Source organism: Hyla sarda, chromosome 11, assembly GCF_029499605.1.
Source record: "Hyla sarda isolate aHylSar1 chromosome 11, aHylSar1.hap1, whole genome shotgun sequence".
Classification (NCBI taxonomy): Eukaryota; Metazoa; Chordata; class Amphibia; order Anura; family Hylidae; genus Hyla; species Hyla sarda.
In genome coordinates, this window is record NC_079199.1 from 53,764,098 (window position 1) to 53,836,186 (window position 72,089).

Below are 72,089 nucleotides of genomic sequence, written 5' to 3' on the forward strand. Positions count from 1 at the left end.
TTAACCCATGCATGTTTAAACTCCTTCACTGTATTTGCAGCGACCACTTCTGCAGGAAGGCTATTCCATGCATCCACTACTCTCTCAGTAAAGTAATACTTTCTGATATTACTTTTAAAACTTTGCCCCTCTAATTTAAGACTATGTCCTCTTGTGGTAGTTTTCCTTCTTTTAAATATGCTCTCCTCCTTTACCGTGTTAATTCCCTTTATGTATTTAAAAGTCTCTATCATATCCCCTCTGTCTCTTCTTTCTTCCAAGCTATACATGTTAAGGTACTTTAAACTTTCCTGGTAAGTTTTATCCTCCAACCCATGTACTAGTTTAGTATCTTCTCTGAACTCTCTCTAGAGTATTTATATCCTTCTGGAGATACGGTCTCCAGTACTGCGCACAATAGGCCTCACCAGTGTTCTGTAAAGCGGCATGAGCACTTCTCCCTTTCTACTGCTTATACCTCTTCCTATACATCCAAGCATTCTGCTAGCATTTCCTGCTGCTCTATTACATTGTCTTCCTACCTTTAAGTTTTCTGAAATAATTACTCCTAAATCCCTTTCCTCAGATACTGAGGCCAGGACTGTGTCAAATATTCTATATTCTGCCCAAGGGTTTTTATGCCCCAGATACATTATCTTGCACTTATCTACATTAACTTTCAGTTGCCAGAGTTCTGACCATTCTTCTAGTTTGCCTAAATCCTTTTCCATTTGGCGTATCCCTCCAGGAACATCAACCCTGTTACATAACCTTTGTGTCATCAGCAAAAAGACATACCTTACCATCAAGACTTTTTGCGATATCACTAATGAAGATATTAAACAAAATTGGTCCCAGTACAGATCCCTGAGGTCCCCACTGGTAACAAGACCTTGCTCTGAATATACTCCATTGACTCCATTGTGTGTCATTTAGCCACTGTCTAATCCACTCAACAATATGGGAGTCCAAGCTCAATGACTGTAGTTTATTGATAAGTCTTCTATTTGGGACAGTGTCAAAAGCCTTACTAAAATCTAGATATGCGATGTCTACTGCCCCTCCGCCATCTATTATTTTAGTCACCCAATCAAAATAATCAATAAGATTTGTTTGACATGATCTCCCTGAAGTAAACCCATGTAGTTTCTCATCTTGCAATCCATGGGATTTTAGATGTTCCACAATCCTATCCTTTAGTAGGGTTTCCATTAATTTCCCCACTATTGATGTCAGACTTACTGGCCTATAGTTGCTGGATTTCTCCCTACTACCTTTCTTGTGAATGGGAATGACATTTGCTAATTTCCAATCTTCCGGGACGACGCCTGTTATCAGTGATTGGTTAAATAAATAATGACTCAGATGCCATTATTGACCCAGGTTCGTTGATTTTATTACCTATTTATTGTAGTTGGCCACCAAGTTTGCACACATCTCAAAAGGTATGTTGTCCCATTTCTCTTTCCAGATCCACGCAATGTTATTACGGTTTTGAGGCTGACGTTTAGCAACTCGAACCTTAAGCTTGCTCTACTTTTTTTTTGTTTTATGACATTAAGGTCCAGAGACTGGCTAGGTCACTCCAGGACCTTAATGTGCATCTTCTTGAGCCACTCATTTGTTGCCTTGGCCGCAAATTTTGGGTCATTGTCATGCTGAAATACCTATCTACAACCCACTTTCAATGCCCTGGCTGAGGCAAGAATGTTCTCACCCAAGATTTGACAGTACATGGACCCATCCATTCCCTTTCATGTGGTAAAGTTGTTTTGTCTCCTCAGAGGAAAAACACCCCCAAGGCATAATGTTTCCACCTCCATGTTTGATAGTGGGAATGGTGTTACGGAGTCATAGGCAGCATTCCTCCTCCTCCTCCAAACACGGCAAGTTGAGTTGATGCCAAAGAGCTCAATTTTGATCTTATTTGACCACTACACTTTGGCCCAGTTCCCTGAATCTTTCAGATGTTCATTGGCAAACTTCAGATGGACCTGTACATAAGCAAGGGGACCTAGTGGGCTCTGCAGAATTTCACAGTCCTATATGGCGTAGTGTGTTACCAATTGTTTCTTGGTAACTATGGTCCCAGCTGCCTTTAGATCATTGACAACATTTTCATGTGTAGTTATGTGCTGATTCTTTTTTACTATTCTCATGATCATTGAAACTCTACGTGGTTAGAACTTGCATGGAGCCTCCGACTGAGGGAGATTGACAGTTATTTTGTGTTTCTTCCATTTGCAAATAATCGCATCACCTGTTGTAAATTTCAGCCTTGTATAGATCTACAATCTTGTTCCTGACATCCAAGGTCAACTCTTTGGTCTTGGCCATGGTGGAGAGTTTGCAATCTGACTGATTTCTTCTCTAGACAGTTGTCTTTTTTACAGGTAACAGACTGAGATTAGGATCACTCTCTTTAAGATGTGTATAAAACACATCTGGGAGCCAGAAATCTTGCTGATTGATAAGGGATTTTTTGTTGTAATTCTGTCTCTCACATTTAAAATAAACCTATTATTAAAATTATAGACTGATCATTTTTGTCAGTGGGCAAACCAACAAAATCAACAGGGGTTCAAAATTTATTTTTTTTGCTTCTAAATGAAATAAATGGCTTCTAAAAGAATTACTTCCATATGTTTTCAGTGTGCTGATAATAGATAAAATAAGCTGTGGGGATATCAGATTTTCTAACAGTACCATAGATAGCAAACCTTATTGTGCTAATGTTGTGTAAGTGCCTTTTGATGTCCTTGGTGATGGACACTACTTGGGGATGTTGTGGGCTGTCTTGGCAATTTTGCAGTTGTGCCAAATTCTCACCATTTTCTGATGATAGATTTTTACCTGACCTGTTTGGTGAGCTCCTTGGTCTTCATGCTGCGGTCACAGAACAGGTGTATTTGTACTGAGATTAAAATTTCAGACTCATGGACCCTGTTTAACTCAATGTGACATGAGACAATTGGTCGCATCAGATCTTTGTTAGGGGTTTCACACTAAAGTGTTGAATACATACGCATTTAACACTTTTCAGATTTTTGTTTGTAAATTATTTTTTAAATCTATGTAATATCCCCCCCCCCCCACTTCCAAATGATGGACTGTTTTGTGTTGGTCCATTACATAAAATCACAAATAAAGAAATTTGAATCTGTGGTTATACCATTTAAAAATGTAGAGAAGGGTGGATACTTATGGAAGGCACTGTATGTTATCTAAAATAAGTTATGAAGACATTTAAAGATGTTTTCTGCTCATTAACAATTATGTGCAAATGGCTTACATGCATTGCAATTAATTACCAATGTAGTGTCTGTAGCTGAGACGCTTCTGTAAGCCAGTCTCACATGCATTCACATGACCAAGATCCTGGTGTTTATATCCTGCTTGAGTGACCTCCTGTACAAAGAACATATGTTTATCTCCCTCTCCCCGTCCCTTGTAGGCACATCACATGTGTGTCTGCATTAAAGGGGTATTTCAGGAAAAAACTTTTTTTTTTTTAAGATCAACTGGCTCCAGAAAGTTGAACACCCCTGTTACTAGTAGGCATTGTGTTTCACATGCTCCGCAGAAGATTGTACAGTGCCTAGTGAAAAATAGATCAGTAGAGCTGTGTATGGTAGTAGGGCTGTGTTGTGTGTGAAGACTATGTGTAATAACATTTAAAGTACACAGTGAATGGCACAGTTCTAAACAGTATCGCTGTACAGTAAAAACGTACAGTAGATCGGTTTACAGTACAAAAAATAATGGTACATAAAATATAAAGTACACACGAGTCTGTTTGCACTAGACTTGGAGAGGCCAGGCCCGGATAATGATTCCAAAGAGCCCATACTCAAACTTATTGATTTATGTCTCCTTTTAAGATATATGGCTTGTTCCATTTCCAACACCCAATTAATCTTGGTAACAAATTGTCAACAAGTAGGGGTTATCTAGTTAAGCCAGTTTTGCACAATGACATTCCTGGCTTGATAGAAGAGAAGGAGGGGAGGAGAGCAGAGAACCCCAAAACATAAGTAAGAGGATCCGATGGTAACATAGACTTAAGCAGATCAAGAATAATCCCCCCAAAAGCATCATCACCAAGGACAGTTCTAAAGCATTTGCATATCTGCCTTGGGTGCTTTGCATCTATTACATTTGGAGTCAGTCCAAAGACCAATATCATACAGAAAAAAAATGTATTTTTACCGACCCTGTGGACTAAATAGATTTGAGAGAATCTTTGAAGGTCAAGTTTTTCACCCACATTTCACCCACATTTCCTAGTCTTAGATATCTTCCCCCCTGGTACATATAAAAAAAAAATCAGGAGAAGGTACACTGACCACTGAAGAGATAAGAAAATCAGTTAAGGAAAATCATGACTCTATGGGTTCTGCAGGCATGTCTGAAAACTTAGATTCTCAACCTGTTATATCTTCATCCCTGGTGATTGTTAACCAAAGTAGTTCATTTCAACACGTTTCAGCACCAGAATGTTGCCTTTGTAAGTCATATATAGCAGCCGACAGTGCTCTAGAATTTAGCTTTTTTTTGTTCATGTACTCTGTGCTGATGTGTAAAAGTGAAAACTTATATAAAAATATGCACTGAATCTATACGCTGTGTAATGTCCTATGTATGAAGAGGAGTTGTAAAAGTTATAATTTATCTGCTACACAAGTGTTGCCTCAAAAGATTGTTACTACTTTTCAAGCCAGCTCAGCTCATACACCCATACAGTTCAACCTACTATCCTGCAGTTTTGATCCAGAGAAGGGAAAAAAAAAAAAAAAAAAAACAAATGTGAGGTAGAAGCCAGCCAAATCTAGTGATCATAATAAATCACTGAATCAATGATCCTAGAGAAATGCATTCAGGTCCCTTTGATTTCTTTTAGTCAGTTCAACATGACTTCTTGGTCTGGCAGAGAGTTCCATAGTCTCACTGCGCTTACTAAAGAATCCTCCTCTATGTTGGTGTAAAAATCTTCTTTTTTCTAGAGTTGGAGATGTCCTCTTGTTATACAGTATTAGGTATAACCAGATCATGGAAGTGATCTCTAAATTGACCCTTGATATAGTTATACATATATTTACGTGATTGTCTTGCTACTGAAACCTGTTCTTCATTCTTCCAGTTCAGATTGTAAACATAGGAAAATCTGAGTAACAATATGGGTAACATATGTGGTCAAATCTCAGCCATTCGGGAGATCAAACAGAGAGTCAAAGACCTTGAAAAGAATGTGTCTGGCGTCGATGGTCTACAGAATGACGCAGAATACGAAAAGTTAAAGAATGCTCTGAGCAATCTACTACATGAGATTGCAATTGAAGACACAGCAGGAAAGGGGTGCGTTCAGAAGAGCCGGCGTTTTGCAGCCAAGAAAGTGGAGAGGCTTCTAAATGAATTGGAGAAGACTACAAAACATACATGACAACATTTTCAATGAGAAATATACATTAAATGTACATTTCATGCCTTTTACAAAGGACGTGGGTTGTACATAAAATAAAAGTATCAATGATGTGTATGTGTAATCTTCCTTTATACCTTTCACTTTATATATCTTTAGTTCAAACAGACTAACATAAAGAAGAAAGTTTATCCCTTTTCTTCCAGTGACTACCTGATATTGTCCAGCAACTATATTTTTAATCTACCCAATGCAGTTTTCAGGTTCTATGTATTGTACCAAGTTGTGAAATCTTCTGTTGCTCCTTGTATTTCTCCATGTCAGTTTTATCTAGCATCATTATATATTTCAGGTGGTTATCATTTCATTCACTGTATGGCTGGGTTCACACTACTGAATTTCCAAAGGAAAATTCCGCTCAAAAATTTCGGTTCAGCAGAGTCCCATTAAAGAGAATTCAAGTAGAGTAAGACATAGTCGCACATCCACAATATGTTTTTTGATCTACTTGCTTCTCAGCATAAATTCAAATACTAACAGGTTGTTAGTATACATTTTGATCAAAAAGTACAAGCCCACTCGCCACGTCAAGGCCACCTATTTAGAGTGGGTCCCTAACGTCCCTAGCATAAAATGGCGTAGCACTGGGCAGTGACCACCACCACCGCAACACCAGTGCCCACAGGGGGAACGACCCACTGGCTGTGTGGCCCTAATGGCACTCAAACCAGTCCCTGGGCCACGCCTCCCACAGACACAGCACAATGGCAGCAACGGACGCCGCACAGCACCACACCAGTGTGAACAGGGTGTAAAAGCTCACTTACCATGTGCTCCCAGTCAAACTGGGAGGCTGCTAGAAAAGAAAAGGCCCTTGTGTAGCTACCTGCTACTTTATATAGGGTTGGGCTGAGGGGGTGGGGCGGAGTGCTGACCAATAAAAAAGAAAGGATAGAAAACACAATGTGATTTCAAGTAGAGAAAGACATGGTCGCACATCAACAATATGTATTTTGATCTACTTGCTTCTCAGCATAAATTCAAAAACTAACAGGTTGTTAGTATACATTTTGATCAAAAAGTACAAGCCCACTCGCAACATCGAGGCCACCTATTTAGAGTGGGTCCCTAGCATAAAATGGCACAGCACTGGGTGGCAACCACCACCGCCGCAACACCAGTGCCCACAGGGGGAATGACCCACTGGCAGAGCGGCCCCAATACCACTCAAACCAGTCCCTGGGCCGCGCCCCCCCACAGACACGGCGCCACGGCAGCAACAGATGCCGCACAGCACCACACCAGTGTGAACAGTGTGTAAAAGCTCACTTACCATGTGCTCCCAGTCAAACTGGGAGGCTGCTAGAAAAGGTGCTGACCAATAAAAAAAGAATGGATAGAAAACACAATGTGAATTCAATACAAAATTGTGGATGTGCGGCCATATCTGTTTTCTCTACCTGGATTCACATTGTGAATTGTATCCCCTCCTTTTTTGTTTTTTTCACGTGGCCTGCACTCCGCCCCACCCCCTCAGCCCAACCCTATATAAGTAGCAGGTAGCTACACAGGGCCCTTTCATTTTCTGTCAGCCTCCCAGTCTGACTGGGAGTACATGGTAAGTGAGCTTTTACACCTTGTTCACACTGGTGTGGTGCTGTGCAGCGTTCGTTGCTGCCGCGGCGCCGTGTCTGTGGGGAGTGGCGGCCCAGAGACTGGTTTGAGTGGCATTGGGGCCGCTCTAACAGTTTGTTGTTCCCCCTGTGAGTACTGGTGTGCTACACCATTTTATGCTAGGGACATTAGGGACCCACTCTTAATAAGTGGCCTTGACGTGGCAAGTGGGCTTTTACCTTTTGATCAAAATGTATACTAACCACCTGTTAGTTTTTGAATCTATGCTGAGAAGCAATTAGATCAAAATACAAAATTGTGGCTGTGCGGCCATGTCTGTTTTCTCTACCTGTAGTCCCATTTAAGTGGTTATCCACTATAAGGTGATTTTAGTACGTACCTGGGAGGCAGTAATGGACATGCTTAGGAAGGATCTGCGCTTGTCTTGGGGCTAAATGGCTATGTTGTGAGATTACCATAACACTATGGCTAGCTTTTTGTGAACTGGTATTTCCTGTTTGACTTTTCTTTTTTTTTTTACTACAAATCCCACAATTCTATTTCCCTCCCTCCCACACATCAACCACCCCACCCTGGTTTTCAATCAGGGTGCCTACAGCTGTCGCATTAGTTGCAGATTGATCCCTCTCCTACCAAGCGATCACTCCACCCATTGAAGCAGACAGGCTCCCGGTCATCAGCTGACCAGTGAGTCAGGACTCGGCCGCATTGCAAGCTGTGAAAAATCTGAGAGAACATTCATTTTGTATGCTGATAAAAATAAAATATTGGGGTGAAAATCACATAAGAATTGTGAGAAAACCGTCGCATACAGGTACAGACACTATATTATGAACTACACTATCTTTACAGCCCCTGTAGCATAGTCAAATAAAAAAAAATCCTGGAATACCCCTTTAATGTCAAAGGAAATCCTCTGAACAGTGCAAACAACGGAATTTGATAAAATTCATCCTCTGTAAGAATGAGCTCATTACAGCACAGTGATGGTATGGGCCAGGGACTTGTACAGACATGGGGATGGGGGGTTGCTAAAGTGAAAAAAAGGACACTTTTCATAGTAATTTATTTGAATGCCCATATAATGATGCCACACTGCCCAGCAGCCCCCAGTAAGCTACTGCCCCAGTAAGTGAGATGTGATGCATACAGTGTTTGCATCACTGCTCACCAGGGGGGCATGCTGGACTTTCTTTTAGGGGTTTAGAAACATAAAATAATACGTTCACTCCAGGACAACATATTACTACTGTAGTGACTGAATAATACCATCATACTGGCAGGAAATAAAAACCACTGTACACAGCTTAATATCACCAATAACACACACTATACAAGAAATGAATAACTGTGCCAAACCATGGTCAATAACATTACCATCACATAGGGACTGGATAATACTACCATACAAATACAAAATGAAAACCACTATATACAGAGACCAATATAAACACTATACAAGAGACGAATAATTCTGCCACAATATGATCACTTCCATTACTCCCACATAGTGACGGGATAATACCACCATACTGATCCTGAAAAAAACCTACTGTACACAGACTAAAAACCCCATATAGTGATGATTCCAACTCTACACAATCTCAGCAGACCATATAAGAGGTTAAATAAAGGGTGATAAATAACACCTTTAAAAAAATCTATGACGAAATGGAAAAAAAAATCATTGTGTGACAAAATTTAAGAAAAAACACCATTTTGTAACTTTTGGGGGCTTCCGTTATTACGCAGTGCTTTTTTCGGTAAAAATTACACCTTATCTTTATTCTGTAGGTCCTTCCGGTTAAAATGCTACCATACTTATATAGGTTTGATTTTGTCGGACTTCTGGAAAAAATCATAACTACATGCAGGAAAATGTATACGTTTAAAAATGTCCTTTTCTGACCCCTATAACTTTTTAATTTTGTGGCATATGGGGATGTATGAGGGCTCATTTTTTTGCACTGTGTTCTGAAGTTTTTATCAATATCATTTTTGTTTTGATTGGAATTTTTGATCGCTTTTTATTCATTTTTAATTGTATAAAAAGTGACCAAAAATACGCTATTTTGGACTTTGGAATTTTTTTACGTGTACGCCATTGGCCATGCGGTTTGAGGACACTGTAGAGGGGCCAGGAGCTGCAGGATTCACCTAGTGCTCCCCCATCCAGCCAGGCTGTCACAGTTCCTGGATCAGTGCTTCCCCCTCATTCACAGTAATGAGTAATGAGCAGTGAAGTGCTTCCCCCTCATTCACAGTAATGAGCACTTCCACCAGTCTGAGGAGGCTCTCACTCTAATTCAGATGGCAGTCCCCAGTGTCAGGTAGAAGGAGACGTACAATGCTTTCTTTTCCTCCCTGCTGACATTAAATGCAGAGCACAGGCCCTGGATCCTTCTGTCCATGCTTAGTGGTGATGTGTATTTTGTATGCATCCCACTTATTTTACTTTCTGCCCTGAAAAAAGGGCAACTTAAGGAGGGAGATCAAAAGAGCAGGGGCTCAAGCCCCCTTTCTAGTCAACTTTTGCAAGTCCTTGGTGTGGGCACAGAAGCTGTGCCCATGCCATCACTTATAGATACTAGCTGGATTGTATAGCCTGACAGTTCTACCCGAGTTATGAAAATGTCCCCATGAGCATTATTTAAATTTACTGATACATTTTATGGTGGCATGATCATTTAAGATCAGAAATAAATGTTTTTTTAATTATTCATTTCTGCAGATTTCTTATTTAAATAAATAAAAAAATATTACGTCTGTAAAATAATAAATTAAAGCATGCACACCTTAGCACGGAAATTCTAATTCCGGTGGCAGCAGAAAGAAAAGACATGCATTCCCGTCTATTCTGCCCATACTCCGCTGTCAGGGGAATGCCTGCACAGAAATTTTTCGTGCAGGCATTCTCCCATGTGAACATAGCATTAGTCTGCTCTGCCAAGCCTATGCAACATAGACACATTTCACGCTTGTTACTACCCAACACCTACAAATGTACTCCTGGTCTGCACACCTCCACCACATATCAAAACCTGTTCAGAGGAAAAGTTGCCCAGTTGCCCATAGCAACCAATCAGATCGCTTCTTTCATTTTTAACAAGGTCTCTGCAAAATGAATGAAACAATCTGATTGGTTGCTATGGGCAACTCAGTAACTTTTCTTTTGAACAGGTTTTGATAAATCTCCCCCGCTGTGCTTAGATATACAATACTCCAGTGATGCACAGACATTGAATGACTGAAGGAAAATGCACTGATGGGTAAAGGTTTCACCAAACATCCTGATATTGACCAATTTTGCAACAAAAAACATCCTAAAAACTTATAGAAACACTTAAAGGGGTACTCCAGTGGAAAACAAGTTTTTTCGTTTTTTTTTTTTTTTTTTTTTAATCAAATGGTGTCAGAAAGTTAAACAGATTTGTAAATTACTTCTATTTAAAAATCTTAATCCTTCCAGTACTTATCAGCTGCTGTGTGCTCCACAGGATGTTCTTTTCTTTTTGAATGTCTTTCCTGTCTGACCACAGTGCTCTCTGCTGACACCTCTGTCCATATCAGGAACTTTCCAGAGCAGGAGCAAATCCCCATAGCAAACCTATCCTGAAATGTTAAAGTACTTTGGTTAATATATTTTTCTTCCATTGTTCCCAGGCTACAAAAAGTTAAATAAGAAACTTTAACTCACCTTCCGCCGTTCCCTCGATACCACTATTCTGTCTTCTGGGCCCGGTCTTCTTCTTGATCTTGGAGGCAGACGCATTACACTACAATCAGCTTATCGGCGGCCACAGCCTCGGCTAGTAATATGCTGAGCGCAGTATCATCTAACTGGCCCGGGCAGCAGGGAGAAGGCCCTAAACTATGTCATAAATAAATAAGACCAGGAGCTTTAGGACATGTTCACATCAGCTAAAATCCATGATGATTTGGATGCTGAATCCATGCCTATTTCAGCATCCATTTCAGTGCATTTTTGCATGAAACACCATTTTTCATTGACTTCAGTGTCACACAAGCCTCTAGATCCGTGTAGTTTATAAAAACCAAGGGGTAGATTTATCAAGGGTTTTAGAGCTATTTTCAACATTTCTTTGTAGCAAGTTTTGGTGCAAGACTCATGTTTGCCACTTTTTATGCGACTTTTCTATTGTTTACGTTTCAACGCAGATTTAGCTAGTTTGCAGACGTGGACGATTTTTCCCCCTCGTTGTAGTGCACCCTGATTTATCATGTGCGACTGTCGCTAATCGAGGCTCATATTAATAGAAGCCACCATAAATCTACACCATCTTGTCACTTGCCTCTAACAACGGCCGGGACCCTTTAGTCTAAAGTTTAAGTAAATCATTGCCGGTTAGCTCAGGGGGCGGTTCGGGATGTCTGTGGCGAAATCACGGCATTCCGAACAGCTGTGGGACAGCAGGAGGGTCCCTTACCTTACCTTCTGGTGTCCGATCGCTGAATGACTGCTCAGTGCCTGAGATCCAGGCATGAGCAGTCAAGCGGCAGAATCATTGATCAATAGTTTCCTATGAGAAACCATTGATCAATGTAAAAGATCAGTGTGTGGAGTATTATAGCCCTCTATGGGAGCTATAACATTGCAAAAAAAAAAAAGGAGAAAAAAGTGAATAAAGATCTTTTAACCCCATCCATAATAAAAGTTTTAATCACCCCCCTTTTCCCATTAAAAAAATAAAAAAAAAAAAGAAAGAAACTGTGTAAATAAAAATAAACATATGTGGTATTGCTGCGTGTGGAAATGTCCGACTTATAAAAATATATAGTTAATTAAACCGCACAGTCAATGGCATACGCGCAAAAACATTCCAAAGTCCAAAATAGTGCATTTTTGGTCACTTTTTATATCATGAAAAAATGAATAAAAAGTGATCAATAAGTCCTATCAATACAAAAAGGGTACTTCTAAAAACTTCAGATCACGGTGCATAAAATGAGCCCTCATACCGACCCATACACAGAAAAATGAAAAAGTTATAGGGGTCAGAAGATGACAATTTTAAACGTATAAATTTTCCTGCATGTAGTTATAATTTTTTCCAGAAGTACGAAAAAATCAAAACTATAAAGTAGGGTATCATTTTAATCGTATGGACCTACAGAATAAAGAGAAGGTGTCATTTTTACCGTAAAATGTACTGTGTCGAAACGGAAGGCCCCAACATTTACAAAATGGCGGGCTTTTTTTTCCAATTTTGTCTCACAATGATTTTTTCCCCTTTCACCGTAGATTTTTGGGTAAAATGACAAATTTCACTGCAAAGTAGAATTGGTGGCACAAAAAATAAGCCATCATATGTATTTTTAGGTGCAAAATTTAAAGAGTTATGATTTTTTAAAACCCCCGATTCCTTAAGGGGTTAAGGCAAGGACCTCCAAGGTAATATTTTCTGAAATACTACCTGTACCATGAGCCGCACCATAGAGGCAGCGGGAGATCAGGGAGGTAAGCAAGTGGCTCAGAAGCTGGTGTAGGAAGGAGGGTTTGGGTTCATGGAGAACTGGGCAGCCGGATACCGGCTCTACCATAGGGACGGGCTGCACCTCAATGGGAAGGGTGCAGCTCTACTTGGGGAGAAGATGGCTAGAAGGGTGGAGGAGTGTTTAAACTAGGGACTGGGGGGGGGGGGAGGGAACCTACAACATAGAGGGGGAATATAGTGTAGATAGAGAGGGGGGGACTTATTAATGTACCTGGGGGTGGAGCGGAGGGAGGGGTTAGAATAGTTAATAGGGATAGGCTTCATAGGGAGAAAAAAACATACACCTTTAAACTGCATGTTGACTAATGCCAGAAGTCTGACCAATTAAGCAGATGAACTGGAGTGGTTGATGTCTGAGGAGAATTATGACATAGTGGGTATAACAGAGACTTGGTTGGACGATAGCTGTGACTGGGCGGTCAACATACAGGGTTATGGTCTATTCAGGAAGGATCGGACGAAACGGAAAGGGGAAGGAGTTTGTCTTTATGTAAAGTCCAGTCTGAAGGCCGCACTGCGGGAGGATATATGGGAGGGAAACGATAATGTGGAGTCACTATCGGTAGAAATATATGGAGATGAAAATAAAAAAATTCTGATAGGGGTTTGCTATAAGCCACCAAACATAATGGAAGAGGCAGAAGATCAATTACTGAGGCAAATAAACAAGGCAGCAAATCAAAATGAGGTGATAATAATGGGGGACTTTACCTATCCTGATATGAACTGGGAGACTAAGACCTGTGAATCTCATAAAGGAAACAGGTTTCTGACTATAACTAAAGACAATTATCTGTCCCAAATGGTGCAGGGCCTGACCAGAGGGGGCGTCCTACTAGACTTAATATTAACCAACAGACCTGACAGAGTAACTAATGTGCAAGTAGAAGGACACCTAGGAAATAGTGATCATAATATAATACATTATAACTTGTTCTTCAATAAGGGAATCTCTCGAGGGGCCACAAAGACAATGAACTTTAGGAATGTAAAGTCCGATCAACTCAGAGAAGCCCTTCACAATATAAATTGGGATAATGTCCTCAAAAAGAACAATACTGACACTAAATGGGAGACTTTTAAAGATATCTTAAATTCTCACTGTAAACTGGGAATAAAAGGGTCATAAATAAAAGAAAACCAATATGGATGAATAAAAATGTTAAGGGGGCAATAAATTACAAATATAAAGCATTTAAATGGGTACTCCGGTGGAAAACTTTTTTTTATTTTTATTAACTGGTGCCAGAAAGTTAAACAGATTTGTAAATTACTTCTATTAAAAATCTTAATCCTTCTAGTACTTATCAGCTATTGAATACTACAAAGGAAATTATTTTCTTTTTGGAACACAGAGCACTCTGCTGAATCATGAGCATAGTGCTCTCTGCTGACATCTCTGTCCATTTTAGGAACTGTCCAGAGTATGGGGAAAATCCCCATAGCAAACATATGCTGCTCTGGACAGTTCTTAAAATGGACAGAGATGTCAGCAAAGAGCACTGTGCTCATGATTCAGCAGAGTGCTCTGTGTTCCAAAAAGAAAATAATTTCCTTTGTAGCATTCAACAGCTAATAAGTACCAGAAGGATTAAGATTTTTTAATAGAAGTAATTTACAAATCTGTTTAACTTTCTGGCACCAGTTGATAAAAAAAAAAGTTTTCCACCGGAGTACCCCTTTAACCCCTTAACCCCTTAAGGACCAGGCCATTTTACACCTTAGGACCAGAGCGTTTTTTGCAATTCTGACACGGTCACTTTAACCCCTTAAGGACCGGAGGTTTTTCCGTTTTTGCATTTTCGTTTTTTGCTCCTTGCCTTTAAAAAATCATAACTCTTTCAAATTTACACATAAAAATCCATATGATGGCTTATTTTTTGCGCCACCAATTCTACTTTGTAATGACGTCAGTCATTTTGCCCAAAAATCTATGGTAAAGCGGGAAAAAAAATCATTGTGCGACAAAATTGAAAAAAAAACGCTGTTTTGTAACTTTTGGGGGCTTCCGTTTCTACGTAGTACATTTTTCGGTAAAAATGACACCTCATATGTATTCTGTAGGTCCATACGATTAAAATGATACCCTACTTATATAGGTTTGATTTTGTCGGACTTCTGGAAAAAATCATAACTACATGCAGGAAAATTAATACGTTTAAAATTGTCATCTTCTGACCCCTATAACTTTTTTATTTTTCCGTGTATGGGGCGGTATGAGGGCTCATTTTTGCGCCGTGATCTGAAGTTTTTAACGGTACCATTTTTGCATTGATAGGACTTATTGATCACTTTTTATTCATTTTTAAATGATATAAAAAGTGACCAAAAATGCACTATTTTGGACTTTGGAATTTTTTTGCGCGCACGCCATTGACCGAGCGGTTTAATTAATGATATATTTTTATAATTCGGACATTTCCGCACGCGGTGATACCACATATGTTTATTTTTATTTTTATTTACACTGTGTTTTTTTTTTTATTGGAAAAGGGGGGTGATTCAAACTTTTAATAGGGGAGGAGTTAAATGATCTTTATTCACTTTTTTTTTTCACTTTTTTTTTGCAGTGTTATAGGTCCCATAGGGACCTATAACACTGCACACACTGATCTTCTATGTTGATCACTGGTTTCTCATAAGAAACCAGTGATCAACGATTCTGCCGGATGACTGCTCAGGCCTGGATCTCAGGCACTGAGCAGTCATTCGGCGATCGGACAGCGAGGAGGCAGGAAGGGGCCCTCCCGCTGTCCTGTCAGCTGTTCGGGATGCCGCGATTAGCCGCGGCTATCCCGAACAGTCCGACTGAGCTAGCCGGGAACTTTCACTTTCACTTTTAGCCGCGCGGCTCAGCTTTGAGCGCGCGGCTAAAGGGTTAATAGCGCGCGGCGCCGCGATCGGCGCTGCGCGCTATTAGAGGCGGGTCCCGGCTTCACTATGACGCCGGGCCCGCCATGATATGACGCGGGGTTACTGTGTAACCCCGCGTTATATCAGAAGAGCAGGACCAAGGACGTACCGGTACGTCCTTGGTCCTTAAGGGGTTAAACATTAATAACTCTGGAATGCTTTTAGTTATCATTCTGATTCCGAGATTGTTTTTTCGTGACATATTCTACTTTAACATAGTGGTAAAATTTTGTGGTAACTTGCATCCTTTCATGGTGAAAAATCCCAAAATTTGATGAAAAAAATGAAAATTTTGCATTTTTCTGACTTAAGGAACGTAAGGAAAATGGATATTCAAAATACATTTTTCTTTGGATCACATATACAATATGTCTACTTTATGTTTGCATCATAAAATTGATGAGTTTTTACTTTTGGAAGACACCAGAGGGCTTCAAAGTTCAGCAGCAATTTTCAAATTTTTCACAAAATTTTCAAATTCACTTTTTTTCAGTGACCAGTTCAGTTTTGAAGCTGATTTGAAGGGTCTTCATATTAGAAATACCCCATAAATGACCCCATTATAACCCCCCCCCAAAGTATTCAAAATGACATTCAGTAAGTGTTTTAACCCTTTAGGTGTTTCCCAGGAATAGTAGCAAAATGAAGGTGAAAATTCAAAATCTTCATTTTTTACACTCGCATTTTCTTGTAGACCCAATTTTTGAATTTTTTCAAGGGGTAAAAGGAGAAAATTTTTACTGGTATTTGTATTGAGTAAGCACATACGTCATATGTCTATGTAAAGTGTTCGGCGGGCGCAGTAGAGGGCTCATAAGGGAAGGAGCGACAAGGGGATTTTGGAGAGAACATTTTTCTGAAATGGTTTTTGGGGGGCATGTCACCTTTAGGAAGCCCCTAGGGTGCCAGAACAGCAAAGCCCCCCCACATGGCATACCATTTTGGAAACTAGACCCCTCAGGGAACATAACAAGGAATTAAGTGAGCCTTAATACCCCACAGGTGTTTCATGACTTTTGCAAATGTAAAAAAAAATACATAAAATGCTTGTTTTTCCAAAAATTTTACATTTTTACAAAGGGTTAAAGCAGAAAATATCCCCCAAAATGTGAAGCCCAATTTCTCCCAATTCAGAAAACACCCCATGTGGGGGTGAAAAGTGCTCTGCTGGCGCACTACAGGTCTCAGAAGTGGAGTAGTCACATTTGGCTTTTTGGAAGCAAATTTTGCTCTGGGGGCATGCCGCATTTAGGAAGCCCCTATGGTGCCAGGACAACAAAAAAAAAAAACCACATGGCATCATATTTTGGAAACTAGACCCCTTGGGGAATGTAAAAAGGGGTAAAGTGAACCTTTATACCCCACAGGGGTTTCACGACTTTTGCATATATAAAGAAAAAAAAAATACCGAAAATGCTTGGTTTTCCAAAAATGTTACATTTTTACAAAGGGTTAAAGCAGAAAATACCCCCCAAAATTTGAAGCCCAATTTCTCCCGATTCAGAAAACACCCCATATGGGGCTGAAAAGTGCTCTGCTGGCGCACTACAGGTCTCAGAAGAGGAGTAGTCACATTTGGCTTTTTGGAAGCAAATTTTGCTCTGGGGGCATGCCGCATTTAGGAAGCCCCTATGGTGCCAGGACAGCAAAAAAAAAACCCACATGGCATTATATTTTGGAAACTAGACCCCTTGGGGAACATAGCAAGGGGTAAAGTGAACCTTAATACCCCACAGGGATTTCACGACTTTTGCATATGTAAAAAAATATATATTTTTTTTCACTAAAATGTGGGTTTCCCCAAAAAGTTCACATATTTGCAAGGGTTAATAGTAGAAAAGACCCCCCCAAAATTTGTAATCCCATCTCTTCTGAGTATGGAGGTACCCCATAAGTGGACGTCAAGTGCACTACGGGCGAACTACAATGCTCAGAAGAGAAGGAGTCACATTTGTAAGCTTTGCTGAAATGGGGGGGGGACATGTCGCATTTAGGAAGCCCCTATGGTGCCAGGACAGCAAGATACCTCCCACATGGCATACCATTTTGGAAACTAGACCCCTTGAGGAATGTAACAAGGGGTAAAGTTAGCCTTAATACCCCACAGGGGTTACACAACTTTTGCATATGTAAAAAAAAAAAAAAATCCGCTAAAATGTGTGTTTCCCGCCAAATTTTACATTTTTACAAGGGTTAATAGCAGAAAAGACACCCCACAATTTGTAAATAAATTTCTTTGGAGTAAGGACATACCTTATTTTTTGATGATTTAGGCTTGGCGGGTGCACAGCAGGTCTTGCTTGAGTGGGAGCGCAGTCAGCTTGATGTGGAGCCAGGATGTGGGACCCCCCCCTCAAGGAGCGTTAATGGGGGGAGCACTGAGCCCTAAAATAGGGGAACACTATGGGGGAAAAAGGGCCATAACTGGGGTAGACAGGTGGGGTACAGAGGCCCGTGAATATGGGGTACAGTGGGCCAGAAAACTATAAATCATAAAATAATAAAACAGGATATGTTCCCAGAATGATGACCCAGAGCATAGCCAAAACAAAAAAAAATATGCCCGCCCCAAATCCTATGCTCTGAGTCATCATTCTAGGAATGTGATGTGTGTGGCCGTCCCTATCCTGTTGCCTCAAATGTGTACCCGCTCAGGTGGAGAGAGAGCCTGATGATAGTGACTCAGTGACCTATGACCCATTTCTGAAAAACACCCCCAGAGGTCTTATCAGGTTTTTTTTTAAGGATTGTTTGGGCAATTTAGTGGTTTATGGGGGGTTATATTTTGGAATGTACTCTGGACTTGGTACATTGGTCAAATTATAGAAAATTCAAATAAAAGGGGAAAATTTAGGGCTCCATGGAAGTGTGATACTCCCTGAAGCAGCCTATGCAGAGGCCCGGATTATCTGGGCAAGTGTCACATTGGTACCTGGTGTCCCTCCGAATCCCCCTCCTGTAACACACTCTGCATCTTTTCTGGGATCGTCCCTTCTTTCCAGTGGGGGGGGGGGGGATCTCACCTGGAAAGTGTTGGCCTGGTATGATCCTGGCGCCTGTAACTCCAGACCCTAGGGAAGTCCGGCCTGATCTTTCCCGGTCAGCAAAGATCAGGAACCTTAGGACTTCTTCTTGGTACCGGAGGAATGTCCCTGTGTTGCCAGCGTACTGGGATAGTACAAAAGCATTGTACATGGCAACTGTACCAAGCAACTTTTTTGTACCATGCCCGTGTTTTCCGCATGGCGTTATATGGCTTGAGGACTTGATCTGAGAGATCAACTCCCCCCATATACCGATTGTAGTCCAGAATACAATCGGGCTTGAGGACCGGTCCCACGGTACCTCGCACAGGGACAGGGGTGCTGCCATTCCCATGAATAGTGGTGAGCATAAAGACATCCCTCTTATCCTTATACTTCACCAACAACAGGTTATCATGGGTCAGGGCACGGGACTCACCCTTGGGGATAGGCGTCTGGACCAAATTTAGAGGGAGGCCTCTCTGGTTTTTCCGCATGGTCCCACAAGCGGACGTGGATCTGGCGGAAAGGGATTTGAACAGAGGGATGCTGGTATAAAAGTTATCCCCGTACACGTGGTAACCCTTATCCAGCAATGGGTGCATAAGGTCCCAAACGATTTTCCCGCTAACACCCAGAGTGGGGGAACCATCTGGGGGTTCAATACGGGAATCTCGTCCCTCATACACTCTAAACTTGCAAGTGTACCTGGAGGTACTCTCGCAAAGTTTATAGAGCTTCACGCCGCTTCGAGGGAATATACTGACGGAAGATGAGTCTCCCCTTAAAACTGATGTGAGACTCATCTAACGAGAGGTCCCTGAGCGGTACGTAGGCCTCCAAAAATTTGGCCCCAAAGTGATCGATGAACGGCCTCACTTTGTAAAGCCGGTCATGGGCGGGATCACCTCGGGGCGGACATGCCGCATTATCTGCATAATGCAGGCATTTCCGAATGGCCTCGAACCGCCTCCGTGTCATCGCCATACTGTAAAGCGGGGTCTGGTAGAGGACGTCCCCGGTCCAGTAATGACGAGCACTTGGTTTTTTGTCCAGGCCCATATGCAGCGTGAGGCCCCAAAATGTCCTCACTTCCGCTGCATCAATGGTGCGCCATTTATTGGGCCTGGCCAAAAGTGAATCTGGGTGGTGGGCAATGAACTGCTGGGCATACAAATTTGTTTGCTCCACCATGTGATTGACGAGGCCAGCACTGAAAAAAAACTTTAAAAAGTCCAGATCAGTGAATCCAGCCATGTCAATCCGGATTCCTGAGTCGCCAACAAACTCAGGAATCCATGGCTGATAACCCTCTGGGGGGCTCCAGACAGGGTCACCGGAAGGGGGCTCCGATGCACTTGTCTGGGGGGCCGGACTCCTATTACGAGCGGTATTGCCACTCGTACTAGTGTCGGCCACTGGGTCACTCTCATGGGGGGTGCGTGGCCTCGCCTGGCGGTGTCTCCGCCGCCTTACAGGGGGCTCATCATCACTACTAGATGATGAGGAGGGCGATGAAGAACAAAAAAAAAGTAGGATCTTCATCGTCCTCACTGACAGATTCGGAGTCGGAGGCTAAAAAAGCGTAAGCCTCCGCTGCCGAAAATGCCCGGCGGGCCATCGCCTTTTTTCTATGGTGGCGGGGGGAGGGGCGGTGGCGGGGGGGGGGGGAGGGAAGGGGGTGTGTGCGGGGGTGGGGGGATGCGGGGAAGTATGTACTGTGTGGTGCTTGGTGTAAAAAGTGTAGAACAGTAATAGAATAGAAAAAAAAAAAAGCTGTGGCCCCCCCAAAAAAAAGGGGTTGCAAACGCAGCTCCCTGAACCCCTAATAGGACCCGGGGTAAGGGATAAGACCCTAATAGGACCCTGGGGGACCTATTAGGGGGTCAGGGGGGATTTTTTTTATATATATATATATATATGTATAAAAAAAAAAAAAAAGCTGCGGCCCAAAAAAAAGGGGGATGGCGCACGCAGCTCCCTGAACCCCTAATAGGACCCGGGGTCAGGATCAGACCCTAATAGGACCCTGCGGGACCTATTAGGGGGTCAGGGGGGGTACTTTTTTAAAAACTTTTTTTAAACTTTTATTTCACTTTATAACTTATTCAACTCCTACCTGTCCCTGCAATGATCTTACCCTATTCTAAGGCTCCTGAGGGGGCTCTGGAGCTCCGAGGGGGGGATCCACGGCTTCTTCTCCCTGCTAAACCCGCTGACTGAACCAAAACAGCGGGTCCAGCAGCGGGAAGGAGCCGTTAACCCCTCCTCTGCCGCTCTGCTATTGGCCGGTGTATTGCCGGCCAATAGCAGCGTTGCTGGGGCGTTGACAGTATTGTCACCGCTCCCCAGCAACGGCAGGTGATTGGCGGTGAATTGTACACCGCCGATCACCGTTTATTCCCGGGTCATCGGGTCACAAGTGACCCGAATGACCCGAATCGCCGAAGATCGCTTGCGTGATTTCGCAAGCGATCTCTGGCGATCGCCGACATGCGGGGGTCCCGGGACCCCCCTTGGTATTTGCATGGCATGCCTGCTGAACGATTTCAGCAGGCATGCCGTTCTGATCTCTGCCCGGCGCGCGGCAGGGACCGGAAAACGCCATGACGTCCTGGGACGTCATTGGTCCTTAAGGCCCAGGGTGCCATGACGTCCCAGGACGTCATTGGTCCTTAAGTGGTTAAGGAGAAGGCCCATTTTGGCCTTAAGGACCAGACCAATTTTATTTTTGCATTTTCGTTTTTTCCTCCTCGCCTTCTAAAAATCATAACTATCTTATATTTCCATCCACAGACCCATATGGGGCTTGTTTTTTGCGTCACCAATTGTACTTTGTAATCACTTATTTTACCATAAAATGTACGACGCAACCAAACAAATATTATTTATGTGGGAAAATTGAAAAGAAAACAGCAATTTAGCAAATTTTGGAAGGTTTTGCTTTCACGCTTTACACTTTCCGATAAAAATGACATGTTTTCTTTATTCTGTGGGTCAATACGATTAAAATGATACCAATGATTATATGTTTTTCTATAAGTGTACTGCTTAAAAAAAATCTCAAACCATTTTAACAAAATTTGTATGTTTGAAATTGCCCTATTTTGACCACCTATAACGTTCTCATTTTTCCGTATATGGGGCGATATGAGGGCTCATTTTTTGCGCCATGATCTGTAGTTTTTCTCAGTACCACTTTTGCTTAGGTTTTTCTTTTTATTAATTTTTTATAAATTTTCTTTGAAATAAAATGTGACAAAAAAGCAGCAATTTTTTAAATGTTTTATTTTTTTACATTTACGCCGTTCACCGTATGGGATAATTAACAATATATTTTAATAGTTCAGACTTTTACGCACATGGAAATCTTTTTTTACGCTTTTTTGGGGGTAAAATGGGAAAAACGGACATTTTACTTTTTTATTGGGGGAGGGGATTTTTCAAAATGTTTTACTTTTTTATTTTACATTTTTTTACTTTTTTATTTTTTACACTTTTTATGTCCCCATAGGGGACTATTCATAGCAATCAGTTGATTGCTAATACTGTTCAGTGCTGTGTTTAGGACATAGGTGAGGGGACCTCTGGCCGCCATGCTGGATGATCGGATCGCCGTGGCAGCGCTGCGGGCGATCCGATCATCCATTCAAAGTACCGCACTGCTGCAGATGCCATGATCTGTATTGATCACGGCATCTGAGGGGTTAATGGCGGACATCCGCGCGATCGCTGATGTCCGCCATTACCGGCGGGTCCCTGGCTGCTGATAGATCATGGCGGCGTGTAAATGTACGGCATGGTGCACTAAGTACCACGTCACCATGACGTACATTTACGTCCATTGTCGTTAAGGGGTTAAACTACTGAAACAGGACGGCAGTGAAGAAGAACTAAAAAGCTATACAGAAAAATGTTAAATATGTAAAAAAACTAAAATAAAGACAGAAAGACTCATTGCCAAAGAGAGTAAAACTAACCCCAAATGTTTTTTTTACTATATAAATAGCAAAAAGGTTAAAAATGAAAGTGTTGGCCCTTTAAAAAATGATGAAGAAGAAATTATAAACGGGTATCAGGAAAAAGCTAATATTTTAAACAAATTCTTCTCCACTGTATTCATGAGGAAAATGAAATGCCAGGTGAAATACAGCGAGATAAGGTAAACTCCACAGTACAGGTCACCTGTCTAACACAGGAAGAAGTACAGTGCTGCCTACAATAATCAAAATAGACAAATCGCCAGGTCCAGATGGCATTCACCCCCTTGTTCTAAAGGAATTAAGTAATGTAATAGACAGACCCCTATTTTTAATATTCAGGGACTCTATAGTGACAGGGACTGTTCCCCAGGACTGGCGCATGGCAAATGTGGTGCCAATATTTAAAAAAAGGTCAAAAGGTGAACACGGGAATTATAGGCCTGTTAGTTTAACCTTCGTTGTATGTAAATTGTTTGAGGGTTTTCTAAGAAATGCTATTTTGGAGTATCTTGATAAAAATAAATGTATGACTCCATATCAGCATGGCTTTATGTGGGATCGGTCCTGTCAAACTAACCTGATCAGCTTCAATGAGGAGGTGAGCTCCAGACTGGACCAGGGGGAATCGCTGGATGTCGTATATCTGGATTTTTCCAAAGCATTTGATACGGTGCCACATAAAAGGTTGGTGCATAAAATGAGAAGGATTGGGCTGGGGGAGAATGTGGGTAAGTAACTGGCTCAGTGATAGGAAACAGAGGGTGGTTATTAATGGTACTTTTTCTGATTGGGTGACTGTTACTAGTGGGGTACCACAGGGGTCCGTCTTGGGTCCTGTCCTATTTAATATATTCATTAATGACCTTGTAAAGGGGTTGAATAGTAAAATAGTAATCTTTGCAGATGATACTAAACTCTGTAAAGCAGTAAACACTATAGAGGACAGTGCACTGTTACAAAGGGATCTGGATAGGTTGGAGGTTTGGGCTGGGAAGTGGCAGATGAGGTTCAACACTGATAAATGTAAGGTTCTGCACATGGGGAGGAAAAATCCAGGCTGGGATTATGTACTAAATGGGTGAACACTTGGGACGACTGATGTGGAAAAGGACTTGGGAGTCTTAGTTAACAGTAAATTAGCTGTAGTGACCATTGTCAGGCAGCTGCTGCCAAGGCAAATAAAATCATGGGGTGCATCAATAGGGGCATAGATTCCCACGACAAGGAAATAATTCTACCACTGTACAAATCACTAGTCAGACCACACATGGAATACTGTGTACAGTACTGGGCCGGGTCTTTGCGATTTAAAGGGCCGGTGCGCCACTGATTGGCGCATGAGGTTTTAATCAGTACCTTCACCTGTGCACTTCCCTACTTATACCTCACTTCCCCTGCACTCCCTTGCCGGATCTTGTTGCCATTGTGCCAGTGAAAGCGTTTCCTTGTGTGTTCCAGACCTCCTGCCGTTGCCCCTGACTACGATCCTTGCTGCCTGCCCTGACCTTCTGCTACGCCCGACCTTGCTCTTGTCTACTCCCTTGTACCGCGCTTATCTCAGCAGTCAGAGAGGTTGAGCCGTTGCCGGTGGATACGACCTGATTGCTACCGCCGCTGCAAGACCATCCCGCTTTGCGGCGGGCTCTTGTGAATACCAGTAGCAACTTAGAACCGGTCCACCGACACGGTCCACGCCAATCCCTCTCTGGCACAGATGATCCACCTCCAGCCAGCCGAATCGTGACACATATGAACTATGTTACTGTGTTAAACAGCTGCCATTTCATGCAAATTATAACTTATGGATACTAGATTTATAGGGCCAGATTGTTGATCCCGGGATTTATTCTGACTGCCATATTAGAGTCGGGAAGGAATTTTTACCGCTAGTATGAGGGTTTTTGCCTTCCTCTGGATCTACTCAGTAGGGACTCATTAGGATTATAGGTTGAATTTGATGGACTTTTTTCAACCTTATGAACTATGTTACTATAGGAATGTGTGCAGGGGACAATGCTGTGTGACATGGACCCAATGGGCAACAGTAGAGTCTCCGACCTCACATAACAGTAACTGCAGCATTGCCCCTGCTCTCTCCTCACATGGTCCCAGCTATGTCTACTTCGCAGCATGTCTAATCACAGGCCTACGCTGTCACCCAATACCTTAGCTATAGTCTAGCAGGGCATCTTGTAGCTCCTAAGAAATAGTGCAATAAATGGTGAATTCAACATAATTTGAGAGGATGGCCATAGGATAGCAGTCAAGTTCTGAGACTACATGTAAAAGTGCCCCGTGCCTACCATTATCTTTACCACCAGCTCCAGCGTGTAGTCCACCACTCGTAGTATACAAAAACCAGGAGCTCAATTCTTAAATATTCTTGGGATAGCTCTTCATCAGGCAATTCACCCTCACCAACCATGCTATGTAATATAATTTTGGTGGGGTGAAATTTGGTTGAACATTTCTCTTCTTCCCTGCATGTTTTGGCATCGTACAACACTTTTGTAGGTAAATGAAACTGGGACGGATGGCTCCTTCACTATCCACAGGCTACTAGAGAAGATACTGATTGACCACTGTTTTTTTTAATGCGAGATAGCCAAGAAAGCATCAGTCTGTTTCACAGATTCACCAGAAGAAGCCTCTGTGCTACCCTGATATATACCTCCAACTTATATCTATGTGGATGTTACTTAGTGGAGTTTTCTATATGGAACAGTTGTAACACTGGTGGTGGTAAAACAGATTTCTTCTCACCGCTGTCCATCAGTTCCAGGTTCAGGGATGTGATGTCATACACCCACTCAGCCAATCAGTGATTGAGATGGAACATTGGTGTGGCTGTTGATTGAATGAGCAGGTGTGTCACATCATATCACTTCACCAAACCTAAAAGTGTTGGACAGCGGGGAGTAGAGCTCCATTAAACCGGCAGTGGAGCGAGAGCCGGAAAGGTGGGAAAAAGTTCTTTACTATCCCCCTTTCTGACAAGATTTTAAATATAAGTTTTTTTTGCTGGACTACACCTTTAAGGCAGGGTTGGATTAACATAGGGGCAGATGAGGCTGCCGCTCCAGGCGCTACCTGAAAATACAAATTTCACCTAACGAGGGGATAGTATATGTACCCTCGTATATAAATTATGATAAATGCCCTTAAATGACAAATAAATAATCTACTTGCACTATCAGAATCATTAATTAGGCCTAGATATATAAAACTAAACTTTATTAAATGACAGATACATTTTGACATAGAGACATGACATATAAATATTTTCAAAAACAGTGCAACATTGTGTCTTTCAACCAGATAAGGGACACAAATCACAGGTAAGGTAGGGAAGGGGTAAAGGGTACAGGTGAACCCCTACTCAATAAAGAGCCCTACCTAGTCTAATATCCTTGCCCTCACTAGTCAATAAGTGTGGACAAGGGTTGGATAATATGAACATTCCTTTATAAAGAAGTCATCAACACAACAGGTTTGTATAGCATCTCGTGCTCCCTTTCCAACGCATTTCTCCCTTAGCTAATGACTAGGGTTCATCAGGGAATGGAGGAGAAAAAATTAAATCATATAAATATCAAGAATTGCAGATAATGTACCATAGTAGAGTTAAATCAAATAATGCTAAGACACAGTTGAGTGGGTCACGACTGTCAAAAGATAATAACAGTCAAGCATACAAACTGAGTTCATTAAGCAAATGTGTATAAATCAGTCCATTATTTGATAAGAGCGGCCCCTTCCAAAGCGATACCAGCTTAGGACCGAAGAAAACTGTAACAAAAACAGAAAAATATATATACCAATCAGGTTACTGTTGAAGATTCTCACATATAGTCATGTACAAATAGAGAATGATCAAGTACCTCTGTATCAAGTTCACAATGGAACAACAGAAAAGCGAGATGATCCCAGTATAGTTCAGACAGGGCTATATTAATAGGATATAGATGACCCCAAAAGCTGTAGAGATAAGATCCACCATTTACCAAAAAATATATATATACAGAGCAGTGTGACATAGTCCCTACACATGTACAAAGAGAATAAGAAATGATAAAGATAGCATACCAGGTTCAATTCAGGACCTAGACACACAATTGGAAGATGGTACAGTCCTATAGATTAGACAATGTTGGCCCATCCTGATGCAAGCCAAGGTACGATCCTTCTCATACAGTAATTACTGTGAAGGACAATAAGAGCAAAATATCAAAATAGCTCCAATAACATAGTGGAATCCCAATCCACTACCTAATATAACAATGTGTACAACAACCCAAATTAAGCGTGCATGCCTGGTCTAAGAGTCTTACCCTGATAATAAAGTCCCATAAATGGAGCCGTGGTCAGATAGTAAGACTATGTGTCCCTGTTCATTCGACCCAATGGCCTTCCTAACAATCAGAGATATCAAAGTCAGGCTAAATAAAGGTGCCAACAAAACGGTCAAATCATATGAAACACCAATGTGGACAACTTACCCCGCCCAGATAGCTCAGACGCATGGACCCACAAGATGTGCGTGTCTAACCTGAGTCCCGCGCCCTTTTTATATCAGTCCAGACAGGAAATACAAGGGAGGTGTGTACCAAACTAAACACTGCGCTTCCGGCCTGTGGAACGCACTCATATGTCAGTGATTCCCGGACGATGTTCAATCAATGCTGCTGATATAGTTTAGTGGACTTCCGTCCAGTGATGTAGTTTCCTGGACTTCCACCCAATGGAACGCATTTGCGTATCAAAGGGAGATAGTGTGAAACGCCGATGCGGGTCACCGGTGGAACGCAAATGTATATCGCCGGCCTTCAAACCAAAAATAATAGTTGCTGATTTTTGGGCCCTATTGATTTTACGCCCAGTGATCGTATATGTACAAGGGACATCGCGAATATGTCCAAGTGGCCAATTAACTTATCAATATTATCAATCTGATAGATAAAGCGATAGCCACACTTTTGCGCATGCACCCGATGATAGAAAACTTCTATATAGGCGATGCTAAAAATCTCTATATCAGCAGTGCTATAAGAATTGATGAACAATAATGGCTTAATAGGGGTGCATCTCAATATATCCTTAGTGTAATTGCATATGTCAAGGTACTTTAGTATAATGCAAAGTAATACAGGGAAACAATGAGGGCTAAAAAGTAAAAAATAATAATATTAATTAATAAATAAATCAAAAGAAATAATGCTTTGTAATGTGAACTCAACTCCAAAGCTACATGATAAATCATGCTCACTCAACTGTCAATTAGATGGTCAAAAATAAGCGATAGTAACACTACCAAAAATAGAAATTATTATAAATGCAGTTAATTCAAGATGAACCTGATAATTATATTAGGCTATAGTCGAATAAATTATTACCAAAGGTGGACAAGAATCTGGTTACATAAGGCGTCTAAAAGGAGATTACTTGGTGGTCAAGCAAAAATCATAAATTCACTCTCAAAGTTAGTGATCTATGATAACACAGGGAAATTTGGAAATATCAAAGCATTGACCTTCTCCAAAAATGAATTATAAAAATCCAATGGGTTATATAAACGAGCAAAACGATATCTGCTCATTTAGGCCATGTGGAGTCACCGTCCGAAGACGGTAGATCCACCTGGCCTCTACTTGCAACAGCCTCTTATCGACGTCACCTCCCCTGACATCATGTTTGAGTACCTCTATAGCCTGGAAGCTAATATTCAGGGGATCAACCGAATGCTTTTGATTCATATGGAATGCCACCGGTTTCTCCTTCTTGTGTTTGATATCATTAATATGTTCAAGAATTCGGCGTCTTAATTCTCTCTTCGTCTTTCCAACATAGCCCAAGGGGCAGGGGCAGCTAGCTAAATAAATAACTCGAGTTGTCTTGCAGTTAGCATAATTGTAACATTTGTATGTTTTTTGGTCCTGATAACATTGGAACATCTTAGATACCCGTACATACCTACACGCTTTGCATGTACCACATTTGTAGGTACCACAGATCTTGCGGTCCAGCCACGTACCGGGTGGTCTGGGGGGTTGTACAAACTGTGTACCAGATGGTCCCCCAAGTTCTTGCCCCTCCTGTATGTAATCATCGGGCGGTCCTCAATCAATGGACCAATTATTGGGTCAGTTTTTAAAATCGACCAATGGTTAGAAATGACGTTACGGACCTCCCGTGCCGCCGCGTCAAAAGTCCCCACTATACGAATCGGAGGGGGATTTTGGTCTTGATCTCTGGGTTTCGATCGTAATAAGGTAACCCTATCCAGATCTTTAGTCTGAACATAGGCCTGTTTAAGGATCCTGTCAGGGTAGCCCCTAAGTTTGAACCTCTTGCGCAGTTCATTAGCCTCCGAATGGAAACTGGCAGGTGAAGAACAGTTTCTTTTAACTCGTAAATACTGTCCTTTCGGTATGCCTTTTTTAAGGGCATATGGATGATGGCTTTTCCAGTTTAGAAGATTGCTCCCCACCGTTGGTTTCCGATAGATAGTTGTCTCCACCAAGCTTGTTTCCCCTCGTTTGAGGAGAACGTCAAGGAAGGCCAAGGAGTCTCTGTGGATCTCAAATGTAAACTTGAGTCCGATCGGATTTTGATTAAGTGTGGAAACAAAATCTTCAAAACCTGATTGTGTACCTGTCCAAATGACCGCCACATCGTCGATGTAGCGGCCCCAAAAAGAAATGTGTTGAAAAATGTTTTGGAGAAGGCCAATGCTTTGATATTTCCAAATTTCCCTGTGTTATCATAGATCACTAACTTTGAGAGTGAATTTATGATTTTTGCTTGACCACCAAGTAATCTCCTTTTAGACGCCTTATGTAACCAGATTCTTGTCTACCTTTGGTAATAATTTATTCGACTATAGCCTAATATAATTATCAGGTTCATCTTGAATTAACTGCATTTATAATAATTTCTATTTTTGGTAGTGTTACTATCGCTAATTTTTGACCATCTAATTGACAGTTGAGTGAGCATGATTTATCATGTAGCTTTGGAGTTGAGTTCACATTACAATGCATTATTTCTTTTGATTTATTTATTAATTAATATTATTATTTTTTACTTTTTAGCCCTCATTGTTTCCCTGTATTACTTTGCATTATACTAAAGTACTTTGACATATGCAATTACACTAAGGATATATTGAGATGCGCCCCTATTAAGCCACCATTATTGTTCATCAGTTCTTATAGCACTGCTGATATAGAGATTTTTAGCATCGCCTATATAGAAGTTTTCTATCATCGGGCGCATGCGCAAAAGTGTGGCTATCGCTTTATCTATCAGATTGATAATATTGATAAGTTAATTGGCCACTTGGACATATTCGCGATGTCCCTTGTACATATACGATCACTGGGCGTAAAATCAATAGGGCCCAAAAATCAGCAACTATTATTTTTGGTTTGAAGGCCGGCGATATACATTTGCGTTCCACCGGTGACCCGCATCGGCGTTTCACACTATCTCCCTTTGATACGCAAATGCGTTCCATTGGGCGGAAGTCCAGGAAACTACATCACTGGACGGAAGTCCACTAAACTATATCAGCAGCATTGATTGAACATCGGCCGGGAATCACTGACATATGAGTGCGTTCCACAGGCCAGAAGCGCAGTGTTTAGTTTGGTACACACCTCCCTTGTATTTCCTGTCTGGACTGATATAAAAAGGGCGCGGGACTCAGGTTAGACACGCACATCTTGTGGGTCCATGCGTCTGAGCTATCTGGGCGGGGTAAGTTGTCCACATTGGTGTTTCATATGATTTGACCGTTTTGTTGGCACCTTTATTTAGCCTGACTTTGATATCTCTGATTGTTAGGAAGGCCATTGGGTCGAATGAACAGGGACACATAGTCTTACTATCTGACCACGGCTCCATTTATGGGACTTTATTATCAGGGTAAGACTCCTAGACCAGGCATGCACGCTTAATTTGGGTTGTTGTACACATTGTTATATTAGGTAGTGGATTGGGATTCCACTATGTTATTGGAGCTATTTTGATATTTTGCTCTTATTGTCCTTCACAGTAATTACTGTATGAGAAGGATCGTACCTTGGCTTGCATCAGGATGGGCCAACATTGTCTAATCTGTAGGACTGTACCATCTTCCAATTGTGTGTCTAGGTCCTGAATTGAACCTGGTATGCTATCTTTATCATTTCTTATTCTCTTTGTACATGTGTAGGGACTATGTCACACTGCTCTGTATATATATATTTTTTGGTAAATGGTGGATCTTATCTCTACAGCTTTTGGGGTCATCTATATCCTATTAATATAGCCCTGTCTGAACTATACTGGGATCATCTCGCTTTTCTGTTGTTCCATTGTGAACTTGATACAGAGGTACTTGATCATTCTCTATTTGTACATGACTATATGTGAGAATCTTCAACAGTAACCTGATTGGTATATATATTTGTCACGACTCGGCTGGCTGGAGGTGGATCCTCTGTGCCAGAGAGGGATTGGCGTGGACCGTGCTGGTGGACCGGTTCTAAGTTGCTACTGGTATTCACCAGAGCCCGCCGCAAAGCGGGATGGTCTTGCAGCGGCGGTAGCAACCAGGTCGTATCCACCAGCAACGGCTCAACCTCTCTGACTGCTGAAGATAGGCGCGGTACAAGGGAGAAGACAAGAGCAATGTCGGACGTAGCAGAAGGTCAGGGCAGGCAGCAAGGATCGTAGTCAGAGGCAACGGCAGGAGGTCTGGAACACAGGCTAGGAACACACAAGGGAACGCTTTCACTGGCACAATGGCAACAAGATCCGGCGAGGGAGTGCAGGGGAAGTGAGGTATAAGTAGGGAGTGCACAGGTGAGAATACTGATTAGGCCTGCTGCGCCAATCAGTGGCGCAGCGGCCCTTTAAATGGCAGAGACCCGGCGCGCGCGCGCCCTAAGGAGCGGGGCCGCGCGCGCCGGGACAACACAGACGGGGAACGGGTCAGGTACGGGAGCCGAGATGCGCATCGCGAGCGGGCGCGTCCCGCATCGCGAATCGCATCCCGGCTGGGAGTAATATCGCAGCGCACCCGGTCAGCAGGTCTGACCGGGGCGCTGCGAATGAGAGAACGCTGCGAGCGCTCCGGGGAGGAGCGGGGACCCGGAGCGCTCGGCGTAACAGTACCCCCCCTTGGGTCTCCCCCTCTTTTTGGAGCCTGAGAACCTGAGGATAAGACTTTTGTCCAGGATGTTGTCCTCAGGTTCCCAGGATCTCTCCTCAGGGCCGCAATTCTCCCAGTCGACCAAGAAGAATCTTTTACCTCTGACAGTTTTGGATGCTAGAATCTCCTTCACAGAAAAGACATCAGAAGATCCGGAAACTGGAGTGGGAGAAACAACTTTGGGAGAGAAGCGGTTAAGGATGAGTGGTTTAAGGAGAGAGACATGGAAGGCATTGGGAATACGGAGAGAAGGAGGAAGAAGGAGTTTGTAAGAGACAGGGTTGATCTGGCACTTGATTTTGAAAGGACCAAGATAGCATGGTCCCAGTTTGTAACTGGGGACACGAAAGCGGACATATTTAGCGGAGAGCCATACCTTGTCTCCGGGAGCAAAAATGGGGGGAGTTCTTCTTTTTTTATCAGCAAATCTTTTCATCCGGGATGAAGCCTGTAAAAGAGAATTTTGGGTCTCTTTCCATATGGTGGAAAGATCACGAGTCACTTCATCCACAGCGGGCAAACCAGAGGGCAAGGGAGTAGGGAGGGGGGGAAGAGGGTGACGGCCGTACACCACGAAAAATGGGGACTTGGCAGAAGATTCGGAGACTCTGAAGTTGTATGAGAATTCGGCCCATGGTAGAAGATCTGCCCAGTCATCCTGGCGGGAGGAAACAAAATGCCGTAAATAGTCACCCAGGACCTGATTAACTCTTTCTACTTGCCCATTGGATTGGGGATGATAAGAAGAAGAGAAGTTTAATTTGATCTTGAGCTGTTTACAGAGGGCCCTCCAGAATTTAGACACGAATTGGACGCCTCTATCTGAGACGATATGCGTGGGCAAACCGTGAAGGCGAAAAATGTGTACAAAAAATTGCTTTGCCAACTGAGGCGCTGAAGGAAGACCAGGAAGAGGAATAAAATGTGCCATCTTGGAAAATCGATCAACGACCACCTAAACAACTGTGTTGCCACGGGATGAGGGCAAGTCCGTAATAAAGTCCATACCAATCTGTGACCAAGGCTGTTCAGGAACAGGCAGAGGATGAAGGAGACCAGCAGGCTTCTGGCGAGGAGTCTTATCCCGGGCACAGACAGTACAGGCCCGCACGAAATCAATAACATCAGTCTCCAGAGTCGGCCACCAATAAAATCGAGAGATGAGTTGCAAGGATTTTTTGATGCCCACATGGCCTGCGAGGTGGGAGGAGTGTCCCCATTTGAGAATCCCGAGACGCTGGCGTGGAGAAACGAAGGAATGATGTGTTGCGGAGAGACCTCTACTTCCGAGGCATCAGAAGAACGAGAGAGGGCATCGGCCCTAATGTTCTTGTCAGCAGGGCGAAAATGGATTTCAAAGTTAAAACGGGCAAAGAACAACGACCACCTAGCCTGGCGAGGGTTCAGTCGTTGGGCAGACTGGAGGTAGGAGAGATTCTTGTGATCAGTGTATATGATAACTGGAAATTTTGATCCCTCCAGCAGGTGCCTCCATTCCTCAAGCGCCAATTTAATGGCCAGTAGTTCTCGATCCCCGATGGAATAGTTTCTCTCCGCCGGGGAGAAGGTCCTAGAAAAAAACCCACAAGTCACAGCATGCCTGGAAGAATTTTTTTGTAGAAGGACAGCTCCAGCTCCCACTGAGGAGGCATCTACCTCCAATAGGAAGGGTTTAGATGGGTCAGGTCTGGAGAGCACGGGAGCGGAAGAAAAGGCAGACTTGAGATGTTTAAATGCGTCTTCCGCTTGGGGGGACCAGGACTTGGGATTGACATTTTTCTTGGTTAAAGCCACGATAGGAGCCACAATAGTGGAAAAGTGTGGAATAAACTGTCTGTAATAATTGGCGAACCCCAAAAAACGTTGGATAGCACGGAGTCCGGAGGGGCGTGGCCAATCTAAGACGGCAGAGAGTTTATCTGGGTCCATTTGTAGTCCCTGGCCAGAGACCAAGTATCCTTGGAAAGGAAGAGATTGACATTCAAAGAGACATTTCTCCATTTTGGCATAAAGTTGATTGTCACGAAGTCTCTGAAGAACCATGCGGACATGCAGGCGGTGTTCTTCTAAGTTGGCAGAAAAAATCAGAATATCGTCCAGATAAACCACCACACAGGAATATAGGAGATCACGAAAAATTTCATTAACAAAGTCTTGGAAGACGGCAGGGGCGTTGCATAGGTCAAAGGGCATGACCAGATACTCAAAGTGTCCATCTCTGGTGTTAAATGCGGTCTTCCATTCGTCCCCCTCCCTGATGCGGATGAGATTATAAGCACCTCTTAAGTCCAGTTTGGTAAAGATGTGGGCACCTTGTAAGCGATCAAAGAGTTCCGAGATAAGAGGTAAGGGGTAGCGTTTTTTTACCGTGATTTTATTAAGTCCGCGGTAATCAATACAAAGAGTAGGGAGCCATCTTTTTTGGACACAAAAAAAAATCCAGCTCCGGCAGGAGAGGAGGACTTGCGGATAAACCCCTTTTTTAAATTCTCCTGGATGTACTCCGACATGGCAAGAGTCTCTGGAGCAGACAGAGGATAGATTCTGCCCCGGGGTGGGGTAGTACCCAGGAGGAGGTCAATAGGACAGTCATAAGGCCTGTGAGGAGGCAAAGTCTCAGCTTGCTTTTTGCAAAAAACGTCAGAATAGTCCATATAAGCCTTAGGAAGACCGGATACAGGGGGAACCACAGGGTCACGGCAAGGAGTACTGGGCACCGATTTAAGACAGTCCTTGTGACAAGAAGTACCCCAGTTCTTGATTTCTCCTGTGGACCAATCAAGGGTTGGGGAATGGCGTTGAAGCCACGGTAATCCAAGAAGAATTTCAGAAGTGCAGTTGAAGAGGACCAAAAATTCAATTTTTTCGTGATGAGGTCCGATGCACATTAGGATAGGTTCCGTGCGGTAACGCACGGTACAGTCCAATCTTTCATTGTTAACAGAATTGATGTAGAGGGGTCTGGCGAGACTGGTCACCGGGATGTTGAACCTGTTGATGAGAGAGGCCAAAATAAAATTTCCTGCAGATCCGGAATCCAAGAAGGCCGTAGCAGAGAAGGAGAAGGTAGAGGAAGATATCCGCACAGGCACAGTAAGGCGTGGAGAAGCAGAGTAGACATCAAGAACTGTCTCATCTTTGTGCAGAGTCAGCATACGTCTTTCCAGGCGGGGAGGACGGATAGGACAATCTTTCAAGAAGTGTTCGGTACCGGCACAGTACAGGCATAGGTTCTCCATGCGGCGTCGTGTCCTCTCTTGAGGTGTCAAGCGAGACCGGTCAACTTGCATAGCCTCCACGGCGGGAGGCACAGGAACGGATTGCAGAGGACCAGAGGAGAGAGGAGCCGGGGAGAGAAACCGCCTCGTGCGAACAAAATCCATATCCTGGCGGAGCTCCTGACGCCTTTCGGAAAAACGCATGTCAATGCGGGTGGCAAGATGAATAAGTTCATGCAGGTTAGCAGGAATTTCTCGTGCGGCCAGCACATCTTTAATGTTGCTGGATAGGCCTTTTTTAAAGGTCGCGCAGAGGGCCTCATTATTCCAGGATAATTCGGAGGCAAGAGTACGGAATTGGATGGCGTACTCGCCAACGGAAGAATTACCCTGGACCAGGTTCAGCAGGGCAGTCTCAGCAGAAGAGGCTCGGGCAGGTTCCTCAAAGACACTTCGGATCTCCGTGAAGAAGGAGTGTACAGAGGCAGTGACGGGGTCATTGCGGTCCCAGAGCGGTGTGGCCCATGACAGAGCTTTCCCAGACAGAAGGCTGACTACGAAAGCCACCTTAGACCTTTCAGTTGGAAACTGGTCCGACATCATCTCCAAGTGCAGGGAACATTGCGAAAGAAAGCCACGGCAAAACTTAGAGTCCCCATTAAATTTATCCGGCAAGGATAATCGTAAGCCGGAAGCGGCCACTCGCTGCGGAGGAGGTGCAGGAGCTGGCGGAGGAGATTGTTGCTGGAGCTGTGGTAATAGCTGCTGTAGCATCACGGTCAGTTGAGACAGCTGGTGACCTTGTTGCGCTATCTGTTGCGACTGCTGGGCGACCACCGTGGTGAGGTCGGCGACAACTGGCAGTGGGACTTCAGCGGGATCCATGGCCGGATCTACTGTCACGACTCGGCTGGCTGGAGGTGGATCCTCTGTGCCAGAGAGGGATTGGCGTGGACCGTGCTGGTGGACCGGTTCTAAGTTGCTACTGGTATTCACCAGAGCCCGCCGCAAAGCGGGATGGTCTTGCAGCGGCGGTAACAACCAGGTCGTATCCACCAGCAACGGCTCAACCTCTCTGACTGCTGAAGATAGGCGCGGTACAAGGGAGAAGACAAGAGCAAGGTCGGACGTAGCAGAAGGTCAGGGCAGGCAGCAAGGATCGTAGTCAGGGGCAACGGCAGGAGGTCTGGAACACAGGCTAGGAACACACAAGGGAACGCTTTCACTGGCACAATGGCAACAAGATCCGGCGAGGGAGTGCAAGGGAAGTGAGGTATAAGTAGGGAGTGCACAGGTGAGAATACTGCTTTGGCCTGCTGCGCCAATCAGTGGCGCAGCGGCCCTTTAAATGGCAGAGACCCGGCGCGCGCGCGCCCTAAGGAGCGGGGCCGCGCGCCGGGACAACACAGACGGGGAACGGGTCAGGTACGGGAGCCGAGATGCACATCGCGAGCGGGCGCGTCCCGCATCGCGAATCGCATCCCGGCTGGGAGTAATATCGCAGCGCACCCGGTCAGCAGGTCTGACCGGGGCGCTGCGAATAAGAGAACGCTACGAGCGCTCCGGGGAGGAGCGGGGACCCGGAGCGCTCGGCGTAACAATATTTTTCTGTTTTTGTTACAGTTTTCTTCGGTCCTAAGCTGGTATCGCTTTGGAAGGGGCCGCTCTTATCAAATAATGGACTGATTTATACACATTTGCTTAATGAACTCAGCTTGTATGCTTGACTGTTATTATCTTTTGACAGTCGTGACCCACTCAACTGTGTCTTAGCATTATTTGATTTAACTCTACTACGGTACATTATCTGCAATTCTTGATATTTATATGATTAAATTTTTTCTCCTCCATTCCCTAATGAACCCTAGTCATTAGCTAAGGGAGAAACGCGTTGGAAAGGGAGCACGAGATGCTATACAAACCTGTTGTGTTGATGACTTCTTTATAAAGGAATGTTCATATTATCCAACCCCTGTCCACACTTATTGACTAGTGAGGGCAAGGATATTAGACTAGGTAGGGGTTCACCTGTACCCTTTACCCCTTCCCTACCTTACCTGTGATTTGTGTCCCTTATCTGGTTGAAAGACACAATGTTGTACTGTTTTTGAAAATATTTATATGTCTCTATGTCAAAATTTATCTGTCATTTAATAAAGTTTAGTTTTATATATCTAGGCCTAATTAATGATTCTGATAGTGCAAGTAGCCTACCTGAAAATAGTCCCAATATGACTTTAAGAAAAAAAAAAATTTATTTTGCCGCCTGAGCTTTAGGATCCAGGACACTTGCCACGGATCCCTAAGCGAGCAAGCGCCGCTTTCAACTGTATACACCTGCGTACATACAATTGAAAGCTGCCTGTGATGCAGAGCAAGCTGGTCGTGACCTCTGTACTGACGCAGGCGCCGAGGAGTGACATCACTCATCGGCGCCTTCACTGCAGAGGACAGAGGATGCGGCCACACAGAGAAGGGCGCCCACCTGCCCGTCCGCTTGTCTAAGGCTGCATTCACACCACTTTTTGCAATACAGTTCCCGTATAAGTTTTTAATTTGGAACCGTATTGAAAACCGTATGCATTTACTATTCATTAAAAATCGTATGCCAAACGATGCATTCGGCTGTGTACTTTTTGCATCTTGTACAGTTATGTCCGTTTTTTTCCCATACCCAAAAACCGTAGCCTACCACCGTTTTTCGTCCAGGTAAAAAATCGGATTGAAACTGTATACGGTTCCTTTAACATGGGAGTCAATGAGAACCGTAGAGAACCATATGTGCGTACTGTTCCATCCGGTTTGCACAATACAGTTTTTGAGTTTGCACAAGCGCAGTGCACACCGAATGGAATGAAAAGTTAAAAATGTATAATTTTTTTTCTAAACGGATGCAACCGGACATCATTTTTCAAACCATATACGGTTTTCCAACCGTATATGGGTTAAAATTTGTACACATGTTTTGATACAGTTTAGTCCGGTTTTGAGGAATCCGTTTTTCATCAAAAACCTGATACGTGAACTGTTTTGCAAAAGCGTGCAGTGAATGCAGCCTTACTACCAAAGCCTGTCTAACTTCTTCCTGTCTAACTCACAATCCGCCTTTCTGTCTAACTAACCAAGCCTGTCTAACTATCCATCCGCCCACCTGTCTAACTACCCACCTGCCTGCCTGTCTAACTACCCACCCGCCGACCGGTCTAACTAGCCAAGCCTATCTAATTACCCCCTGTCGAACTATCCACCGGTCCACCTGCCTGTCTAAATACCCGAGCCTGTCTAACTAACCACCCGCTTGCCCGCTCACCTGTCTAATTACCCATTCACCCTGTCTAACTAGTGTGTAGCTACCAAAGCCTATCTAACTACTGCCTTTCTAACTCACAACCAGCCCACCTAAGTACCCACCTACCTGCCTGTTTAACTACCCACCCGCCTAACTACTAACCCATCTAACTAAACCCAGTCTGTCTAACTACCCAAGCCTCTCTAAATACCACCTGTCTAACTATCCACCTGCCCGCCTGCCTGTCTAAATACCCGCTTGCCCACTCACCTGTTTAACTACCCATTCACCCACCCGCCTGTCTAACTACCCAAGCCTGTCTAACTACCGCCTGTCTAACTACCCACCCATCTAACTAAACCCTACCTGTCTAACTACCCGCCAGCCCGCCTATGTAACTACCAAAGCCTGTCTAACTACTGCCAGTCTAACTCACAACCAGCCCGCCCAACTACCCAAGCCTGTCTAACTATCCACCCGCCCCCCTGTCTATCTACCCACCCGCCTGTCAAACTAACGACCCATCTAACTAAACCCCCGCCTGTCTAACTACCCAAGCACGTCTAACTATCCACCCACCTGCCTGTCTAAATACCCAAGTCTGTCTAACTAACCACCCGCCTGCCCGCTCACCTGTCTAACTACCCATTCTCCCGCCCACTTGCCTGTCTATCTACCCAAGCCTAACTACTGCCTGTCTAACTACCCACCCATCTAACTTAACCCCGCTTGTCTAACTTCGCACCCGCCCGCCTAACTACCCAAACCTAACTATCGCCTGTCTAACTAAGCCCACCTGCCCGCCAATCTGTCTAATTAACCCCCCGCCCACCTGTCTAACTAACCACCCACCTGTCTTACTAACAACCCACCTGCCTGTCTAACTACCCACCCCCGCATGTCTAACTACCCACCCATCTAACTAAACACCGCCTGTCTACATATCCAGCCGCCTGCCCGCTTGTCTAACTACCAAAGCCTGTCTAACCGCCCACCTGCCTAACTAGTCCACGTGTCTATCTACCCGCCTGCCTGTCTAACTAAGCCCACCTGCCCGTCTAACTTCCCAGAAGCCTGCCTGCATGTCTAACTGCCTGCCCACCTGTCTATCTACCCACCCTTGTAAGCTACCTTCCTTCCTACCTGGTTGTCTACCTACCTAACTACCCACCTACCCATTTGGTTGTCTACCTACCTACCTACCCGCCTGGCTGTCTACCTACCTACCTCTTCTATCTACCTACTAGGGCTGCACGATATGGGGAAAATGTGTGATTGAGATTATGGAGGTAAATATTGCTATTTTGATATGAGATAGCGATATAATAAACCAATGGGGAAATCCCCCTATTTCATACAGCCAATACCTTTCATATTATGCTATGAGGGGAATGGCTATGAGGGGAATTGGCTATGTGAAATGAGGGGGAACAGCTTTATGAGAGGGAATGTCTATATGAGGATAATGGGGGAGATTTATCAAAACCTGTGCAAAGGAAAAGTTGCCCATAGCAACCAGTCAGATCGCTTCTTTCATTTTGCAGAGGCCTTGTTAGAAATAAAAGAAGTGAGCTGATTGGTTGCCGTGGGCAACTGGGCAAATTTTCCTCTGGACAGGTTTTGATAAATCTCCCTCAATGTCTATATGAGGGGGGACATGGGCTATGTGAGGGGGACCAGCTATATGAGGGGAATGGCTGGATGAGGGGGAACATGGGTTATATGAGGGGGACCTGCTATATGAGGGGAATGGCTGGATGAGGGGGAACATGGGTTATATGAGGGGGACCTGCTATATGAGGGGAATGGCTTGATGAGAGGGAACAGGGGTTATATGAGGGGGACCTGCTATATGAGGGGAATGGCTATATTAGGGGGAAATAGACTATAGGAGAGGGACCAGCTATATGAGGGGGAATATAAACTATATGAGGAGGATCAGCTATATGAGGGGGAATATAAACTATATGAGGAGGGCCAGCTATATGAGGGGGAACATGGGCTATAAAAAGGGGAACATGAGCTTTATGGGGGTGGGGTATAGACTATATGAGGAGGACCAGCTATATAAGGGGGAACATGGGCTTTATGAGGGGGAATATAGACTGTATGAGGAGGACCAGCTATATGAGGGGGGATATGGGCTATACAAGGGGGAATATGGGCTATATGAGGGGGAATATAGACTATAGATGGGGGACCAGCTTTAAGAGGGGAGTTGCTATATGAAATTCATACAGCCCATGTTCCTCCTCATATGACCCATGTTTCCCCCTCATACAGCCCCTGCCCCGCCCCCTCATACAGCCCATTCCCTTCACACAAGCAATCCCCTCCATGATATTTTCAAGGATTTGAATATGAAATGGGGAGGAATAAACTTAATTCTCCCTCCCCATTTCATGTACCTGGCCTGCACACTCTGTTACTTCCTCTCATGTGGCACCCACTGCACCATAGAGCACTGTGAGGAAGTGACATCCTTCCAGCGCTAGTTACTGCTGGGAAAAAGCTACAGACAGATGCACAGTATGGGATCCAGCCCACAGTATGGGAGCAGTGGAAAGATGTGATGAGCCGAGGCACTGCCGTCGTAGGATGCCAGTCCAAGCTGCCGCAGAATGCCGAGCCACCGCAGTGCGGCCGTGGAATGCTGAGATGCTGCTGTTGTCAGGTTGTGGGATGCTGGGCCTAGCCACCACCACTGCCTGAGCCGGGAGCTGTGAGAGCAGGTAATCGCCGGATTTTGCTAAAGGCCAAGTCGAAATATCGCAATCTGCAATAATTATGATTTGATTGCAATTGTGATGTATCATGCAAGCCTACTACCTCCCCACCCACCTACCTACCTACTAGGTTGTCTATGTACCTACCTAGCTAGCTACCTTCCCACCTGTGTGTGTGCTGCTGAATTCTTGAATTTCTACCTTCCCACCTGGCTATCTATCTACTTAACTATGTGGCTACCTACCTGGCTTTCTACCTAGCTAGCTATCTTCCTAGCTGGGTAACAACCTACCTAGATAGCTACCTACCTGGCTGTCTACCTACCTACATCCCACTTTTACTGAGGGATTATACCAGTTTGGGACCTACAGATGGGGAGATCTTGTAGATGTTGGTAGGGTACTGTAAAAATACGGAATCTAACATGTTTGTCCTGCAGATGCCGAAGAGATGAGTTTTGGCTGGAAGAAGTAATCATGGCGGTTTGAGCTGGATGGAGAAGAAAAAGTAAGAGGACGTTGCTGATCAGAAAATATGTTTCCTGTGATTCCCTAGATGTAACTTTAATCACTTATATGGTATACAGATCCTGTGTACAGCTGGTATCTACCTCTATATGGCCTTATATATAATCACTTATATGGTATACAGATCCTGTGCATAGCTGTTATCTATCTCTATATGGTCCTGTATATAATCACTTATATGGTATACAAATCCTGAGCACAGTTGGTATCCACCTCTATATGGTCCTGTATAGGATCACTTATATTGTATACAGATCCTGTGTATAGCTGGTATCTACTTCTATATGGGCACTGTATTGAGTCTTGCAGGGGGCCCTTGCCTTGTTCGGTCTGGGAGCCTTAACAGGGTACTCCGGTGCTTGCACATCTTATCCCCTATCCAAAGGATAGGGGATTAGATGCCTGATCGCGGGAGTCCCACAGCTGGGGACGCCCGGGATCATGCACACGGCACCCCATTTGTAATCAGTGCCCGGAGCGTGTTCGCTCCGGGTCTAATTACGCTCGACCACAGGGCCGGCGGCGTGTGACGTCACGCCTCCGCCCCTGTGTGATGTCACGCTCCGCCCCTCAATGCAAGCCTACAGGAGGGGCGTGACAGCTATCACGCCCCCTCCCGTAGGCTTGCATTGAGGGGCGGAGCGTGACGTCACACGGGGGCGGAGGCGTGATGTCACACGCCGCCAGCCCTGCAGCCCTGCAGCGAACACGCTCCGGGCATTGATTACAAACGGGGTGCCGCATGCATGATCCCGGGCGTCCCCAGCTGCAGGACTCCCGCAATCAGGCATCTTATCCCCTATCCTTTGGATAGGGGATAAGATGTGTAAGCACCGGAGTACCCCTTTAAATGTTGCTGGTCTGTTTAATGATATAAAATAGTGGATATGAGGGCATTTTGGTTAGTGTTATTTTATAGCAAGGAGAGGGCAGCATTTTATTCTCGGACCCAGGCAGCACAGTGGGGAAGTGGCCGGCAGAATGGAAGGAAGGACTGGAGCCTTCCTAGTGCTTCCCGCTCTACAGCCAGCCCCGTCACCTGGAGGATGGCCTCAGGCAGCAGCGATCGTCTGTAATAGCTGGAGAGGTTAGTGCTGAGACCTAGCACATGGGGCAGCCGGGCCTGGGCATTGTGTGAAGGGGATGTGAGCACTTTCTAGCTACATAGCCATTTAGCTACCTGGCTCTCTACCTACCTAGCTACCCAACAACTGAATTAGCTAGCTAACTACCTACCTGGCTATTTCCCTATTTAGTTAACAACCCTGCTGTCGGGTCACTGCCACTTGTAGACGCATCAAAATTCTCAGCACCAGGCCCATGATGCTCTTAATCCGGCCCTGCTTTAAGGTAGGTAGCTTGTTTCACTGTATCAGGCAGCAACAGTTAGCCTTAGTGTGGTAAGCCTGTTAGCCTCCCTGGCTTAGGGGCCCAATTGCAGCTGCAACCATTGCACCCCTATAACTACATCACTGGTTTCTTTATGTCTGTACCTCTCATATTCTCTGCAGCTGCTCCCTCCACCCCCTCCACTTTTCATAGACTGCTTTTTAGCATGTTATGTCCCATAATATTTGCTGTAATCACTGCAATGTGCATCTTATTGTTTTCAATGACAATACGCACCACAGTTAACACTGAATAGCAGCACATATTTTTATAGTACGAAATTCAAATACACTGTAATAAATGACATGTCATTTATTCAGACCGTATCACTAAGGAAAGTGCAAGCCGCTGAATAGCCAGTAGGCAGACAATACAATGGACTCCAGATGAACGCCATCAAGGTGGTGAGAACTTCAGCTGCCATCTTGACTCATCAGACCCCTGAAATCTCACTAAGGGTGGTCCAATAAGTCCCTTCAAGCCCTGCAGATACTTTAGATACCATGATCAGTATTGATCATGGCATCTGAAGGGACTTGTGATCGCTGTCCATGAGGTCCCTCTGATTACCAGAAAAACTTCCAAATGGCTGGAGATATTTTGATGGTTGTGCACATGTTACTTATAGGTCAACTAAAAATATAGTAGAGTTTCCTCCAATGAAAGTCTATGGGATTTCCAGCACATCTCCTAATAGTGTTACTCTCAGGCTGCAGAGATTGCCCAGGACTTTTTAACATCTTGTTGACTGTCTGGCAGGCAGGTGCAGAGAATAGTTATTGTGGGGATAGAATATGAGTACCAAATATGAGAACAGGATATAAGGTTGGCATATGAGGTCAGGATATGCGGACTGAATAGAAGGACACAAGCATCATCATTGGTTTTTTTCTCTATGACAAGATTTAGGTAGGAAGACCAGGCAATGCTGGTATATTATAGAAGCTAACTATAGCTGTCATTAGTCATTAGTTATCTTACAATTCACCTTTGTTAACAAGAATTAATTTCCCCTGCCTCTCTGTTAACAGCAGGAGAGCCTAGAACCTCACCAATTATCTGTGTATCCAATAGAAATCCAGCCAACTCAATCCGTACCAAAACTACACTGTGAAAACCTGGCTTTACAAAGTCCAGTCTTTTCTGTTTCATTTTAGCATTTAGTTTTTTTTTTTTGGATTAAGCCATGCTATAGTATAAAGAGATTATGAGCAGGCATTTCAGGCATTGAAATTCCTATATTTTTAACCACTAGTGCATGTTTCCCTCACCAGATGGCAGTATTGCCCTGTCTGTTTCTATGACTCTCTCTTGCCAATGATGCGCTTTGTTTTGCTTCCATGCATCACACAGTCCAATACATCATGTTCCAGTCCTGTTAACTTTTCAGTAAGGGACTTATTGTGCATCCTACACTGGGAATGGAAAGCGAGAAGCTGATGAATCACATATAGGCTGCAACTGTCAAAGTAAAAGTCAGAATCCAGGCATGAGCTTTTAGGAACAGTTTTGTAACAATCGGTTCATGGCTGCATCAAGGACTTCCTTTAGTCTTAGAAGATGTTGTAGATGCCTCTATGTAGATGGTTTCATTATGTATTAAAGGAGTTGCTTCTGGTTTATTAGATTTCATGTGTTATAATTGAAAAACCCAAGACTCCAGTTGTATACTCTCCCCATGCCTCCACTTGTTTTCCATGCCACTACAGTTGTCCTTCTGTCATCATTTGAGCTGCTTTCCAGAGCACAGATGCATGGAGGTAAAACCAGAACCATATTCTCTCGCCTCTCCTCACTGAGTTGACCAGCTCTTATTCGTGTGCTATGTGTTCCGAGCCAATCAGATGTTGGCTACATGACCTGCCCTCTCCTTGTTATACTGTTTTATTTAAATACTGGGATACTGCAGCTGCATCCCCCTCCTCTCCCTCCTCCCCATTGTTTTCTGTTTCATCTTAAATCAGACTCATGATCACATGATGAAGTAAGAGTGCGGAAAAACAAAGATGCAGCTGCGCTGGAAAAAACCAAATGGCAATGTATGACTAGTTATGGTGAGCCATGGCAGCCATATATATCCATGCCATACCACTGCCTCCACCATGTGTGACAGATTATGAGGTAATCTTACTGTCATAAACCCTTCCTTTCCTTCTTCATACCATTATCTTGCCATCATTTTAGTACAAGTTAATTTGGTTTAGTCTGTCCAAAGAATCTTGTTCCAGAACTCTGCAACTTTGTAGATGTTTTATAGAAAAGTATTATTTGGCCTTTCTGTTCTTCAGTGTTCCTATCTTGAGATAAAACCTATTCATGAAGGCATCTCCTGACTATGAAAATTATGCGTCAACCTCCTTGCAAGTTTTCTTGACTTGGCTAGACATTCTGAAGCACCTTTCTTAACCAAGGACAGAATTCTGTGATAATCCACTCCACTTTTCTTCCATGCTTATCCAGGCCTTTTGGTGTTGCTGAGCTCCTTTGTGCGTTCCTTCTTTTAAAGAATGTATTGGCCGAAATATCAGCCTGGCTGTGTGATGTTGGGGGGAATAGGGGGTGTCTGTTATCTGTTGTGTGTACAAAGTGCTGACCAGTCCCACCTCATCTAATGTGTGACCAATAGTCTGTAGCCAGCATGGAGCACTATATGCAACCATGTGACAGGCATCCTACGGAAACCTCATTTGTGTGCATTTAGCATTCTAAACCTCCTCAACCCACAAGGATGAATGAAAGTAGATCAGTAATTTACAAGTGTATAATCTCCCTCATAGCACCAGGACCTCTCTGCATTCTGCAGTTCTAAATTTGAAACGGACATAAGGCCTTTTTAGTGATATGTATATTTGATTTTCTTTTTAGTGACTTGCTTCATAATATTTACCAAATTGTTGATTTGATCACTTCTGCAGTTTCTGCTTTCTGATTTTTTTTTTCCAGCCTAAAGGTGACCACCAACTATTTGGATCATATATGGTGAGTACCCATGAACAATGATGAAAGCAAACTCCACACTTGGAATCAATTATAGCTCACTTAGTGATAAGGTGGGGAGCATTGACCGGGATAATCACCTTCTTTAGTAGTTTCTTCATTTCTTCCTGTAAATGGTAAAAGGCCCCATGTTAGAGAATGGTTCAATCATCCTTGTATACTGTAGTTTTAGCCCTCATAACCTTGCTTACTTTATGGACATTTGTTACCTAAAGTTATCATCCAGGGGCGGACATATCGCCTGTGCAGCCGGTTCAGCTGCACAGGGTCCCACCATGTGGGGAGGCCCACCACCCTTTCCAGGGCTGGCCCTACCATGGGACCTGGTGGGACTATTGGTCCTAGGTGGCACTTTTCAGGGGTGGCCCTTTGCTGCCCCTTTTTTTTTGTGCCTAGTAGGTTCATGGTAGGGCTGGCCCTGCCGCTGCTGCTGCTCACTGTTCTAAAGCGGCCGAGCTGCATAATAGCGAAAGCGGGTACTTTAGACAGTGAGTCTGCGGCCAATGTCGTGCAAGTGACATTCCTCCACAGACCCGCGTATGAGGACGTCAGTGACATCACTTGTCAGGCCGCTGCTGGAGAGGAGAAGCGCTGCGCAAGCCAGGTAAGTGTGTCTATGTATGTGTCTTTGTGTATGTGCCTGTGTGTGTCTGTGTGTGTGTGTGTCTGTCTGTGTGTGTGTGTCTGTGTGTGTCTGTCTGTGTGCTGGGGGGCTATGCTACCTTAAGTAGGGAATCTATGCTACCTAATGTGGGGATCTATGCTACCTAGTGTGAGGAAACTGCTATCTAATGTAGGGAATCTATGCTACCTAATGTGGGGAAACCGCTACCTAATGTGTGGAAACTGCTACCTAATGTGGGGAATCTATGCTACCTAATGTGGGGAAACTGTCACGCCGAGCGCTCCGGGTCCCTCTCCTTCCCCGGAGCGCTCGCGGTGTTCACCTCCTGGTTGCAGCGCCCCGGTCAGACTCGCTGACCGGGAGCGCTGCTCTGTTTCCTCCGGCGAGGATGCGATCTGCGCGGCGGGACGTGCCTGCCCATGGGTCGCATCCCATTCTGTTTACCTGCCCCGTCCTCCTGCTGATCAGTCCCGGCACGCGCGGTCCCGCTCTCTAGGGCGCGCGCACGCCGGGTCTCTCAGATTTAAAGGGCCAGTGCACCGTTAATTGGTGCCTGGCCCAATCTGTTCCCAATCACTCCTACACATATAAACCCACTCCCCTTTCCTGTCCTTGCTGGATCTTGTTGCCCTAGTGCCAGTGAAAGCGTTTTTGTGAGCCATCGCCTGTGTATCCAGACCCTTGCTGTTGCCCCTGACTACGAACCGTTGCAACCTGCCCTGACATTCTGCTATGTCTGACCTTGCCTTTGCCTTGTCCTTGTGTCCCGCGCCAGTCTCAGCTGGCAGAGGGGTTGAGTCGCTACCAGGTGGAACGACCTGGGGTTACCTACCGCAGCAAGTCCATCCCGCTTTGCGGTGGGCTCTTGTGAAAACTAGTAACTCCTTAGATTCCGTTCCCCTGGTACGGCCCACGTCATTGCCCCTCTGGCACAGAGGATCCACTACCAGTGTCCTCCCAGCATACCAGTCCGGATCCCGACAGAAACTATGATACCTAATGTGGGGAAACTATGCTACCTAATGTGGGGAAACTATGCTACCTAATGTGGGGAAACTATGCTACCTAGTGTGGGGAAACTATGCTACCTAATGTGGGGAAACTATGCTACCTTAGGTGGGGAAACTATGCTACCTAAGGTGGGGAAACTGCTACCTTAGGTGGGGAAACTGTGCTTCCTAATGTGGGGGAACTGCTACCTACCTAATGCTGCAGATTAATGTGAGTTGCAGTGCAATTTTTTTCAGGGGGGGGGGGGAGGCACATTCTTTGCACAGGGGCCCTCTGCTGTCTATGTCGCCCCTGATACCTCTCATCCGTTTTATAATGTAATTATCACTTTTAATATAATTTTTTATTTTGTGTTGACGATGATGACTAGAGGTAATTAAAACTATAGTACTGTATTTCAAAAACACATCTAAAGGCTTGGACATTAATTATTTTGGTCTGCTAAAAAGTAGTAATGTGTCCTGATTCCTCCACTGAAACACCTGACTCCTCGGAGCAGTTGGGGCACATTAAAAGCTGAACTACTTTTTTGTGGAGAAAACAAACCGATAGACAAGCTGATAGATTTGGTTTCAGACCGCAGTATGGTAGTTTTCCTCACCTCTGATGATGACTATACTTCATTCATTTCATTGTAAATTTGTAATATGTAATATTTAAAATATTTATTTTTAATGTTATATCAATTTCGTTAGCCAACTGGATTATTAACCAAGTTCCTCCTTGGTTGATGATCTTTAGGGATATGTGAAATGGTACCTGCCTGCTCACACTGATCAATGTATGAAGATCAATTATGATATTGGCAAGTCAAAGCCATAAAGAAAATGGACATTGCTATATTGACTTTACTACTCAGCTTTATCTGTTGTTGGAAGCAAAAAGGGGGGGGGGAGGGTGGTGGTGGTTAGCTAATACATATAACTTGACCTGCAATAGTAAGGTCATATGAACTATATATCATCTACATTCAGATGGTACATGCAACTAGACAAGGCGAGTGACATCATTTTTAATTACTGAGCTCAATCTGACCTATAGAGGAAGTCAATATTTCCGTATAAAGCAATCTGTACTCCACATTATTTCACAACTGGTCTTCTCAATCTTTAACCCATTCCCAACACAGCCAATTTTTGTTTTACAGTCCAAAAGCTATACAATTTCAATTTTTTCTGTGAAAATAGTGAAATGGACAATTGTTTTTTTTTTTAACCTGGCAAAATATATTTGAACTTAAAAGTACCATATAACATATTGAAAAAGTGAAGAAAAAAAATTGTGCCATTGTCTTTTTCCTTTTTATTACATTTTCTTATAGTCCCACAAGAAGACCATAAAGATTGTTTGTACAATATACTGCAATTCTTCAGTATGCAATGTATTCAGGCTGTCAGCGTTAGCTTATAGAACTCAGTGTCTGGCAGTGCCTAGGACCATGAAGATACATAGAACGGCATATGAGATGCATAGACAAAACAATGTATTTCCTAATGGTAAGACAACCCCCAAACTGCATCATATTGAAAGAAAATAACAAAAGTCCTGAATGAAAGACTACAGTACTTTGTGTCCATTCCCCCATTTCATATCCAATCCAATTTCATGGCCATTCCGCTGATTCCTTTTCCTCCATTTCATGTCCATTCCATGTCTATTCCCCTGATTCCATGTTGATTCCCCTGTTACATGTCCTGATTCCATATCCATTCCCACCATTTCATGTCCATTCCCCTGATTCCATGTTGATTCCCCTGTTACATGTCCTGATTCCGTATCCATTCCCACCATTTCATGTCCATTCTCCCCATTTCACACGGACTTTATTTCTTCCTATTGTATGACCAATATATGGTATATATGGACTGGATTCAGCAATTCCCAGTCCAGGGGTTTCTCTGCGACATTCTCTTCTCTCCCATACAGCTCAGTTGCATACATGGGTACCATGGAGCACTGGGAGGAAGTACTATCAAAACTTGTGACATTTCTGAACTACACGTTAAACATTTTTACATGTTTTGGATTTTCCAGTATTCTTTTAAATGTTAACATAAATTCTGTTATTTATTTCATTCAGTGTATCAGATTATTGCTGTGAGATACATCTACATAAAGTGGAGACATCAGTTTCTATGGTGATTTATTATTAGATCTGATTCTGTACATCTGGATAACAAGTACATTTTTTGAATAAATATCTAGTGCCAGGTAGTTCTATTCCCAATATGTTTGGGTGCTGCTGTCCCTATGGGCATACACATTCAACTGAACTAAACATCCGGGGCTTGAACAGGCATGGTACCTGCCAGTCGTCACATTATATTATGACATAGTCAAACGGGAGTGAAATATTGCCTTATGTGAACACACACTTATGGTGCTTATATAAAAATACAATTCACAGTTTCTGAGCCACAACTCAACTACATAGATTAAAAGGGTTGGTTCACTTATAGCCTTTATGGGGGGTAATTTATCAAGGGTGGTGTAGTGAACACATTTTCTACACCTTTAATTAGGATGGTGGTAATATGTAAGTGCGCCAAATTTATTAAATGGTTGCATGGCATGTGATAAATATGGTGCAAGTACACATTTTTTTTAAATTACATTTTAGTACACCACTTTGGTTCCTCCTCTGCGACTGTTTCCTTGACTTTTTAACCAGTTACGTCAAAATTTGTGACCTGTCAAAAAAGCTGTCCACGGCCAGTTTTGTAAGCCAGGTCTGGGCTGGTGTAGATTTGTACCAAATTGTGCGACAAGTCGCACATGATAAATTTATGACCACTGCAAAACGTTAACCAGACCATGGCATAGGTACACAATTTTAGAAAAAGTATCTAAAGGAAAAGTCAAAATGAAAAGTCTCTAAACAGCAACTGAGACAAAACAGGGTAAAGCCAATTATATTCCCCCCCCCCCCCTATTAACCTATTGATGGCACAGTGATCTGTATGGGTCCAACTACTGGTACCCCCAGTGGCTGCAAGAACAAAGGCCTAATGAGTGCCCCTTGTGAATGAAACTGTAGTGCATATGTGTAGTCACCGCGCCATTAACTACTATGGGACTTACAGCAATAGCCGTGCACAATCTCCAATCAGTCCCACAGCAGTGAATAAAATGGTGTTCATGCAAGTGCACTATTGCTTCATTGACAAGGTACAGCGGTATTCACATGAATGGTGGGGGCCCTGACTGTCGGACATCCAGGGATCACAGATTTATGACCTATCCTATGGACAGAAAATAATGGCTATAAGTAGACCAACCCCTTTAAATCTATATTGGCAATGGTTCCTAGTTCCTTCCCGACTCTTCTGTTCAGGCAGATGAAGCACATACGACATGATCTCATAGTAGTGAAGAATCATCTGGGAATAGGACTTGTCATTATAACGACAGCAAATCTGCTGTCTCAGATGATATGAAGGGTAATTGCCTCTTGTCTCCTAGAATGTGCAGACAGTTTCCACTAAAAGACACATTATTATTAGGCTGCTCCAATAGGGCCTCATCTTTTGTTCCTGTAATATTTTTCAGGCCTCGAAAATACTGTCACCCACACTGGAGCATCCATTACAGTGCTGCCTGCAACAACTTGTGAAACAGAATATTGTAGCTGCTGCAGCAATACATAAAGAGTACAGCCTTCAGTGACTGTCATGCAACCTCACCCAGATGCCGGGACCACACACTAAGACCTCCGGAGTGCTAAGTGATATCTCACAGGGAGAAATAGACATACTCTTTCTAATGTAATTTCCTATCCAACTGATAATGTAGTTGACACAGCTTGCTTGTACTAGCCAGCAATAACCGCAATATCACATCTGTACTTCTGTATATGACCAAAGTAATGACTACATACAGCTTATTATTCAATAGACATTGACTCTCCATTCCACTATTTATTATACCGTAGTAAACAATAACCATATTTTCCCTAAGAGACATAGCTTGAAGAGCATGTCCTAGAAAGCGCCATTTATAATACAGTCATCTCCTAGGAAGAACTGCAAACTGCACCCGATAGCTATGCCCCTGATCATCCCTATAAGAAACTGATAATGTCTGTTAGAATATGAAATAAAGCGTTGAGCCACCTATTTCCAACCTTGTGATAACCAGTAGTTATATGCATTATAATATGCACAGTGCATTTGGAAAGTCTTCAGATCCTCCTCTTTTTTTACATTGCTGCTGTATCCTTGTGGTAAAACAAAATAAAAAATCAAGTCTCCACATGAATCTGCACTTGGTACCCCCTAATAAGAATGGGGAAATTCAATAAAAAAAAAATTTCAGAACTGAAAGCCAAAACTAAAATTTAACATGGATCTGAGTATTTTGACCCTTTGCTCTGCCACTGGAAAGTTAGCTCAGAGGCCTCCCATTTCTCTTCATCATCTTTGAGATGTTTCTACACCTTGGTAAGGAGTCATCTGTGGTAAATTTGGATGATTGGACAAGATTTGGAAAGACACAGCCACAACCCTGTCTATGTAAGGTCTCAAAGCAGTGAATGCATATCAGAGCAAAATCCAAGCCATGAGGTGGAAAGAACTGCCTATTGAGCTAAGAGACAGGATTGTGTCGAAAGACAGATCTGGAGAAGGGGACAAAAAAAATTCCAATGCACTGAAAGATCCAAAGCGTACAGTGGCCTCCACATTTCTTATATGGAACACATCTGAAACAAGGACTCTTCCTAGATTCCCCCCACCAAACATTTCTCTCATTATATTTTTAAATTCTCTTTATTGTAGAAATACGGAAAAAATCTCTGGGTAGTCGGCACCAGTCGTATGCAGAAATGAATGCTCAGAACAAGCTGGTATGATTAATACTTCTTTATTCACCTTGACAGACACGTTTTGAGGTCTGTCACCTCTTTCTCAATGACCTTGGCAGATATACATGTATACAATACAGGCAGCTTTATATAGACTAAAAAATGGGTGCCAGAATACACAGCTGGCGTGCACATAAAATGTCATAGACCTGCGCTGTAGTGGAGCTGTCTACTGACTTGTGTGAGTAAACACATCAGTGATTCATTCATAAAATCGCCAAATTAAAAAATAACACATTTTTTATAAATCTCACAACCACATTTCCTAAATACATATATTGATAGACTGGTCAAAACTTATTCCTGAGAATTGATCTAGGTATAGGTATCTAGTATTAAAATAAAGGGGGTCTGTCTCAGTGTTTGATCGCCAGCGTTCACTAGTGCTGGCTATTTATGGGATGTTCATTGCATTTCATTTATCTCCTAGAGGGTCAACTCTTTTTTGGGTGGTAACGACTGTTTCACCTTTCAGAGTAATTCACTGATATATTATAGTTGGTCTGTAAAGCATTTCTTATTTAATAAAATCAGAGTATCGTCTCACTGGATCCTATTGTAGCCTCTGAGAGGTTCTCCATGCACATCTATTAATGTGTATAACATGATAGCGCAGCAATCGCCTTATTGCTGGTGCATTCCTGGGGAACTTTTAAAAGGCATTTTTCTGGACATGAGGCTGCAGCAGTGTTGACTGTCGGGGCTATACTAATGGTAACCGCTGATAAATGGTTGTGCCTTAGTAGTTATACTTAGTGGGTAATAGTGGTTATAACTTAGCAGTTATATTTGGTAGTGTGGTAATTTGGATACATGGTATAGATGTTATTATGTGGAGAAATATTCAACAAGAGGGTGTATTATTATGTGGACACATATTTGATATATTTATGGATATATGTCAATGAAGTGTAAGAATATATTTGATAGATATGATGTTTTTTTTAGTGTCTATACTTAACTATTTAATCCATCTTATGGTTATATTGCATTTCTGTATTTTTCATCGGTACTTGGCTTGACAGTGTTCTCTTATAATAGCATTTCTTTAATATTTACAGTTACATTTTTTCACGTTATCAATGTTTTCATTCAGACCCATGGGAGTCAAGGTGTCCATTTTATAAATCCAGAAGAATTCTCTTCTGCAGAGTCTGTCGAACCTATTGTCACTATCCTTAGGTATATGTTCTATTGGAGTGATTTTGAAGTCTTCGAAGTTATTGTTGTGTTTCTCCGTTGCATGTCTCGATACACTGTGTTTTAGGAATTTACGTGTTATATTAAACCGGTGTCCATTCATACAATTTTTTTTATGTTTGTGATGTTCGTCCTATACTGTAGGTTACATCCACACTCAATTAGGTAAACATTCAGATACAGTCCACTTTGTTTTAAATTCTAAAGATTTCTCCCGTTTGATTCCTCCTAAATGTTTTCGCCCCATGGTTTATGTTAATACATAGTTTGCAGGTTTTTGCTCTACATTTGTAACATCCACTCTGATCTGTGGTTGGATTTCTATCCATCTTTTGAAGTTGTTTTTCTTCCCTAAGGCGACTGGGGGCCACCATATTTTTTTTATCAAATACTTATAGACGAGCCAAAACCTTAAAAATTATGGTGAAAGATGGATAAAAATCCAACCACAGATCAGAGTGGATGTTACAAATATAGAGCAAAAACCTGCAAAATATGTATTAACATAAACCATGGCACCAAAACATTTAGGAGCAATCAAATGGGAGAAATCTTTAGAATTTAAAACAAAGTGGACTGTAACTCAACATTTGTGGTTTACCTAATTGAGTGTGGATGTAACCTACAGTATATAGTACGAACATCACAAACATAAAAAAATCGTATGAGTGGACACCGGTATAGTGTAACACATAAATCCCTAAAACACAGTGTATCAAGACATGCAACGGAGAAACACAACAATAACTTCGAAGACTTCAAAATGACTGCAATAGAACATATACCTAAGGATAGTGACAATAGGTTCGGCAGACTCTGCAGAGGAGAATCCTTCAGGATTTATAAAATGAACCCCATGACTCCCCTGGTTCTGAATGAAAACATTGATAACGTGTGAATTTTTTTTTACTGTAAATATTAAAGAAATTATATTATAAGAAAACGGCATCAAGCCAAGTCAAGTACCAACGAAAAATATAACCACAAGGTGGATTAAATAATTAAGTATAGACACTAAAAAACACCATCATATCTATCAAATATATTTTTACACTTCATTGACATATATCCACCTATCAAATACTTCTCCACTTAATAATACATCCACCTGTTGAATATATCTCCACATAATAACATCTATACCATGTATCCAGATTACCACACTACCAAATATAACTGCTAAGTTATAACCACTATTACCCACTAAGTATAACTACTAAGACACAACCATTTATCAGTGGTTACCATTAGTATAGCCCCGACAGTCAACACTGCTGCAGCCTCATGTCCAGAAAAGTGCCTTTTAAAAGTTGCCCACGAACACGCCAGCAATAAGCCGATGGCTGCGCTATCAAGCTATTCACATTAATAGATGTGCATGTAGAACCATTCAGAGGCTACTCAATTGGATCCAGTGAGACGCCACTCTGATTTTATGAAATAAGAAATGATTTACAGACCAACTATAATATCAGTGAATTACTCTGAAAAGTCAAATAGTCGTTACCACCCAAAAAAGAGTTGTCCCTCTAGGAGATAATTGAAATACAATGAACATCCCATAAATAAATTCCTACAAATAAATGGATGGTAGACTCAAATACATATCAAATATTATATTCTTTATTGAAGTCACACAAAACAGAAAATGTAAATAAAATCAGATAAAAAGCACAAAAAATATGGCAAGAAGATAATACCCACAGGATAACAATGTTTTTTTATGTGCTTTTTATGTGATTTTATTTGTCTTTTCTGTTCTGTGTGACTTCAATAAAGAATATAATATTTGATATGTATTTGAGTCTACCATCCATTTATTTATAGGAAATATTGATATGGATAGCATTACTGCAGTGGCGGAGTGTTTGTAGCATTTGTATTTACTGTATTGTATACATGTATATCCCCAAGGTCATTGAGAAAGAGGTGACAGACCTCAAAATGCGTCTGACAAGGTGAATAAAGAAGTATTGATTATATCAGCTTGTTCTGAGCATTCATTTCTGAAGACGATTGGCGCTGACTTCCCGGAGAGTTTATATTACAAACAAGTGCATTAATCGAGTATGAAGCTTCACAACTAGTATTCTGGATGGCTGCACCACAATTAGGATGTAAAGATCGGGACCACAAAAGATTTTTAAGGTTGCTGTGTGCCATACACAACCTGACAAGGTGAGAATGCAGCATATAACACTTACCTTGTCTCATACCTGTTCCAAACATACTGCCTAATGGGAAGCTCTGTTTTTGTATTTTTTTACCTGTAGTATAATAAATTCTCCTTATGGAGTATTTAGTGCAGATTGTTGTGAAAAACTTGATTTTTTATTTTAGCACAGGCTACAATACAACAAAATGTGAAAAAAGACTTTCCAAATTCATTGTACTGTAGCTTTGTGCTAATAGGTTTTACTAACTTAAGTTATTTCCAACCAATAATAAATAGCTTATCAGCTAGAAGCCAACAGGGACTTGACGTTATGTTGTTTCATGGCATACTAATTTATTTGGAAACTTTTTTCATGTTTTCTAGAATTTTTTATTACCTTTAGTCAATAGATGGCAGTACAACAGACTTAGCTCCTGGTTAAAAACACACCTCAGGTTAAAACCTACATGTTATACCCACGTTATCACTTTTACGGAGAGGTTTATTGACAACATATAAGAGCAGATAGTACATTGTTCATGAACATTGTACTGCCAAGATAAGCAGATTTCACAATGGTAATTAAATTGACAATTGAAGACAGCTTACCGGTAGAAGTAGAATTGGCACTTCTTGTGATACCACTGCCCATCACCAGTTTACTATCTAAGGCTTTGCAGAGAGATAGGAGAGCTTTCCACTATGGAATGCATCCAGGAAGGAAATACGGAATAACATAAGTATGAATAAATAAAAAAATAAAAATTTGTTTTTAATATGTACTTTTAAAACAACTTACCGTATTTTTCGCCATATAAGACACACTTTCTCTTCCCCAAAACTGGGGGGGAAAAGTTGGTGCATCTTATACGGCAAATACACATTAAAACCCTGTCAAATCGCGGCGGTCCCTGCGGCCATCAACGGCCGGGACCCGCAGCTAATACAGGACATCCCCGATCGCGGTGATGCCCTGTATAAACCCTTCAGACGCGGCGATCAAAGCTGACCGCCGCGTCTAAAAGCGAAAGTGAAACTAACACGACTGCTCAGTCGGGCTGTTCACCGCGGCGTCCCGAACAGCTTACAGGAAACCGGGAGGGACCTTACCTGCCTCCTCGGTGTCCGATCGGCGAATGACTGGGACGAAGTGCAGGGATCCCCTGCATGGCCGGCGCTCTCCTTCATCGTCATCACGTCGTCGCGCACGCCGTCCCGTCATCCAATAGGAGCGGCGTGCATAACGACGTGATGGCAGCGACGGAGAGCGAGGATCTCGGGCAGCAGAGATGTTCCGGCGTGACTGGGACACCCCGGGGACGCGGCGACAGCTATGGAGGGCGACATCCAGGGCAGCGGTGACGAGCGGTGACGGGTCCGGAGCGGCGGGGACATGTGAGTATTACCTCCTATACTAGTGGTCTTCAACCAAAACTACAACTCCCGGCATGCCCGGACAGCCAACGGCTGTCTGGGCATGCTGGGAATTATAGTTTTGCAACATCTGGAGGTCTGCAGGTTGAAGATCACGGTTCTATACTTTACATCGTATTTGGTTCAGAATCTTTTTTTCTATATTATCCACCTTTAAAATAGGGTGCGTCTTATATGCCGGAACGTCTTATATGGTGAAAAATACGGTACCCCACTGTGTAGCAGTATTCTGAAGTATAGCGTGGTGTATTCACAGCTCACAAAACATAGTTTACTAGGGACTATATTTAGTCTGTTTCTTGAATGTATATGTTTTGTTTGCAAACTCTAAATCCTAGCGCAGCTTTTGAAAGTATTCAGACACATACTGGTGACATAGCCCCAAAACTGGATGTGAATGGAACCCAGGGCTGAGAGGTGGGGGTAAATGTGAGTGAACCATATCATGTATCAGCAGGATGTCATACACACGAATGGCTAAGGAATTCTAAAGTCTCAGCATTAATATTTTATGCAAATGATGGATGTCACTTGATGTGACAGTAGAAGCTGGCGCTGGGATGCAGTCCAATTACTGCTGCAGATATGAAGCCACTTATCATCAAAGCACTAAATGGCAATTATTTTCTGCAGTATTATGAGATGGCGGAGAGGACACTTCAGAAACCGAATGCTTTATCATTGTATATACTATGAAGCTGCTGGAACGTTATATTATAACATGTCAGCTTTGTCTTGTAGTATAAGTGTTTAACCCACTAGAATTCTAGAAAGCTGCCCCTCACAGCTGGATAATCCATAAACAGGGACCTTTAGCTGTAAGCTTTAAAGGGGTTCTCTGGTGCTTATACATCTTTTCCCCTATCCAAAGGATAGGGGATAAGATGCCTGATCGCGGGAGTCCCGCCGCTGGGGACCCCTGGGATCTTGCATGCGGCACCCCGTTTGTAATCAGTCCCCGGAGCGCGTTCGCTCCGGGTCTGATAACCGGCAACCACACAGGCGGCGGGGTGTGACGTCACGCTTCCGACCCCCGTGTGATGTCACGCTCCACCCCTCAATGCAAGCCTACGGGATGGGGCATGATAGCTGTCACGCCCCCTCCCATAGGCTTGCATTGAGGGGCGGAGCGTGACGTCACACGGGGGCGGAAGCGTGACGTCACACCCCGCCGCCCGTGTGGTTGCTGGTAATCAGACCTGGAGTGAACACGCTCCGGGGACTGATTACAAACGGGGTGCCGCGTGCAAGATCCCGGGGGTCCCCAGCGGCGGGACTCCCGCGATGTCTAAGCACCGGAGTACCCCTTTAATGCAGGGGGGTGCATAACCTGTGGCCAGAGATGTTGTTCTGTGTAGCCCTCAGTCATTGGGATACACAAGTTTTTCTTTGTCCTCATAGTTTAGGAATATGTCACTGTCAGAATTTCTGCTGCTGGAATTCCATTGAAGTGAATTGGCTATAAATTCATGCAGAATTTGCATGCAGAATTCCATGCAGAATTCCATGCAGAAATTCTGCTGTGTAAACATAACCTAAGTAGTGTTGCTCATGAATATTCGCAATTCGAATATTATTCGCGAATATCGCATATTCGCGAATTCGCGAATTCCGCGAATATAGCGCTATATATTCGTAATTACGAATATTCATTTTTTTTTTTTTTTTTTTTTTTTCTTCACAGTACACATCACAGTGATCCCCCCTCTCTGCTTCCAGCTTGTGTGGTGTAAAGAAGGCTCTAATACTACTGTGAGAGACTGGTGTGCGAAAATTCGCATATACGAAAAATTTGCATATTTTCGCATATGCGAATGTTCGTGAAATGCTAATTTTGTATGGGCTAATATTCACATATGTTAATTTTCGCATACGCGAAGTTTGCATATGCGAAAATAAAACGAGAATATAACGAATATGCGAATATTCGCGAATATATGACGAATATTCGTCCATATATTCGCGAATATTCGCGAATTCGAATATGGCCTATGCCGCTCAACACTAAACCTAAGTATTCATGGTGCACTGTGTGCCTGACACTGTCATAGGGAGGTAGATGTGGTATTATTTATCATATGATTCTATTATTTATGCACCTTATGTTTGTATTAGCACGGTCACTCTTTACTTTATGGCAATAACATGTAGGGACTGTGTGAAGATATTAGGCTATGATCACATCTTGCCTTTTGGTTATGTTCACTGCTGAGAACTTCTGCTTCCAAATCATCACCTTCTAGAACTGACCGTTCACGGGCTGATAGAGGTCAACAAATCTACAGTTCTAGAACCCAAGCCTAACAATTCTGTATCCTAGTCTGAATAGTGTGGCACTTTGAAAGTGAACAAATCTTTCAAAACTGAATGAATAAAAGTCAGATCCATTAGGTTCACTTTTGGGCTAAAATACTGTAGATTTGGCCCCCTGTGCTAGCTAACTGATACATTTCACCCCTATACTGGTGCCATTGTCAAGGGATAAGCAATTGTATTCACTTCACATATCATACCTTTTTAATATTATAGCTTATCAGCCTACAGTATATACACAGACACTCATAAAGACATGTAGGCACATGTACTATATACACAAGCACATTATTATTACATACACAAACATGGGTATATATATATATATATATATATATATATATACACACAGTATATACACACATTCACATAAATATACAGATATACAGGCTCACTTGAACAGGCTGTGGGGTGGAACTTACATATAGTCATGCTTAATGGTGATTTGGCACATAACCATACTTGCCAACATTCAAGAAAAGATATCAGGGGGATTTAAAAGAGGGTTAAAATAAAATGCAGTGCTGTTATATAGGACAGCCCCAAACCTACAGTTTGTAAACTACAATAGTATATATTACCGTATTCTTCACCCCCCCCCCCCCCAATGAATACATACTGCATGCCAGATTCCTCTAGAGCACAGACCACACACAGTAACATCTATTGCCCATTGGTCCCCATGTAAAAAATAAATAAATAAATATATATATATATATATATATATATCTATATATACACACACAATATACATAGGAACACTTACATAATGGTACATTAAACATTAGTAGAATATTACTTAGAGTCCAGTTCGGTGCTGTATCACGCTTCTGTTAGTAAACACTGACTTGGCTAAGTGTCTTTGTCCTAAATTATTCAAAATCTCCTCTGGTGGGACAAAGGTGTCCCCTATGTCATCTACCCAGGCACTAAAAATAAACGTACTTTTAAGTCAGTCAAGGTCTTTCTCTTTCTGTTTACAGTAACTCATTTCTAACTGATGTAAACTTTGCTCCTTCACACGCTGTATTCCTCACAATGAAAGATCGCCTGTGACATTTCACAGTGAATTATTCAGTGGTTTTAAAAATGGATAAAGTGACGTAACTTGCATATGGGAACACAGGAGATGAAGATAAAAATGAAAAGAAAACATGCAAAAAGGGGCCTATGCAGAAGCATCCTTGAAGGAGTGACAACCCCGGAGCCCAAACCTAAATGAAGGTGAAGCAACCACCAACATTTCCAGTTGTCCCTGAAATCCCATTCCAGATTGGTATAGTGCCAGGCACTACTATGCCTTACTACAAGTAGGGTGTCTTGCCTTGGACGACCTGATGCATCCATGCATTATCTGGATACCCCGTTGTTACTGTGCAATACTTTATTTCTCCTGTGGTGGTGCTGCAGGGAAATGAAATGTTTGCAGAAAAATTTCTTCCACCCATTACAGCTGACCACTGGGGGTCTATTTAGCTAGATCAGCTTATTGTTGGGGAAAACCTTCAGTGTCACATTCAGAAACTTTTCAAGGGGGATTCTGGGGTGGGTGGCATACCTTATTTACTGATTCCAATCTTTTCTCCTAAATTCTACTGTTACCTTGTGTCATGACATTGCATGCACCAATGGACACTATGACCCCTTTCATTTTGCCATTGTGCCCTGTCGGAAAACTTCCGTTAGGCTCTATTTTTTATCTTTTATATGCCTTTAACGTCCATTATCCAGACGGGGCACAAGGGGCAACAACGGGGCCCGACAGATCCCATTTTCTATTATGGAGTCCGTTGGGCGCCATTGTTCTTTAACAGGAGTAGCGGGAGAAAAAAACGTTGCATGATGTATTTTTTCTCCCGCAATTCTCCCCTGTTTTCCTGACGGGCATTGCACTGCCATGTTCAAAAGGCAGTGTGAAAGAATGGTGGTGGCAGGATCAGGATTTGGGAACTGTTAAGATAAGTGTCGGGTGAAGTCCGCTTCCATGTGTGTGCCACTGGACTATTCTAACAAAAGGCCTATATTTCAGTTATTCAATTTGACTGACTTACTAAGACTGGACCATCTTTTGCTATCCTGAAATAAACAGTATGCACAACATTCATTGTAACCCTTTCCTCATGATGAGGTTTGTATAAATGTGTGGCATGAGAAAGCAGTCCGACATGTTTTTACACCTTTCTTGTTGGCTAATAAATAATATACATTGTGCTAGGTAGGGACCAAAATTTCATTGTGTTTAGTTCTTTCTCTCCAGAAGGGTCACCTTTGTACGAAGTGTTTATTTGAATAAAGGATAAATAAATGCAGCATAGCCTTAGGAGAGCTTTTACACTCAGAATACATAATGAATTTGAGTTATGACTTGACGGCGTCTGGCAGCACAACAGGGAATTTTTGCTGTACCTATCGGCGAGTTGTCTGCATCCTGCCAACCAATGTACCCATAATGCAATTCAGACTAAATCCCATCAATTGTGAGTCAGCAAAAAGATACAGTATTTGCTCTAAAGGAGATGAAAGATGTTTTGCATGTTACTTATTGTGGCCAGCACCAGTGTTGTGTGTTATGCATGCCAAGGTCAGCCTTATGGGATGTTCGACTTGTATGGTCACACAGGAAGCATCACCTATAATTTCTGAAGGGACTCTGATGGCCTGGACATCCGAAACTTGCATCACAAACCCACACTTGGTGCCCAAAACTGTAGTAAGGCAACTGTACAAGCAGCTTTTTGCCATAGATAACTAACTGAGCAGTAATAAGTAGGCAACTGCTTGGTACACAGAATGCCTATATTATTTGAAACACCATAAGGATAGTATGTCAATAGAAGGTACTGCACAGGCCACTGTCCATCCTATAACCGACTTTAATGTATGTTCGCATGTGTTTCTATGAAAATATATTTTGGAGTCGAGTAGATATCCACTGCAACATAATAAACTACCCAGTGATGTTTGCTTTTTTAAACTTTCCTTGCTGTAAGGAAAAGCATCTCAATGTGCACTGGTGAGTTTTTGCAGAGCTTGTGCTATCAAATAGTGGCTGCAGTATAAAGCATGGAGAAGCTACAAACAGCAGCCTGAGGCACTGATTGACACACTACCTCACATATAGCTTTAATGTACAGGTTATTTTTAGTCCAATAAAATAAATACAGTTTTAAAATCACCAAAGAACCCACAAAAACAATGATGTGGTCCCTGCTGGGCTTTGTCTTTATAGCATGGAAGAAGAACAAAAGAAGAGCCATTCTATGTATCAAGACTTATCAAGGTTGGGTGATCCTACAACTTTGGAAGCATCACATGATGACAGCTATGTCCCATAGCCCTAACAATGGTTAGTCCCTGTCAACAAGCAGGATACTATTCTGGTAACTCAAAAATAGTGAAAATAGACAAGAACGCACCTCACCCAACAGACAAAGCACCACAGCAACAATGGTCGCCCCACAGCACTATGTGGTTGCCCAGTACGGGAGGCAGGGCCCCCGGACCAAATAAAGCAAAGGCTCCCTGCAAGACTCATGGGTGATGCACCATTCCACCCAAATATCAGTATCGCACATGACAGATTAAAATACATAGGCTCAGCAGACAGTATCTCACATGGCAGATTTAGATACATAGGCTCAGCAGACAGTATCACACATGACAGATTAAAATACATAGGCTCAGCAGACAGTATCTCACATGGCAGATTTAGATACATAGGCTCAGCAGACAGTATCTCACATGACAGATTTAGATGCAAAGGTTCAGCAGACAGTATCACACATGGCAGATTTAGATACATAGGCTCAGCAGACAGTATTGCACATAACAGATTTAGATATACAGGCTCAGAAGACAGTATCACACATAACATATTTAGATACATAGGCTACATCGGCTCAGCAGACAGTATCACACATAAAGGATTTAGATACCGCGGCTCAGCAGACAGAATCACATATAAAGGATTTAGATAGTTGTGGCTGAACTTTTCCTCTAAGAATCCTCAGAAGACAGCACGGAGCACAGGAGCTGAGGATGGGACACGTCGGGGGAGGGAGCAGACGTGTGCACGGCACTTCTGTCCCAGAAAGCATTGATGTTCTTAAAGAGGCAGTGTCCCTGCCCCAGCTGATATAACTTGGGGCCGGGGGATAGAACTGGAGTGCAGCAGCCTGCAGCTCATAGGGAAAATGTATCTGCCGGACCTGAAAGGCAGCGCTCTTCTGTCTGGGGATTCGGGACAAGTGTCCTGGATCCCCAGCAGCAGCGGGCCCTTTACCCGGCCGGGCCCTCGGACCACGTCTGAACGGACCAGCTGGTCAGTCCGCCCCTGATGAAAGGTGTTACCCCGTACCCTTGCTGCCCTGTCAGACAGCCTCCTGCAGTGTCCCCTGGGCCTTCCTTGCACTTGTTCCCCATGTACATATGATTCACCAATTATTGTATTATAAAATGTGTCCAGAATGATAGGAGGCCTCAAGTCCAGTCTGCAGCCACAAACAGCTACAAGTAAGCTCCAGTCTCAGTGTTGTCAGTCATCAGTCAAGTCAAGTCAGTCACAGTCATCATTTGTCAAGTCAACGTGGCCTGCATTAAATTGACCACATCTACTTCAAGTCCCAGCAAGCTCTCTCTGAGTCACTGGACACCTCCGTGGGCCCTGGCTGAACTGTATAGACTTTTCCACCTGTCTAACCTCAGTAACGCTACTATTGTCCGTAACTAGGCGTCGGAGTCTTTATTGCCCCTGTGCCTAGTCCAGGATCCAGCAGTATACCTTCGGGTGGTATTGAGGATAAACCACGCCCTGGCATCAAAAATTCAAGGGGTTAATGCCATCTGCCCCTAGGGTAATTCCACTTGCCCTTTGCATCACACCCTCTATCACAACTACACCAGTATGAACACCTACTATATGCTTGCTGCCATAAGGCTGGGAGAATGCTAGGAGGAAACCCTCACACAGTCTCCTTTTCATTCAGAACACCTTGGCCAAATGGGTGGAGTATACAACAGGAAAACAAAAATAATGAGGAGACAGAAAACAAATGTAATTCAGAAATAGAGAAACAGACAGGGCCGTCCATTCTCAACTTGTAGTATGATCTATATGCTCCTCAGAATAATTTAAAAACGAACAGGTTCTAAGTGTACCTTTTGATCAAATCATGCAAGCCCACTTGCTATGTAAAGGATACCTGATGAGAGTAGGTCCCTGAACTATAATTGGCATAGTGCTGGGCAGTGACAACCATTGTCGCGGCACCAAGTCCACAGGTGGAATGACCCAGGGGCCAGGCAGCCCCACTGCCCGACCAAGCCGTCGCCTCTGGGCCACGCCAACCCCCAGACAAAGCACCAAAGCAACCATGGCCGCTGCATGCAACTCTGAGCCGCCAGCTTCTTTTCTTTCCAGCCATTGTGTGGATGTGAATAGCTTTAAAAAGCAACTCAGGCTTGAATTGACAGATACATTACTCAAAAGAAGGTGCAGCACAATAGATGTGGAAGATCAGAGAACACTGTTTAAAGCAATATGCTTTCAAATAAAAAAAAACAAGAATGCAAAGAATCATCAATTAACCTCACATTACTTTGAATATCTATTGTAATACAAATATATATTGTAAAATCTTGATACAACTCCATGTGGATGATACCTAAGTTGGTAGTAGGTTGGTAATGTAGGTTGCACAAAAGTCTACAAATCTTCATATAAATATAGTAGCTACAACTGGATAGACACAGATATAGATATAACTGAAAAAAGAAGAAATGGCAAATTAGATTTTAAGACTATTTGTCAGATGCTGGGTCATTACTTTGCAGACTAGTGGATTTAAAGGCACATCCCTCTATGTGGTTTTAAAATGTTTCAGTTTTTTTTTAAATTAAAATTGGGAAAATGGTGTATGAATATCACACTAATCAGAAGTACAGGGTGTGCCATTTATATGGATACACCTTAATAAAATGGGAATGGTTGGTGATATTAACTTCCTGTTTGTGGCACATTAGTATATGTGAGGGGGGGGGGAACTTTTCAAGATGGGTGGTGACCATGGCGGCCATTTTGAAGTCGGCCATTTTGAATCCAACTTTAGTTTTTTCAATAGGAAGAGGGTCATGTGACACATCAAGCTTATTGGGAATTTCACAAGAAAAACAGTGATGTGCTTGGTTTTAACGTAACTTTATTCTTTCATGAGTTATTTACAAGTTTCTGACCACTTATAAAATGTGTTCAATGTGCTGCCCATTGTGTTGGATTGTCAATGCAATCCTCTTCTCCCACTCTTCACACACTGATAGCAACACCACAGGAGACATGCTATCACAGGCTTCCAGTATCCGTAGTTTCAGGTGCTGCACATCTCGTATCTTCACAGCATAGAGAATTGCCTTCAGATGACCCCAAAGATAAAAGTCTAAGGGAGTCAGATTGGGAGACCTTGGGGGCCATTCAACTGGCCCACGACGACCAATCCACTTTCCAGGAAACTGTTCATCTAGGAATGCTCGGACCTGACACCCATAATGTGGTGGTGCACCATCTTGCTATGGGTGTCAGGTCCGAGCATTCCTAGATGAACAGTTTCCTGGAAAGTGGATTGGTCGTCGTGGGCCAGTTGAATGGCCCCCCAAGGTCTCCAGATCTGACCCCCTTAGACTTTTATCTTTGAGGTCATCTGAAGGCAATTGTCTATGCTGTGAAGATACGAGATGTGCAGCACCTGAAACTACGGATACTGGAAGCCTGTGCTAGCATTTCTCCTGCGGTGTTGCTATCAGTGTGTGAAGAGTGGGAGAAGAGGGTTGCATTGACAATCCAACACAATGGGCAGCACATTGAACACATTTTATAAGTGGTCCGAAACTTGTAAATAACTGATGAGAGAAAAAAAAAGTTACGTTAAAACCAAGCACATCATTGTTTTTCTTGTGAAATTCCCAATAAGTTTGATTTGTCACATGACCCTCTTCCTATTGAAAAAACTAAAGTTGGATTCAAAATGGCCAACTTCAAAATGGCAACCATGGTCACCACCCATCTTCAAAAGTTTCCCCCCTCACATATACTAATGTTCCACAAACAGGAAGTTAATATCACCAACCATTCCCATTTTATTAAGGTGTATCCATATAAATGGCCCACCTTGTAGTACCAAGAGTGTTATTGAGAGAGACCAATGCATTAGCATGGTAAGGAGGTCTACACAAGGATTTTCAAGACTTAGAATATATTAAAGGGAAATTAGAGTCTCCGCACCCTTCCATATTTCTTAAACATGTACACTGGGGAAGGATGGCAAAGAATATCAAGCAGCCAGAGAAGACAACAGGGGCCACAGGAACCATTCATATCAGGCAGGATGGCCCAGAGGGAACATATCCAGGTAGCCTGGTAGCCTTGGAGTATTTCTAGAGGTACTTACCTGGAGTACCCCTTTAAGGATTTTTAGAGTCCTTTCTTTTTTCACATTGTTCATTTTACTAATCTAAATTTTAAAATATTCTTGCAGTTTTCATTCTTCCCACTACTCCTTATAATTAGCTGACATTTCCTGTTCTGTAGAGACCACTTCTCAGCAGTCTGTTTACTATCATCGCATGGGGCTGGTGTGGTACTGGGGTAAGTTCTGTGGTCTGTTCCTGGATCTATACGTTTTTTGCACTTGCACTTTCTTTGGTCTAAAGCTATCTCTACTGCATCTGTTTAGCTAATGCTTTCACTCACATGATAGACATTTTTTCACTTTACATAGTCTATTTGGGGAAATAGAATTTCCTTGTATGTTGCAAGTATATATTGTACTGTAGTTAGTGGGTTCATTATATACCCCTATATTATGATGTTACCTCCGTCTTTTTGTAAAGTGGCTGTATATTATCTATGACCACTAGTGTATATTAATTATATTTTATCATGCACACAGTGCTATTTTTACTACTGCGGGACTCTCACCCCAGTACCTTTTTTTATTTGTTCCTTATGTGGCCTATATATGTTTCTTAACTATGTTTCATATTTATACTGCAAATAAAGATTGATACCTTTGACCTAGACGCTGTTTCCAGAGGTCTTTTTGCAGCCTATTGTGCACTTGTAGGTGTATATATATCCTCACCTGCAGGATTACAGTAAAGGTAACACTAGTATATGGATAAAATGGGATCAGGCAAATCATAGCAGGTGATGGTTACAGCTCAACTCTTCCTCTACCTGCACAATGTCTTCTGTACAGGCGTAGAAAACTCTCCCCTAAAAGCCAATAGGGTTAGCTCCAGTCTATTGTTGCCATCTCCATGGGACTGTTAAGCATATCTCCAAATTCTGTAATAATAATGTACAACATTTGAAATAAAAAAATAATATCAGAAAAAAGTAAACATGTTTTACCTGTATTGTTATTTTGGCCTCTGTTCACACAGTATACATTGGAGATCATGCAGACTGTGCTATTCCACACAAAGGCATCCAGTAAAAAATGTATACTGCAAATACATAAGTTACTGATGTGTCTACTACTGCAGCATAACTTTATTTGGGAAATCCTCTTAATGTTTCTGTTATGGGGGTCCTTTGGCTGTCATTGTAATGGGGGTCCTGTGTCTGTAGAATTATGATGTCCTGTGGCTGTCACTGTAATGATCATGCCATGACTAAGGACCTGTAATGGTCCAAAACGCGTTGACTCCTGCCTGACGCAAGTTTGTGTCTGCTGATCCTACAATAAAGTATCTGTCGTTTTACCGCACTTGGCGCTGGACATTCCTTTGTTATACCGTTGATCGCTGCCGGCTAGCCCGTGCGCTGGTGCTGGAAACACGAGGGAGAGAGCTGTCCACAGAAAATGTTGCTTCACTGTAATCATGGTCTGTGGCTGTTACTTTGATGAAGGTTTATGGCTGATGGAGATTTATGTAGTCACAGTAATCTGTTATTATATTGTGGTAAAATTATCAATTTACAGCAATTAACCCCAATTTATTGTTGTTATGTAGTCCCCACTTTATCGGTACCTCGGCACTCAAAAGGAAATTGACCATGAATTGGGGCACACTTGTTTGCTTCCCCCAGGCTCAGGTTCCCTGCTGTGACTATGACATTTCATAGTCATTTGATGACTATTTTGCATGGTTCATTAGGTTCATGTCCAGAGATTCTATTGTCCGCACCATCATAGCATACAGACCCAGACTGTAATTATGAGTTCTCCCACTGACAATGTTCTTATCTGCATACAGCACTTTCCAGCCAGTGTCCATATGTGGTAATGATGGTAACGCATTGTGATCTGTAATATAAACTAGACCACTGCTGGCTGCTGCATCAACTTTCCTGGGAATGCGGCCTATTAATCAAGCCTGCTTTTGGAATCACCATGGCAACCCGTAGACGATGCCAACGTCCTAGATTTTCCCAGCAGTGTGTCCTGAAACTGACAGCAGTGATCTCAATGCTCCCTGAACCAGATTTTTATTTTTACTCATGGAAAGGAAAAGGCTTTTAATCTTCCTTGTTTCACACACATCTCAGCCTGAACCACGAGGTGGATACGTGATTTACTGAATCATGATATTTTCCTGTCCATTCAGGTAGCTAGGTTCAGTATTCAGATAATAAGACTGGAATCTTATTACTAGCTGCAAAAATAGGTGCATTACTATACTTCCCAAAGTTTGGACATGAGACATAGGCCCTCATTTACTAAGAAAATCGGGTTGTAAGTCTATCTTGCTTTCTTACCCGACTGCTTTTTTCCCCTGGTATTTATTATTATGTCGCATCCTGTTTGTCGCACGTGGGTTTTCTTGGTTTTGGTTTCCAACTCCTTTGAGCTGTCGGGAAAAAATCCACAACAATACAACAAATTCGGGTTGGAAACCTTAATAAATACGTGGGAAAGCTCAGAAATGTCGGGTAACGCCCCTTTTTCGGGTTTGGGAGAATCCACATCGGGTCCATCGGGAAAAAATTTTGCATGGTGTCGCAGACTGGCGCACGATGTCTGCGACATGGCGCAGACAAAGATGCGCCAAAAAAACCCGACAAAAGAGGTCGGGTTTAGAATAGTAAATGAGGGCCATAGTGTTTCACACTGGATGAGATTCTTACAGCAGATTTCTCATATGCCCCTTTTGTAGTTGCCTTCATGTTAGTACCCGCCACAGAAAGAGTCACAGTGTCCCCATAAAGGTATCAGCTACATTATTACACATTATCCAGGATACAGAGGTACCTGTATACTCATGACAATAACAGCCATGCTGTTACAATAGGGCCTGCAGTGCCTTGTAGCAATGGCAACACAGAAGTTGCATAACAGTAGTAGCCTCAGTGTCACTGTTTTACAAGAAAACACAGTCAAAACAAAAAGCCCATATTAATAGTGATCCCATAATGTTATTAGCCACAGTGCCCCGTAACAGGCCCAACCAAGGCCTCAAACAGTATTATCCACTGTGCCCCCATAACAGTAGCAGTCATGCTGCTCAATTACCAATACATCTTAATGCTGCACACTGTGCTCCCTGTGCTTCATGGATGTATAGATGTTGTGTACCAGCACCAAAAGGCTGTCATGTGGGCTAAAGATTGCCTTGGGAATCCCTGCTGTATATATGTTGCTCCATGTTATGTGTTAATTTATTCATTGTACCTTTAAGGGATTGTAGCAGAGTGATCAGATGCCCTGATGCTCCAATGGGAGACCCCCAAACCTAGCCCTTATGTAGTGTAGGGAAGGAGTAGAGTTGAGTTGAGAGAGGGAGTTTGGAAGAGAAGGAGAGTGTGTTCCAGCTAGCAAGCTGAGGAAAAGTCTTGGGAGAAGAAGTCTCCTAAATTCCACTGCCACTCCAAATATTAGGAAAAGACCCTGTCACTCAGGTGAATTGTCAAAGCCTGGAGGTAAGCAAAGCTCTTGGGGAAAATCTCTACTTCAGTCAGTCAGTCAACTTAAGTCTTTCAAGTCAGCGTGTGCTGCTACTGATCTTAACAACAGCAAGTACAACTCTCAGCAGGGCAACAGGCTCTACTTGTTCCACTCTGCCCATCCCTCTGCACAAGAGACTGTATTGCTTGAGATCTGCTACCTCCAGCAAAGTAAAGAGACAGTTATAACCTGGCATTGGTGTGTATTATCCCGCGCTTGGCACAGGAGAAGCTGTTGTATCCTCTGACCATGTAGGTTAAAGGTGCCCTGGAGTCACAAAATTATACATCTAGCAACCTCGAGTCATGCACAGGATCTATACAACTTCAGTAGCTCTAGTGGTTGCCACATAGGTAGTGGGTGGACCTCAGAATCTATACAAACCCATTCAATCCCAATAATAGGGTGTACAAACCTGTGCTATCCTACAGGTCATATAGTAAGATTGCTGGTAATTTGGGACCTCGTGTTGCATCTGGGACTCATCTGTATTTTCAGAATTTTTTATTTTTTTTTTACTTTTCCACTTTACTGTTTTCCATTTTCTACAAATCAAACATATGGAATCAATGATAAAGTAAATGGCAACCAGAGCCTTTTTCTGACCATGGGCATGGCCAGGTAATAGGACAAGATGAGACAGACAGGTCTCAACTTGCACTTGTTAATGATATTGGAAGCAGTTAACCTATATAAAAGGAGACCAGTTCAATTAGCGCATACTATGTGTAAGGTACACCTAAGTTAATAAACAACCGAAAATGACTCCATGAGACATTGTAGGAGGGGATTATTATGGTCATCTTCAAGAATGAATTGCTGGCCGGATAGTTGAACAGATAACTTTACTTATTTTCCTCTCACATAACAGTGGAACAAATAGTTGATGGTTGCAGGTGTAGTGTCCATTACATGTGTTCCAGCATGCATATGAAAATGTCATGTGGCTGTACCTGAAGAAACTGTCATGTGCATAACAATTCATTGGGGCGGCCCAGTACAGGGGTTGCTGCACCCCTGTACCCTAGCTGCCCTGTCCGGCAGACTCCATCCATCCAGTTAAACCCTGCCCCCCCCCCCCCCCCCCCCGCACCTGTGCCCTGTGTATTTACTTCTATGCCTGTTATATAGTGTATTGTACATAAAATGTGTTATACCTTTAAGAACTGTTGTAATGTGATTGTGACTAGAGATGAGCGAACTTACAGTAAATTCGATCGTCACGATCGTCACAAACTTCTCGGCAGTTGATGACTTATATAGCATAAATTAGTTCAGTTTTCAGGTGCTCCCGTGGGCTGGAAAAGGTGGATACAGTCCTAAGAGACTCTTTCCTAGGACTGTATCCACCTTTTCCAGCCCACCGGAGCAGAAAGCTGAACTAATTTATGCAGGATAAGTCATCAACTGCCGAGCCGAGAAGTTCGTGACGAATCGAATTTACTGTAAGTTCGCTCATCTCTAATTGTGACCGTTGTTCCGTAACTTCGAGTCATTATTTGCCCCTGTGCCTAGCCCAGGATCCAGTGGCCTACCTTCGGGTGGTGAAGCGGTTAAACCACGCCCTGGCATAACGAACACAAGGGGTTAATGCCATCTGCCCCTAGGGTAATTCAATCAGCCCCGCATCACACCCTCACCACAACTTTTGGCATCCCACGAATAGGATACGGGTGTGCGCCTTATGCCTAAAGTAACCCCCTCAGTCTGAACTGTGTCCAGTATTGCAGAGTAAAATT